Here is a 72,089-nt window from a genome sequence, read left to right on the forward strand (position 1 = left end):
TCCCCGGGGTGAGGGGCTCTTCTACAAATGGAACTTTACACTGGAAGTGAAAAAAATGTAACCTAAAAATTGTACACTCATATTAATTTGAAAAAATATACTAAAAAAGAAATAAAAATATTAAAGTAAAGGTTTAAAGATGCCATTAACAGATAACAGTTTAGCCGTGAACACTTCTGGAGATTCAGATGTCACTGCCTGAAACTACATATTTTACCTATTTTCTTGTGTGGACATTATTTCCAGGTGTACAGACTTACACTAACAGTCCTAGTAAAACTGTATAGTTTGTGAGAGCTTCTATATATGTAAATTGTACCTTTTCAATACGTGTCAGTTACTGGGCAGACAAAATATAGTTCTCTGATTGAATCCAATAATGTAATTCAAATGTAGTTTTTTTTTTTTCTTGGCTGACAGCATGAACCCCTGGAGCATCATAGCTTGAGACAAAAGCCAAACACGGAGATTCTAAGACATCTCATAGACCCAGCCAGACTTCCTAGCCTATTATCCAGAAGACCGAGCAAGATATTATTTACAGTTTAACTCTGATATGAAAGAAAAGTTTTATTTGGTGTCAAGTACTGTGTGTGACACCAGAAATGAGTTTATCAGAAGTAGCTTGGGGAATTTCTGTGTTCATGACTCAGGACTGTATCTCACTGCTCCTTGAAAAGCAAAGAATGTTTTAGTCAATGAACAGCGCTCACACCCAGTTACAGAAGGTTTTTGGCATTTTGTGGGAATTCATATTTTTAGAGAACATTCACCCTGTCTTGCTGCTGCAGCTGAATTAGATCCATCCTGGGAGCAGCCAATCTTACTTTTGCTGTTGCTCTAGATTTTTGTTTTTAACTTAAAAATTAATTTTTAATATGCTGCAACATAGTTAAGCTCTGGTACAATATGTGCTTCCGACATAGGAATGAATTTTATACATAATGAGGTTAAATAAATTGGAGAGACTCTTAGGCAGTGCATACTTAACAGAGGTTGAGCAAGAGGACATTTGATTTCAGTCGTGTAAGTGGAGGAACGGAAATGAAAGAGAAAAAGTCCACCGAGAATAGAAGAGGCCACCAGAGACCACAGTTGCGTTTCTTGGTTATAAATATTTTAACTTGTTGAAAAATAGCAATCTAACTAACATGAACAATGGGTATTGTCTCCAATCTTCCTAAACTCAAAAAATCACTTTGAATAATAAGGAGATGTGAAAGGCTTAACACAATGCAAATGAACGTGTCAGGAGAAGTGCTTGATCTTCTGTAGAAGCTGTCAAATGTATCACAGATACCATTAGGGGATAGAACAAAATATGTTGGCGTGTGCACTATGAGAGAAGGGCGAGGTAGATGAACCTGTTAAAGAGGTTGGCACAATGAAAGAAGAAGATAAAGAAAAATTACAGAGGGGGAGAATTGTAGGTAGATCAGACATATGCGTATAACAACAATTAAGCAATGGGTGAAAGTAGTTTAGGATATAAAGTTGATGGGTAATGAAAGGAACTTCTGAAGTTTTAAAGTATATAATAAAGAATGAAGATACATATTTCCTTTTAATCTATGTGTTTAGAGGTATTGGACTCTTTTTCATTCAAATACTGTGACTTTGGGAACTTCCTAATTACAATTGTAATACATTAAGATAAAAAAAATCTAAAGGAAGTTTGGTTCCCCTATTTTGGTGTTAAAGAGGTTTGTGACTAACCTCACAAAGATAATATAATAATTCAGACTCATTTTCCTCATCTCCGATGTAATAATTGTAATATCAGTAGTAACAGGCATCTATACCTATCAATCTACTTAAATGTCTATGATTAAATCTACATCTAAATGTAAATCTGGACTTGACCATAGAAATACCATGTGTCAAGGATAATATTAGACAATTTTAATTTTGTTAGAATAACCCAACAAGGAAGAGAATATTATTATTAAACAGATGGAAACAAAAGCTTCCAACCCTTACTCTACTTAGCCTAAATAACAGAACAGATGCCTAGATTTTTTTTTTTTTTTTTGAGACAGAATCTCACTATGTCACCCTTGGTAGAGTGTTGTGGTGTCACAGCTCACAGCAACCTCAAACTCTTGGGCTTAGGAGATTCTCTTGCCTCAGCCTCCCGAGTAGCTGGAACTACAGGTGCATGCCACAACACCTGGCTATTTTTGGAGGCAAGGTTACTCTGTAGCTCAGGCTGGTTTTGCACTCGTAAACTCTGGCAATCCACCCGTCTCGGCTTCCCAGAGTGCTGGGATTATAGGTGAGTCACTGCGCCTGGCCAGATTTCCAGGTCTTAACCAGTTCACCGCATTTTCTTTTCATAAAATCTCTTTTTATAAATCTCAGAAGAATATTGTAAAATTACATGAGACAATAAAATAGATACCATGGAAGAAGATCATTAAATAAGACAGAGGGGCAAGTATATGTTAGGAGCATGTGTTTTGTAGTTTAGGCTTCCTGGATGCTTACTGTGTTAACTGGGCATCTTTAGGAATATTATTTAATTCCCTCATCTTTCAGCTACCTCATCTATAAAGTAGGAAGTAGCTCAGAGATTTAGGTTGAGAATTAAATAAATTAATAAATGGATTGGGCGGTGCCTGTGGCTCAAAGGAGTGGGGTACCAGCTCCATATGTTGGAGGTGGCCAGTTCAAATCCAGCCCCGGCCAAAAACAGCAAAAAATAAATAATTAAATAATAATGATAATAATAAAATAAAAATAATAAATAAATTATAAAACATTTATAACGGTGACAGGTATAAGGTAAGTACTATACACGGAATTATCTACAGTTTTTTCAGATGGCCCATTGTTGTTTTGTTGTGATTTGATTTAGTTTGGTGCTAAAATTAGAAAAAAAGTAATTGCATATAAATGTTGTTGTTGCACACTGAGCATAAATAAAATTTGAATATCTTCTGAATCCTCTGGCTTTTCTCTTAGACATCCTACAGTTAATAACAGATGCATTTCCAGATCTTGGAGACCCAGGGGAATAGATTGCTTGAGCTCAAGAGTTCCAGACCAGCCCGAGCAATAGTGAGACCCTGTCTGTGCTAAAAATTGAAAGAAACTAGCCAAGTGTTATGGCGGGCGCCTGTCGTCCCAGCTACTCCAGAGCCTAAGGCAAGAGAATCCCTTAAGCCCAGGAGTAGGAGGTTGCTGAGCTATGATGGCAGTCTACCCAGGGCGACAGAGTGGGACTCTGTCTCAGAAAGGAAACAAAAACCAACGAACAAACAAAAAATCCAACAACAACTGCATATTCTTGTATTAAAGTTTATTTAAAAAAAAAAAAAAAGCCTATTTCTTCTTGTTGTGAGCTGCCAGTCTGGCTAGCGTCTCTGTAGTTGCCACCTACCTTGGCCTTGCAGACCTCAGGAAGGCACATTCCTGCCTCATCTTAAAGTATTTCTCTTGCCCTCCTTGCCTATCACTACACCACTCAAGATCACCATACAACAGCTCTCGAGCCTACTGACATACCCTGTATCTACCGACATTTCCAACCCAAGTCCTGTCTTATACATTTCTCTGCTGACACTAATCTGGCTCAGCCTTCCTTTGAATACCTAGATAGTGGGAGAAATCTGGTGCCCTGAATAACAATGGTGCTTAAAATGACAATAAACATTAAAGTCTAATGTTCAGGTTGGCGCACACTATAGCATATATATGTCAGTTTTTGTAAACATGTGCTGGCTCTAAAATAAAACTCAGTAATAGTTTCTCTTATTGATTTTGAGAAAATCTTAGAAGATATCATGGTCCTCCTATTCTGGCCTAAACCACAAGCATTATGTATGTTATTTTCAGTGTTTCACTAGCTGTCTTCACTATGTTTCTGTGTTTTTTATAATCCAGCAAAGGTTTGTTTTTTATGATTCTTTGGTATATACTGTGTGCCTTGAAATTTCACTATTCTCACAGTCTATTGCATTAGAATAGCATTTCCACTAATCAGAAACACATTGGGGTACCAACTTTATGCCCGTCCTCAGGTTGCTTAATATCACTTTATGCCCTTCATCTCCATTTGTTTCTCATTCTTTCTTTATGACTTTCATTTACCCAGTAAGTTTAGCCCTTACAATATGCTAGATATTGTGCTAGGTACCAAGTCTTAAAAATTAAAAAAAAAAAACCTATCATTTGCCATCAAATAATTTATAAGTCAAGGGTATGAGGAAAGGGATGGTAAATTTAAAAATAAATAACATAAAATTTTTTCAATTAATGGAGCATATGTGTCCAAATTTTATGATAATCTTGCTCCATGGGTAAGACTTGTAGTAGGTCAGTTGAAAGATTAAATTCACTCTCTGAGACATTCTATAAGAAAAGTGAATGGTTTGGTAACTGTTATTAGACTGCATAAAATTAAAAAAACTTGGTAATTGTTATTAAACAATGCCTGGCTAAAGGTAATTAGACTCCTCCTTAGATTAAGGGTCTGCTGAGGGGATGGGTAGCTAAATTCTCAGAAGTGATCTTACTTAAAATTTGTTTGCAAATAAATCTTTCACCAAGGAGGATAATTTTTCCCAAGGAAGATATTTAAGTTATAACAAGCAAAGGCTCTGTCTTTGGCCAGGCATGGGTCAATAGTTCCCCTTTTCCATGACTATCTGATGAGTTCATGTGAAGGTCTGAAGAAGGAATTACTCCCATGACAGGGCAAGAAAGTAAGGCCTATCAATCTCAGTTAAAAATTATTGATGAGATAAAAGAATTTATCAATAGTGGAAGACAAAAATCTTCTACAGTTTGAATCCTTGGCAAACTGAAACAAATTGATGGGGATAATATTTTACTGCTCAAATCTATCTAAACTTCGGGCCTGACTAACCTCTCTGGAATAGGATACTGAGAGCTAGGAAATTCACCTTTGATGTGGGCTCCCCAAGGATTGATCCCGCTTGGCACAGCTGAGCTTATTCCCTGTTTCAGCACAATCAGGGGTATGTGTAGAGGATCATAGTAGCAGGACCATACACAAAGAAGACATGTTTGAAATACATATGTATGGTATTTTTTTTAACTCTAAAGTGAGAATTGTGTACACAAGAGATTTTTGAATTTTGTTTTTGTTTACAGCTGTGACCACTAAGATGAGGGTCATCTTCTTAAAAATAAAAATTACACAGTTGAATCTAATCATCCTATGAATGGTCCAGGGCCAGGAAGGGGCATTTTCTAAAATATGGAGTTAAGTATCACTTAATGATTACAAAAGAATTGCAGTGGATGGAGAGCCATGATGGGGAAAACACTGGCAGCAGTACCAGTTAGGGAGGAGGACAAACAGGTGGCAAGGCAGATAGAGGAAGTGGATAAGGGTGGACAGCAGGAACCAATCAGAGGGCAGAACAGAAACTGCAATGTCAGGTCTTTATGGTTAGAGACCTTTCCCTGATAGAGCATGTTCGAGGAGGAACTCCTAGTGATCTTATCTGACCTATTGACCTGGGGCTCATTACCATCTAATTAGCATTATGATGTGGACCTTCAGTGAGTTTTTTCATGAAGGATTCTGGGAAGACACATGGGTAGAAAGACAACCTGTTATGTAACCTCAATCTGTCAATCATCCAAAGACAGGAAATGGAAACCAATCCCATCTCGGAGAGAGCAGGACCAACTAGTGGTGAGCATATAAAAAACTGTGTGTACTATATTAAGACTTCGGGGTTTTCTCCACGTGCAGAGATTGACCCATCCCTCCCTCTGAGATGTATTTTTGCTTTGCAATAAATGCCGTGTGTGTGAGATTGCTTTGTATCTGTGATCACTCAGCCGTGGGCATGTCTCAGTAGCAGCACTCACTCCTGACACTGGGAACAAAGGACCAGGGAACCTTGAGGCAGATCTAACAGGAAATGAGTTAAAAGATTAGATTCATTTTTCTTTGAGACATACTATAAGAAGAGTGAATGTTTAAATAACTATTATTACAAAACATAAAAGAAAAAAGAAACAGCTAAGAATTATTAAACAATGCCTTTAAGATTAGCTAAAAATTAATTGAACTACTGTCAAGATTAACAGTCCACTGGGGACAGGTAGCTGATTTCTCAGAAGGACGGGTGAATTCTACCACCTCTCGCTTAAAACAAAAATCGAAAGTAGAAACTGTACTTGTTTCTAGGTATAAGCATTTGGAATTTTAAAATGTTTTAACCAATGTAAGTTCTTCCTGTGCATTATTTTTATTACCTGTTGGGATCCTTGTATTGATTAGCAGAAAATGCTTTAATAAACAGCAATAACTAAAAATAAAAATTTTGGCAGTGATAACATTACTGATTATATGCTTTTCGGACAGTACCTAATCGAATTTTGAAAACTTACTTACTAGGTACATACTATTACTATTTCTGCAAGAAATCCATGCGGTTAAGGAAAGTTACTTGCTCAAAGTCACAGAGAATGGTTGACCTTGATGCAAACAGAGGTCCTTTTTTATGTTCCCAAATGGAGGCTGTTAACACTATGCCTTCCGTGTAAACCTTGAGTCTTGAGCTTCACTCCTACCTCTGCCACACATGCAATTACGAGTAAATTATTAGCCTCTCTGAGCTACATTTTCTTTTCAGTAACACACCTATTTTGAACCCTCAGGGATTCCAATCACCCGAATCTGTTCATGACATCTGGCAAGAGTAGTTGTTGATTTTCCCTCTTAAAATGCTTATCATGAGAAGAAGAAAAAACAGGAGCTCTAGAGAGGTAGCCCTTTCTCCACTTGGAAGCAAGATTGAAGTGTGACGTCTCCAAGGGCAGAAAATGTGTTGACTCCTTAAGCCAAGGAACAGTCAGGGTGGGCTGGAAAAGTGGCCCTGACCCTGATCAGCAGGAGGGTGGATGGGGTCCCCCTAAATGTGCATGACTCCAGTCTTCTGTCTGCAGTCTGCTTTTGGCTGTTTCTTGGAGGAATCTACAGTAGCTCAGACACTTGCTGAAAAGGCCACTGTGAGACTGGAGTGTAAAGCAGGAGGAGGTGGTCACGATTCTTCTGTTGTCTTTTGCTACTCAGACTAGAAACTCCCTATATGAAGTAGAATTATAGTTCCAGAAGTGTTTCCATGGTAATGATGTTAAAGGGAGGATATAAAGGAGAAGCCCAGCATATCATCAAGGAGAAAAAGTGAAGAGATAACAGATCAAGTCACTACCAGGAGCTCTCTCTCTGCTTTTCAGGGAGTGTGTGGTAGGTGCTTATAAAATATGTATTAAATTGAATTGAAAATAATATTGTGACTGACACCCTTTTTTTTTAGTGCCCTGTGTGAGATAAGTGAATGGATTACAGAAATCAGAAGAAAACTTTTGTGCATATGATTGAGTTCTGTATAAATGGAAATGGCTTTCAAAATTCATTCACCCAGAATTTTGTTTTTGAGTACTAAGTATATAATAAGTACCAAGGATGTAAAGATGAGTAAAGCCTAAGTCCTAGTTAAAAAAAAAAAAAAAGCATCAGAAAAGTTGTCTTGGAACTGATCAAATGATTGTCAAAAACGGATTTGAAAATAGCAAGTGAAATTCCTGAGACTCGTTTCAATGGAGTAGTGAACATTGTTTACAGAACTCTCTGGAGGTTCCCTGACTCTATAAGCTTGTGCACCTTTGATTGTCTTTTATTGACTGGTCTATTTTACAACTCTGAAGAGATGGATGCTGCGTTATAACAAACAGATTACAATGAAAATGTTTCTTGTCCATGGAAATGCAAATGAATTTTGTACAGTAGAGAATAAAAATCTCTGTAAGACATTTTTACTTGAATCAGTTTTTACATCTCTCTCGTTTCCTTGCTAATTAATGAGCTCAATAAAATGTTTGAAAGATGTTCATTTTATATTTGATGAGAGTTATGATTTTACTGTCTTGAAAATTATATTTTCACCAGAGGAATCCTTTTAGGTCCTTGGCATTAAACTCAGTCATGTCCTTTGAGCTACCTCATCGAATATTCAAAACAACTCAACAAGATGGGAAGACTTCTCTGTAGAGTCTTTATATACTGATAAGAGCTTTGAAGTTTCAGGAACAAAAGGTAAGATAACAAATATTTGTGAAGCAATCCGATAGGTTCTCTAAAAAGGTTAAAGTGGGGCCGAAGTAGCAAGTTCTTAGTGGTAGTGTACTTGAATTATTATCCTAATAAATGCTTCAGTATCTCTATTTCAATATTAGTTTGCAGTGTTGTGTTACAATATACAATAAAAATAATTTTATTTATCATGTTATATCTATGTTTGCAAAATAAATTTGTTTTATAAATTAGTAATGTGTATGTCAGAAACTTAAGTATTTGTTTTAACACTCTGAGTTATTGAATTGGCTTTAAACTTCTTTATTGTGTGTGATACTTGAATTACTTTTTGTTCTAATCTCTCTGAGGGCAATAAATTACACTTTATAAAATATACTTACTTTTTTACTACTTAAACAGACAATGACAAAGTCAAACCAAAAATAAAGAAATTATTTGCCTATTCATTTTAAAAACCAGCAACACCAGGAAAACAAAAGGAAGGATTTTTATACTTGAAATAAAGGGACAATATTTATTGTGTAACAAGGAGGGAAAAGGCTGAATGTTTACTATGAAATAAGAAAGTGAATATTTTACATGATCTTTTTGCTTTACTATTTTTTAAAATTCATTTCAAAGTATTATAGGGATTCAAATATCTCCAGTTATATTGATCACTTTTATAATGCTTAAGTCAGGGTTATAAGTGTACCAGTCACCCAGGTAGTGTTCATTGTACCCATTAGGTAGGTTTTGTCCATTCCCTTCTCTCCCCTGCCCTCTGTTGATCTCCACTGAATTATACTTCCCTGTATATGCCTGTGTGGTCATTGGTTAGTTCTAATTTAATAATGAATACATAAGGTTGTTTTTCCATTCTTCAGATACTTCAATTGAGATAATGATCTCCAGTTCCATCCGTATTACTGCAGAAGGCATTAAGTCATCCTTCTTCATATGGAAAACAGTATGGAGATTCCTTAAAGTAGACCCACCATTTGATCCAGCAATGGCATTACTGGGTATTTCCACACAGAAAAAGAAGACATTTTATAAAAAAGACACTTGCACCTGAATGTTTATTGCAGCACAATTCACAGTTGCAGGATGGGGGATCAATTAAAGTGCCAATTCATGAGTGGATTAAAAAAATGAATTCTTTTTACATACTTTTGAACAAGAATAAAGAATCCTAGTGTTTCCTCTATAGAAGGCTATTACAAAACACTGTGTCACCTGTTTTTAGAACTGACTCTGCCTGACATAACTGTAAGCAAACAACTTTATTTTTCCACCATTTAGAAATGGACATTGAGCTAATAGAACAAAACCAGAAGAGAAAGTTAGCAGTACCTGTGACATTTATACCCCACCCTCAAGGACTAAGATTACTGCAAAGTCGAGTCAAAAATGTCCAACCTCATACAACTCCAGATTTGATATTCCTTCATGATTTAGCCAAAGATGAATCATAATCACACTTGTAGTTTTTCCTACAAGTGTCCTTTCCAGACCTCATTATTACGGAGATGAGATAGTAGTATCTGTAGGACAGCCAATGAATTTTAGGGTCAGATAGACCTAGGATTGAATTCTCATGCTGTCTCCTACAAGCTGTCTTAACCTAGCTAAGTTTTCTAACCTATGAGAGACTCTTTCCTCAACTGAAAATTTTTATCATGAGTATGATAATGTCCTTCATGGGAAGGTTGTGAAAGTAGAATGAACAGGTGTGTGTTGCATTTCACCTGCAGTTGATTTTCAATGATGGCCTCTCTTACGAACACAGTATAAAAATCAGGTTCAGTCCTGCTAGAAATAGTTTCATTAAACTTCAGTGATCAAAACCATTTTGTTCCGTGTGGTGTTTGGACCTTGGTTATTACAGCACCTATCAAAGGGGTCTTACCGAACCCCGAGTTAGTTCAAGTTCCTTAGTGCCCATGAAAATAAAACTTCTACACATGAGAAGCTAAAGCAAATATGAAGTAAAGGAAGTCAGCATGGCCGTGCACAGGGCCAGAACTGGTATTATAGTTATTATTTTTAATCATCTTAGCCTTTCAGCATTTCTGTTTTGTGAGAGTCTACCAAGCACAGTTTTTATACTTAACTAGTTGTCCTTTGGAAATCAACTCCCCGGGGCCCAAAATCACATAGAAATGCCTCTGCAGGGCAGATCGTGCAAATTGTTCATGCAAAATCACTTGATTAAAAAAAAAAAATACTACTCCTTATTTGAAGTAATGTGAAGATAGTGGAACACATTCAAGTTTTATATGGATAACGTTCACCATAATTAATATCTCATGACGTTTGTGCGGTTGTGTCTCACTAGCCTGAATTCCAGGATAGGAAGACATATGCCAGAAAGTACAAATCTATTACTGGCTGCGAATATTTTTAGTGGTCCCTTTGCTCTGGGTAGACGAATACTAGCTCTCAATTTTTTCCCCTCCTGTTCTGTTAAACAATGACCTCTATAACCTGAAAGAAAATTAGTACTGTGAAGGAAAAACATTTTCTAATGATCCTGAAAAAAGGTTAATTACCTTAACAACTAGAAACTGTTCATTTCTTCCCCAAACCTTTTTCAATTCCCTTTGCCGTTATTCCTATTTGTCAGATATTTACATCTCAAATGATTCTTTCATTTTCCAAAAGAACTGGCCCTTTTCTGGTTTAGACTGTGACAGAGCTTCCATTTATCATATAAAATGCAATCCATGGTATTTGCAAGGTATATTGATATTCTTTTACTATTTATTTACGTTAAATATGAAGATAAATTTAAAGTTATTTATCAGAAGAAGTACCCTGCTATATTTCACCAAATAAATGTTATTTGATTGATAAAATTATTTATTATTGTTAAGGATGAACTATGTTACTTTACTATATATTCAATTATGAACTATACCACTTGATTATTATGTATCAAATTATTTGTTTATCTTTAATGTGCTTTTAAAAAAGCTTGACTTTAATAGGACTTTTTCTTTTTTTTACAGTATGAAAGTCCTTAGTAACAGTATTTTAAAGTCAATGAAACTTCCAAGCTATGTATGTGTATCAACAAAACATACTCTAGGTCAGGGGTCCTCAACCTGTGGGTTGCAACCCCTTTGTAACAATGAGAATACATCTTGCATACCAGATATTTACATTACAATTCATAACAGTAGCAAAATTATAGTTATGAAGTAGCAAGGAAAATAACTTTATGGTTGGGGGTCACCACAACGTGAGGAACTGTATTAAAGGGTTGCAGCCTTAGGAAGGTTGAGAACCACTGCTCTAGGCTGTTTTATCAGTCAAGGATTTGGGGCACCAAGGTTCTGTGTCTCTAGACAAAACAAACTTTCTATTTACTGGCTGCCAAAAAGTAAATGTGGCTTTGGCTTGGAATTTATTTTAACCCTATCTCCTCCTTTCTTTTCTTTTTTTAATTTCAAATTAATATGAGGCTACACATTTTTAGTTACATTGTTCTCACTTCCAAAGTAAAGTTGAAATGGTAGAAGAGCCCCTCCCCCAGAGGGCACGCTGAACACCCTCCCATTTGACACATGACGTGAGATCCAGCCAATTGTCGTTTAAATTTATGTTTCTTCCCTTCTCTACCGGCATTTTCTATACGAACTTCTTTGAGCTAAACTTGCGTGTGTTTTCCCAGGTTACTTCATGAACAAAGATGACCTCTTAATCACATCTTAAGGAGAAGAAAACAGAAGGAAAGAGCAAATCTTTGTGGGTCATTTAGTTCCCTGTTCTACTTAATGTCATCATCTGACACCCTATGGTTTTGTAAAAACCCAGATGTTGACATTGTGAGGGCAATATCTCTAGAAAATGGACTGTTTCTTTCAGTTTTAGTATCATTTCCACCAACAATCAATTGGCACAAACCCGTCATCATGATCATCATCAGTAATTTTTCTTAAATATATGGAGCACAAATCAGGTCCTGGCCCTGTATGAAGCATCAAGTATATTTGTATATTGCTGGGAGGATGAATTCTTTTGAGTGGGAGCTTCTAGCCTTCGGAAGAAGGCTGGATATATGGATTAATAACTAAATGAATATACAATAATATTTAATGCATTTAATAATATTTAATGCACAAAAGGCATGCTCTGAGAGGTTACACGTAAGAACGTTTGTAGAAATGATTTTCCAAGAGTCTTTCATATTTCTGTACAGAGGCATTAATTTCCTTGGTCCCAGATGATTTTTTCATGGATGTTTGTATACTATAAACCTTAGAAGGTATCGTGTGTTCCTCAGAGCAAAAGGCAGGTTTCTGTGCTGCCCAGTGTGATAAAGACAAAGTTTCTTTTTAGGCAAATATTAAGCAGATTTTCTTCCAGCCCATTATAAGCTTGGAATTTCCTAAACTCAGCGCTCATCAGCTCTGCTGCAGGCCACTATGCGTAAAGCAGCCACGGGGACTATTTCTCGTCATCCTGCAAGATTTGAGTAAAAAGAGAGTTAATGTGAACATGAAGTTCACTATTTCTTGTGGCAGGAATAATAAAATTCTCTGTCTCTGACCCAAGAGTCTTGTCATTTTGAAGTCAGCATTTATGAAATGGGGCAGATTCACTTGTCAGCTTCCAACTAAGTCGAAGTTTCAAACTTTTCAAAATTCCTCATAGCATGTTGCTTTGGAGAAAAGAATCTAATTGTTCCGATGATTGATGTGGAAATAAATCCTTCTCAGGTTTTGACATATTACTAGTCACGGACAACTTTTAATTACTTGGAAGTTAGTGCTCTATTAAACTCTATATGTATACAAAATGAAGGGGGTATAGGAAAAAGGTGAAATTAGTTAATTTGCCTGTGAGGGTGCGCATAACAACACACTTGTAAACGAAAGGGAGGATTGGAAAAGGTGGATGATTTCAAACCATGTGTTTGATTTTCTATGTTACTTGGGCTATCTGAATATCACCCATGATGACAAATCTGTTGCCCAAAACTTTGCATAGATGGTAGTTTTTCAGTTAGAAATTCTTACTGTAAATGTGATTATTTCTCCATACATTCATTCTCTGATCTGGTTTTTGGCAAGCAGTGTTAAATAACATCTTGTTTCTGTACAGAAATGTGTATAGCAGAGCCTTGAAATTATGGCAGCCAGTACTGAAGAGAGCTGCCTATTAAGAGATTTAATCATGGGAATGCTTATGTTCAATAAAAGTTATCAAAAGGCATTATCATAATTGGGAACTTTAGCTCTTCTCAAGCACAGCACCTTATGAATTATGCGGAGCTATTTTTGAACTACAATGCAACACTAAATTAGGTTCCTCTTTCGTTAAAAAAAATTAAAGCATAATCAGTTACTATTCTCTGCTCATTTCCAATTTCTACAATGCTGCCTTGATTTTGTAAACCTACAGAAATCATGTCTTTCTCTACTCCTTTCCCCTGTTTTAACGTCATGTTACATCAGTTTCGCTTTTTTTCTAGGCCTGCCTTATTAAACCCACTGGCACTGGTAATGTTTCTTCCTGGTGGAACCCAGCAAACCCTATTGTCATTTCTCTTAAACCAGACTAGCCTTGCAAACATACTGCTTCCATTTAGTGAAAATAAAAGATCTAACAGAAAGGAGAGCTCATGCGTATCTTAAAATAACAACAGCCATATGACAGTTTGAGGCCTGTGTTTGGAGAGAATTTGCATATATCCCATTAAGCTTGCCTGAGCTCCACTTTCAAATTTTGATGTTGCCAGTCAATTTGCAGAGGTCAATAATATCTTTTTCTAAATGCAAGTTTTCTTATAATTGAACCTCAATAACTGACAACTGGCCCTGACAAAAAGACAAGAAAGACAAGTGTTTGTTGTAGGAAAACATCAATATATGGCATTTTGTAGACAGTACTACTCTGGAAAGACTCTGCTATTTTTGGACCATTAGCATCAAGTCAAGGTTTCAAATAATAAATTCAATTAGAGTGGAGTTGACTAAGTGATTTAAAACAGCGTGCATTAGGAGCCACATACAAGCACGGAGTTCATTAAATGGCAGTATCAATGAGATCACCTTTTAGTAACACAATCAATTTGCTGGTCTCTGAGTTGTAGCGGTGGTCAGACTAAATTAAATTTAACGTGCATTGACCAAGTGATTTACAGTATCTAGATTTACAGTATCTCAGAATAAAGAATGATGACTTTCAAGCATTCCCGGAGCGAAGTCAGGGATAAATCACAAAATGGGCCAAGCTAGGTAGGAAACTTGCCTTCCAAGTTTTGAAATAGTTCTTTTTCTGAAGTCTGCAAAAATGTCAGACTAATTGGAATCCTGTGAACCCCACAGATACTACCAACTTGAGCACTGCATTGGCGAATTGGTATTCTATTTACATTCCCATCAAAGCCTTTAAGGTTTATATTGCTGGATTCCTACTGACAGGTGCTAAGCAATCAGCACTATTATGAAATGCTGGAAATGGTCATTGTCGCTTAAAAAGGAAAGCTTGAAGATGCAAAGATGGGACAAGCAAACTGTTTAAATTCATTAAAGCATATCTGAATACTTCATCTTTCAATTCTTTTTTTAATTCACCCTATCTCTATACGAATAAAAGAACAGTAATAAAGATCTCATCTGAGTAGGGGCCATCTGTGTCACGCTGATACGTACTTTTCAACAGTGGACATTTTTCCCCATAGAGCTGTTGCCTATTAGGATAATATTTGCCAAGAATCATCCCAGCCATGTCCTGTATTTCATAGTTGTACTGTAAGTGTCTGGCTCTTTGATGACTTGGGGGGAAAAATTTAGAGGACATGTGGAAATCTACTTGATATGATTATGATGTTCAATCATCTTCCTATACCTTGACAGCATTTGGTACTATCCAGAGTCAGAACAGGTTATATTTTAGAACTTATAAACTATAATAGATGTAGTAGTTTTAACACACATGCTTAAAAGCTCCTTTACACTTCCTGCCAGAATTGACTGCTATTCTGTTAGGCAGGGCTAGGGGGTGCTATAACCTTACAGCTGAATGAAATCTGTACCCCAGAACCAAAAACAAGTTACTTTATCAGCCTCTTGTCAGAAATGGTAGGATACGCATATGTCTGAATGTTACATATACATAGGTTTTTATCCAGCTTGGAAAGGTAAAAGAAATAAGAAATTTGAGTACAAATATTTGTAACGGTTGATTTTTTATATAGGCTATGTTCAGGCTTCAAATCTTTCCAACTTTTAAAACCATATGGATTTCATAATTAAGTTAAATTATTGTGGCTATTTTTCCTTATGTGAGTATTGTTATTTTTTTCAAGATTTTGAGACAGAGCATTCTAGAGAATCATTGAAATTTTGGACAGGTCAGTATACCAAATGAAACTTTTATCATATAATATTTTTTATTAAGCCAATGTGTTTCAAGCCAACCTGAGAATATATTTTAGAGAGTAGCAAAAAACAATTTTATTTAATTTACTAATTTTATCACATTAGAAAATTATATATTTTTGGTAAAGATCAAGGTTTTGTCACTTTGAAAACATTGAAACTAGTATTGAGCCACTAACACTGTTACTTTCTCCTCTTCAGAAGCATTGCTATAATTTTGAAATTTTAATGTTTTTATTATTAAATTATAACACATGTTAAGTGGTAATTTCCCTAACTAATTAGTAACTAATTTAAAAAAATACATTCAAGAAGAGCCTTAATAATAAAACTTCTTTATATGTTAATATAAAGCTTTTGTTTGACTCAGATTTAGAGTTCATTGAGAAGCCGAGATCATGGTGCATTTTTTATGGCACTCACATATTTGAAGTTTCTTGAAAGACTATTATTAAAGGAAATTTTAAGTAACGCAATCATTCACTTGTTTGAATCTTCTCCATCTTTCAACTTTAAAAGACCATCTCTTGAAACTGAAGATGGGTGAGGAATAAAGTATTTGGAATAATGGTTAAATTAATTTCAGAAAAACGTGCTGAACTCCTGCAATGCTTGGCACAGTGATAGACCCCATGAGTATGAAATGAATGAAAGTCAGTGCCAGTCAAGACCATGGGAAGCTCATACTGAAGATTGGTATAATTTCATAAACCTGATTAAACCATAAATCAGGTTTAATTTTATAACCCCCAGGTACTGTACTTGGTCTTCAAAAAAGTTGCATAGTCTTAAATCCATTTCATATATAGGAAAGATGCAAATTGATTCTTGTCTAGGAAAAAAAAATAAGAAATGAGCACTTCCGAGAGGAATGCTGTTTGTACACAAATCAATTGCTTTCCTGACCCAGGATTTCAGAAGTAGTTACTTAACTAATTAATCTAGTAAACAGTTAATAAAGATTTACAATGCCCTAATCCTGGGCATTCGCTATGGAGTCAGACTGGTCTCTGCTGTAAAGGAGCCCACATTTTAGCTGAAGACCAAAGAATTATAGAGAAAAATATACAATATGTTTTTTCATGTGAAACAAGGCCAAGTAGGCAGTGTTGAAGTTTTTCAGAGGAAAATTACCTAACCTGAGTTCCTTCACATAAAAACCACATTATAAGAAAAAAAAAAAAAAGACAAGAAATGAGTTTAGCACAACAGTTGAAACCACCTTAATTAACACTAAATTCCTGATTTAGTTACAAAGTACCATTAGATTGCAGGTTCCTTTGTGAGAAGGAGATGTGTTTTGACTGGCTCACTATAGTTAGGAGCCTTGATGTAAACGTTTTTGGGTACCCCTCATGGCTCTTAAAATTGTTGCATATTAAAAAAATCAATAAAATGTTTTCAAATGATTACTTGTAACTATAATAATGGTATGAAATGCTGTTTTCCTGTTCATAATTAAAATAAGCACTTAAACCCTCAAATATATCAACCCCTTAGGAATCCAAGGATCTTAAAGCTTACTTTTCCTCATCACAAGTGCCCTATTTAAAGGGCATAGTTATTTTTGTATGGTGTTTGTGAATGGATGTACGTATGTATTGAACTGTGTGTGAAAGTGATTTAGGAGGTCAGCCAAGATGCCCTTTCTCCTGTGCAGTCTTTATAGCTATTCAGCCCTTGCCAATCTGAATGTGATGGATGAGTTCAGGAATTGAACTCTGACCCTCCCTGGGAGAACATGCCCCTTGTCAGAAGTATCTCAAAGGATTCCCATTATCCTTTAATTTAAAAGATTCTTAAAATTACTTGCAATTTTTGCCTTAGGTAATGAGAACATCTTCCTTTTCAGTTTATAATAAGTGAATAGCAAAATGATGTGCATTCCAAATAGCCACTCAGTGCTAAAATTGCTATCTCACTTGGTTAATATTAATATTATGGCCAGAAAGTACTAATTGCCACCCAGTTATTACAACATAATTGACCAAATTTACTTAATGGATATAATTTATTTGTAGCACGAAATGACACTTGAAATAGACAAAGGCAATTGGAACAGAAAAAAAAATAAGATTGTTCTTGTTACTTTTTATACTGAATCATGTCTAACCCAAACTCTATGGTTAATACATAAATCCTTTGAAAAAAATTAAAAACATACATAAACACAAGCTCAGTCAGCATTAGCATATAATTAACTGATTCTTCAAAAATAACTGGATGTTTGATTGCTTCATGTTAGTGCTGCCTTTGCATTTTACTATATTCTATTAAATAAACATAAATAATAAAATGTCAAATCACAAGTGTATCTTAGACTCCTCAAAGATGCCCTCAAGATAGCAGCGCAGATATTCCTAATCCGAATAGATATGGTTAATCCATGGGAAAAATATTAAAAGTCAGAGGCAACAATGTTAAAAAATTATTGAATATATTACTGAACATACTTCAGGTAATTCTTTTTCTAACATGCGGCAATCAGGTAACACAAAAATTGACACCTTAATATAAGACCATTATGTAACACTTAAGAGTGATTTCTAATCACACAGAATTTATTGGATATTAGAGCACTTTTAGCCCCATAAACGGATTATGACAGATTTATTTTTTCTTATAAATTGTTTTTAAAGATAAACATAAGCCATTTTGGAAAGAGATATATTTTTTCAAAATCAAAAATTCTAACATGAGGAAAACCTTGCAGTGGAAGAAAAACTGTATTTAAATATTGAACATTTGACAAAGGACATGACTAAGTTAGGTCTTTATGTAATCAGAAAACATGGAATTCTACCAAGAAAAATTATTCATGAGGAACAGGAAGGTTAAGATAGGAGAAATGTGTGTAAATCTTACAAATTAAACCTCAGCAACACAATTCAGGAAGGAACAGAAGCAAGATGGTAACTGTTTCTCTATTGTCTTCGGTGCGTTTCAAAACTTAAACGCACATTTCATCTCCAAATAACAGTCAAAATGAAAGCTGTGGTTTGTTATCATGTTGCTTATTGGTACTTCCTTGTTATTTATTTGTTAAGTCACCCCCTTCATCCAACATTCTCTTTTTTACCCCTTCCTTTCTCTTTTTTACCCCTTCCTTCTAGCACATCGTGATAACTGCGGCTAATGTTTTGTTTTAAATGCTAACAACGCATTTATTGACATTCAGCAGTATTTTATCAGTAACATTTTATCCAGGGGTTCTAGGGAGCACAACATTAAGTAGAACCAGGTAGGCATATTAAATAATCTGATAATAATGTCCCTTGGAATCCCTCATGCAGCGTTCTCACGGTCACAAGGGGAAGCTCTTGTAGATGCCGTGTCTATTAATGCATAGGTCCCAGCAGTTGCTAAATAGGTCTGCTCCCTAAGAATCCACCCTCTCCTATCCTGGCTCCTTGCTCTATATTTCAATGGACAATAACATCTCATCCATTTATATTCTGTAAACTTCATATCATTAACAAAATTATCACACTCATGTGAGGTATAGAAAGAAAAGATTTGCTATTATTAACCATCATCTTTGCTCCTGAAACTTTCTCTCCACCATATAGGCAGAATACACTCTGAAATCAATATGTGATGATGTTTCCTCCGTTGTATTTAAAAAATTACATACACTAGGCAAAGTGGGGCACACACCTATAGTTCCAACAACTTAGGAGGCTGAGGCAGAAGGATTGCTTGAGTCCAGGAGTTTGAGGCTGTGGTGAACTATGATTGTGCCACTGCACTCCAGCCTTGGCAACAAAACAAGACTCTTGCCTATTAAGAAAATAGGACAGATAAACTGTAATTGTTTTTATTGCTTAGATATACCCTAAGTAGGTACACAAATATTTATGTACATGTTTTAAAGAAATAAACTACACTAAAAATGGAAAAAAATAACATCACTATGTGTTCTGTTCAACGTTTCTCTCTTTAAAGAGTGTCCAAATATCACAGAATTTTTTTCCTTTCAGAAAATATGGAGCAATGTTCCCTCAGTGTCCCGAATAAACTGGAAAAGTTATAATTGGGTGCCATAATTAAATCTACTTCAAATGAGGGAAAAAAACTTCAGATTATCTGTAGCCAACATTCAAAGTTTCTAGCCAAAGGCATATAATATAAATGGTCAAAAAACTTCCCCCTTTGAAGAATTTACAGAAGAGCCCTCAGAATCCACTCTGTTTAAGGTGGGCTTTGTGATGACATAAACTATGTAATCATGGGGTTCTGAGTTTGGTTTAATGATTTCCTGAGAACATTTTAAAAATTTTAATGGTTCATGAACAATAAGACTCCCATTTTCACTGTGTCATGGGCCCTGAATTACGTAGCCCTGAGTGTGATGGAAACTCATTTGTATCAGCCAGGGCACCTCGAACCTTGGAAACTAAGAGAATTCCACCATCAGCAAATAACTAAACTGAATGTTATTGAAATTGTTTTAGAGAGAGAATAAAGAAGCAAGACAGACTTCTGGTCATCTTTCTTGGTTTCCTGAATACCATTCTTGTTTAGACTGAATTAAGCAAAATGAGGTCTAGTTAGAAGAAAAGTTTTCATGATGTCAGATTCCTTAAGAAGGAATGCTGTTTAGCTTTTCTAGTTGGGTGAAGTCCTCTGCTTTCTCTGGAAATAGGGGAATTTTCATAAGTGGGAAATCCACAAGATTCTTTTTGGCCTTCTCTGAATATACATTTTTTAGGAGCTGGAAGCAGAAGGCTTCATTTAAGTCCACTTTGGGACAATTAAAATTATTTTTTTAAAACTGTAAACTTAGACAAGTTTTTTATGTAGTCTCTCCTTGAGTTCTCACTGGTAAAATAGGAATAATAGTATTGTATAGTAGACAGAGGGTGCAAAAAAATTATACACATTTAAAAAAGGGGAAAACCTGTATTAAAATTCTAATACTCAGTATATACTGATAACAAAAGTTGAATACAAGTTGTGTTTGATTTCTGCAATTACAAGAGGGGCTTGGAGTGGTCACCATCAGCGTCCAGACCCTTCCGATTCTGGCAAACTTCTGCTTGAGCAACGTGACGGAAGTGCCCACCTGTATCACCGAGTGCGCCATCCCAAATTCTTCCTGATTCCCTCCAGTGCAGCTGGTTTCCCCCCATACACCACATCCTCCAAGGTCGGCTGTAGATAGAAGCCGAGGGGTGTTAAGTCAGGAGATCAGGGTGGGAAACTCAACCAGCCTCCTCTTGGTACACTGTGCGCCCGCACATCACTCGCCCTGTGTCTCAAAACTACCACGAATGCATGTGATTGTTGGGCTGGTGGAGCTTCTATTGCACACTCAAGATCTCAAGCTTCTATTGTTGCTGTAACTTCCAGAACATTCTCGGCAACCGTGCTTCCACTGTTTTCTTTGACTTTCCTGCCTGTCTCTGGGGACAGTAGCATTCATTCCATTAGCATCACACATCACATTACTACTGTAATTCAGTTCAACTTTGAAAGATAGATAACATCTCTTAAAGTGTGTATACTACTTTTGGCCCTCCTGTATGTATTATTTCTTTGTTAATGAAACTTAAGTAAAATTGCGCACATTAAATGTGTAACAAGTTCCTTGCACATATTAAGCTATCACTATATTGAACCTTTTTGTACAGCTCAGTTCAGTACCATGGCGAGTCACGTATTTATGCATATATTACCTTTTCTGAAATAACTGTATGTCAAAATATCTTGAATTATCGCATTGATAACTATTTTATTATTTGGAATTTTTATTTCTCTCTTACTATGTAAGTGGCTGTTACTCTCTATTTTCTTTTCTCCTTTACCAAACGTCTTTTAAATAAATCAAATTTTAATAACTATTTCACATGAACAAATCTTTTGCTAGTAGTCTTTACATTTTGTCAGAGTTCTACATTTTCTTGCTTTTTACAAATAATGTAAAATGAAGCTAAAATATGAAAAAGGGTTTAATATTTTTGATATTCATAGCTTGAAACTAAATATAGTACTAGCTTCCATATATTAAATCAATCTACTGGCTATCTCTATGAATCATAAAAATACCATTTCATGAATTTTACTTTAGATCACAAAGAACTGATAATATTTCCCTTGCAAAATCAGATTTACATCCACTTTTCTCAGCAAATGAATATGGAAAATAGTGCGGGAGAGTATGGTTGGCAGAGATTCATGGAAAGAAGCCAGGCCATTTTTTTTTTCAGGGACCCCAAAGGGAAAATGTTGACGAGGAACTGTAAGGTGGCAGAGAAAGTCTAATGAAGTTCATTTCCCACCAAAGAGATGAACATTTTAGGAGGCACAGCCATCGATCAGTAGGCTTATTAAATATTAACACATCTTTCTCACTTTCTTCATTGGCGTTTTCACAAAGTAACTAAGAATATGACTGTGCCAATAATTTGAACTCTTTCAAGGACCAAGGCAGACATCAGAAATCATGGCTAATATTTAATTATGATATATGGTGCTTCATCTCAGAAATACCAGCAGTGACGCTGGCATAGTGTTGTAAAGAGTAATGATTATAATCCCTGTCTCCTCATACCCCCACCTTGCACACACACTCACACACACTCACACACACATTCACACTCACATACATACACATTCTTTAAACAGCAGTCATTTTTTAGAATAAATACTAGGCAGATATTATTGAATAAAATCCCAAAGAAGTCTTTGTCAGAGTTGTTTCCCAAGCTTCCTGGGCACCTTGGCAACATAACTCTTCCAGGTGAAGCAATGCCTTGACTTACCTACTGGACATCTTAGGGGAGTACAATTCTCACAGACGTACAGTGCTTTGGAAAACAGCATTCTGTTGCAGCTTCAAATGGTTTGTTTTGGGCCTCATCTATTGTAATCATTGTATTGTCAAAGTATAAATTCTAACCCCAAAGATTTCTTAAAATACAGCATGTGGTTTCTATGAGATGCCGGAATGCTTTCTTAAATACTCAGCTATTTAAGATCAAGGCTCCTCCCTGCTGTCCTTCGTTGCTTTTTCAATTTTTTTTAACTGAATGATAAATTGCTAATAACTTCAGCAATTCTGCGTCATTGCATCAGCAGGCCCGTGTAAGAGCTATAATTGAAAACTGGGGTTAAATAAATACACAATTCTTAGGAAAATAAATTGTTTGCTGCTGCTGGATTGAGCTTTCACGGTGGGGCTTTGAGGATGTTTGTTTATGTTGAAATACCTTTTGTCGTTCTCCAAGGCCCAAAGGTCAAGTCTAGATTTCCTCTGAGGAGGGTTTCTCAATCTGGCCCCTTATTTTTGCTTTATATTGGGCTCCTATGTCAATCAAACTGTCATACTTAATAAATTCCAAATGTATTTTGTCTTCTTTCACCTCTAATATTTTGCTTGCCTCACGTTCCTTGTTAGGAGTTCCTTTCTCCCTTACGTTAGTTTCACTCGTCTTCATGTGACCTTGTTGGAGACCTACTATGTACAAGGCATGATGCTTGGGGATTTTACATGGATATTCTAAATGAATCTCTGAAACAATGATTGATTTTAAAGATTAAGAAACTAAAGCTTGTACCTACTAAATTTCTTTCCTAAGGCACAGAGCTATGAAATGACAGAGACTTAGATTTAAAATCCGAGTTCAGATTTTTAATTTTGTATTTCACAGTTGCCTTCAAGCCAGCTAAAATTCCATCTCCTCTGTAAGCTTTCTCTGGGAAACCTCGAGTAATTTCCAAGCTCCTGAACAAAATTGTCTCTATAATTAACTGGCAGCCGTAGTCATGCAACATTTCCTTATTGTGTGATTGCCTCCTCTCAGTCGCATGCTTCTCAAAATGAAGGGTTCTGGCCTTTTCTATCCTCCCTAGTACTTTCCAAAGCCTAATTTTAAAGAAACCTGTACCAGAATAAAACAATAAATGATGTTGGTTAAAATTACCAAAATGTTGTCATGTGCCTAGGCTCTCTTCTGTTAAGATGAACAATACAGGAAGAATTTTGCTTTTATGTGGGGATATATGAATACACATAAATATATGCCTCTACCTAATAAAGGGAAAGAAAAGATAAGCCTTCTTGATATTGAACCTCTAAGTAGATGTAATCGTTAATTCAGCTAGAAGCATCAATTTGATTGTGAAGGTGTCCAACATACACAGAAACTGTTGACCTACAGGAGGACTAGATCCTACTTGGGAGAATATAGTGGGACCCCAAGATCCCTGTTGTCTGGATATTAGCATATATATCAGGCAGATCACTGGGGTAATAGACATCAGGATTATAACTCATCTGCTAAAATTGTTTGTTATCAGTGGAAAACAAGTCTACAAGCTAAGTCTAGTATTCATGGAAATAGTTAAGGTAAGAGCCATGATAGTCAACTATCTGAGCAAAGGGTATGTTCAATGTTCATTAGATTTAGCTCAGCCTCTTTTATCCTTTCCATATTAAATTTATAATGTAAAGAATAGATTAATTATATATAAAATTAAGACAATCTCAGAAATATAATTTCAGCAGGGGATTATATATTCATAATAATATTTCCTCTTTGTTCCAGTAAACACAAGTATACGTCTAACTTCACGCTGCAGTATTTCTTGTTTACATTTGTATTGGACCCTTCATAGAAACAAATGAGCTATCTAAGAATAAATTTCTAAAGGATGACTTTGGAAACTGGAAGAACTTAGTGTAATAAATGTTTTTAGAACAGACAAATAATTGAATGTAACCAGGTTAGACATCAGTAGAAGAAATTATGTATTTAATCCCATAGAGGTCATGACAACTTTTAGAGATCTTTGGAATTTAATTTAATTCAATTCAGAAATTGGGACCTTCATGTTTGGAGCTATAATAATGATTGGTTCTGTAAATGAGCCCTTGGTGTCAGAGTAACCCCCATCAACTACAGAAATAGACAATCTAAGTGGAAATTTTGCAGCTAATGAAAGAAATGGCTTCAAAAATGAGCTACAGAAGATGGGCCCATGTGAAAAGAGCTAGTATTAATGGTCAAATGGCAGTGCAGGAGGAACAATGATGTACGGGAATTAACACTGGCATTTGTATAATTGTGGTGAGCCACTACCTCTGGGGTGCTTGACTTAGTACTTACTATTTAGGGCCTAACATATACCTTATGGGTAGGAGTGATTAGTATCTTGGTTAGGATAAAAGCCAAGTAAATTATTTCAACTTATTTTTGAGTTGCGTTTAAATTATTTAAGTTTGAATTTCAGCTGCAATTTCTATTAAGCATAAGTAATGCTGTCTGAGATTTATATGATGAAAACAAAGCATTGCTTGAAAAGAAGTACCTGGGAAAAGGCAGGTTTTGAGAAATAGGTGTATAACTGTGGCTGCTGTGATAGTGGAGAACGTAAACAAGGTTTAGAGTTGGAATAGAGTTCCGCATCTGGTCACGGAAGACTGGCATCCTTCATAAAACTTTAACCATACTGCATTTGAGTTTATGTTTTAATTTGGATGAGAATGTTAACACCTAACTCACACCTTTTTTTTTTTTTTTTTTTGAGACAGAGTCTTGCTTTGTCACCTTGGATAGAGGGCGGTGGTGTCACACCTCACAGCAACCTCAACCTCTTGGGCTAAAGCAATTCTCTTGCCTCAGCCTCCCCAGTACATGCGACTGCAGGCCTGTGTCGCCACAACCAGCTACTTTTTTCTATTTTTAGTAGAACTGGGATCTCATTCTTGCTCAGATTGGTCTCAAACTCCTAAACTCAAGCCACCTTCCTGCTTCAGCTTCCCAGAGTGCTAGGATTACAGGCGTGACCCACCACACCTGGCCCAGACAATTAGTTGTCAGAAAATATCTACAAAAGTTAGGCAGTGGTTAAAGTGCATGGAATTTTTAGTTGTATATTCTATGTCCTTTATCAAGTTACCTGAAAGACTGACACAGATGTAGATTAATGAATATCTCTTTCCTCGAAACATGACCTGTTTGTTTTAATGACTAGCAAAAGGAAAATTGTTCTCCAGGCTGATAGGATTCAGGAAGTCGTCTCGGCCAAAAGTGCCAATAGTTCATTAGCTTACTATGTTTTATGTGAAACAAAATCCCATTTTATTTTCCTCTTTTGAAAGATAGGGCCCAATAATAAATATCCCTAATTGACGGCACGCATTATATTATTTGTTCCTGAAGATAAAAGTGACTAATGCCAGGTTAACTTCTGATACAAGGGGTTAAATAGTCAAAATAACTCCTGTAAACGTTGATATCTGAGGTGTAGAGTAACTTGGAGGATAAAGGAAAGGGATGAATGGGAGTTGCACAAAAATAGGGTGTCACTTTGAGTGGAGTTCACCCTGGGGTCATCAATGTTCCAGAATCTTTGACAAATCAAAGACAAACTCTAGTTTCCTCAGTAATAAAGAGATTTAAAGAGTAGAGGAAACAAAAATGAAACCTAAAAATCCTTTAGTCAAAGCAGGAAACATGTGAACTACATCACTGAGACGCTATTCCTGGGTTACAAAGTTTAAAGAAGCCTCTTTTGAGTCCAGGGGAGTGAAGGACAACAGGGAAACTGAAGAGTAAACAGACCATGGTCAAGAGGGAAACTTATACCACTGAGCAACGCGGGCATCAAGAGTGTGTTTAAGATTACCTCAGAGATCAAGGCTAGAATTGCTGTCTGGGCTAGTGGAGTCAAGAGAAAATGTCAGTGTGTGAGGGGAGAGATCAAAGTTAAAACCTCAAAGCTTTCCAGAAAACCACAGACAAACTAGCATGTTTCCAATGCACCCAATGGTGTTCTTTTAGAGGCAACACAGAAATTGTGTATATTCATTAAAAAGTAAACACTATTTTGAATTATTATCTTATCTTACAAAATCGGGAAAACGAAACTATATTTAGGTAGGTACAGAGAGTATTTTCTATACTCCGATCCAATCTGTGCATGAAATCAGATATCTTCAAGGAGAGATACAATTAAGCAAGTTAAATTTCAGATATTGTAAAATTAGATTTACAGGAAATGTTTTCATTAAATATGCAACAGTAAATACATGTGTGACGTATTTAGCCACTGTTAAATACATTTAACTAATATATTTAACCATTGAACAGCGAATGCAGAGAAATGAGATGTTTTTCTTTCATGGTAGAATCCATACTCTGCCTTCCTATTCCTGTGTATGAGTGCATTTCTAAGTTCTTTCATGGCGCAAATATCTGGAATGCTTTTTTTTTTTTTTTTATTGATTTTCAAATCTTATCTCTACAATAGCAAATGTGCTTTCACAGAAAAACCAAGTGCTAGCATTTGAGTCCTTCACGGAAATAGGACCTCATGGAATTGGCTGACATGACAATTAGCACTTTATCACGGCCTTGTTTACATTACTGGAATGCTAAATATCCCAATAACAATGCTAGTGATAGCATTTACATATTGATAATCAATGTATAGTAATCAATTCTTTCAAAGAGACTCAAAGAATGGTATATAAAGCTGAGGAATATCATATTAATTAACTAATTAATATGAGAGCTCTGCCATTTATGGAGACACCAAGACGCTTCTGAAAAATTGACTCAGTACTTCATATTTCAGGCCTAACATACCTTATGTCATTATTAATATCACGTTTACTGTGACCTGTTGTAACATATATAGAACCATTAAGCTGACCTCAAATGAAATGACACATTTCTAGTATAATGAATGTTTTGCCTGTCCCTGCATTAGTCTTCTGGGTGTTTTTCCCGGCAGTATCTCTTTAGAGTCTTCAACTCAACTCATCTCTGACAAATTGTTCCTTTGATTCCACAACTGGAAACATGGTTTCTACCTTGGCCTCTTACCTACAACTAGCTCTTGAAATCTTTCTCCCTCTCTTATTCCGGCTAATTAACTGTGATTGGATTTCCTCCCCTTCCACCTATCCTTTCACTGTTGGTATTCCCTTGACCTCACTGTTCTAAACTATTTTTCCTACACAGACATGCTGTGATTTTTCTTGAGTGGAGAAGGGACGCTTCAGGATGAATGGAAGGGATACAGACGAAGGCGAGACTGGACTTGTGCCTATCCTTTTTCTGTGTTCTTTAGCAGGGTTTAAGTAATATAATGTAGAGTTTAGAATGAAGTGGGGTTTGGTTTGCTTTCAATCTGTATATTTATTTATGCCCATAGAATATTTGGGTAGAATTTACCTACACTGTATCCTGTCATTATTAATAATATTAATAATATTACTAGAGTAGCTTTGAGGCATATATGGCCTTTTACATAGAAGGAAATAATGTCAGGCTCCACAGAAAAGACTTACAGCAACGTGGAAACTACAATGTGCCTGAGTCATATTAACCTTTTCCAGCTTCAAAAGCGTGTACCAGGTCACAGAAGAATTTGTACTTATGTGTATTTATATATGTTTCTCTCTCTGTGCCTATATATAGCCAGATATAGATGTGGGTATCTCTCTGCATAGGCAGGCTATATACAGGCAGAGAGAGGTGCGCATATATACACATATAAAATATTTAAAGTATAATTTTTAATCTATAATATACAATATATAACAATACATAGCATGTAATGTATATTGCAAATATTTGGGATTTATAAACATGTATGTATATTTATAATTCATATGCATTTCAGAAATATATGTATTAATATGTTTATGAAGGTATGTTGAATAGATTTTCATCTTTTAATAATACTATGCATTTTTTTATCTAAAAGGTGGTCATTGGAGCAAATGAATATGTAATAAAAATGATTTATTTAACTTCTCAAAATTTCAATTCCTTATGTTTACAATGAGGGAATAAGATCAAAATATCTGGGTTTTAAAAATCTATTACTCTAGGAGAAAAATATCTCAACAACTATCCAGACAATGGGAGCAAAGAAAAAACATATTTGTGTCATTTAGAAACCTCCATGATATTTGAGGCTTCCAGGGAGGACGGTGTGTCTTGCTAAACTTGTAATTACGGGAACTGCAAATGCTTTCAGATTTGTTTTGGCACTTCATACAATGTATTTCTTTCACCAACTCTGACTACTCACTGAAGTCTAGACTCTAAAATTCTTCAATATTCATATTCACTGCCTGAGGAAAAACGCATGCGTCGAACACGGAATGAGAATATGGCATTTAATTATTAAATCAATACCTGTGCCCGACTTGCAGAAGCTAGGTACAATTCAAATCTGGTGCAAGGAAGTTAATCATCCATTCTCTGACTCTCTGAAATCTTGCAATTCTACCTTTTGCATTTGAAGGCTCTTGAAGGCTACAACAGTCTAGTGTATATCTAATTAACTAACTAGAAATGAAAACATTACATTTGCATTTGGCACATTATTTGACCTTTCTGTTTTGAACTTTTCAAACAGTTATTGTAGTATGACAGACATTTTGTTTTTTGCATAGTCACATAGAGGTCTTATCGATCTTACACCAACTCATGCATGATGGCTTAAAAGTTACTGGCTTTTCCTGCTGCTCTAGGGTACAAAGCAGTTATATTTAATTCTTCTTTGTTTGACCTTAATAATCTGATGATTTAGCTATCAGACATTTTTTAGATACAAATGGGAGATAAAATTAAACATATAATTTTATTTATTTTTATTTTTTAAACATAGCAATTTAATGTGAGCTGGAAATTATGCTAGACATGATGTGCATATGGTACAAGCAGTATTTCATTTAATAATCACAGAAATCCTAAGATGTATGTATTACGATGGTGCCGACTTTACAGATATGGGGAAACCTCCTATTTAATTTTCCAGTGTTACATTGAATCCAGACATTTTCTAGACCTGAAAGCTCATTCTCATATTCTCTCACCCTAGGGCTTGGTATGCTTACTGTACATTCAACAGACATATCTCAGTTTCTTCTAGTGCCTGGTTACATGGGAGGAGAATCCTATTTCCAGTTGTACCTGTAGAAGATGCCAGAATTGTTTTTCAAATTACGGTAAAGTCAGTTCAAGAACACTCCTATTAGCTAATTTGCTAGCAGCTTTTTTTTCTTTAAATGTCAGAATCCTGGGTCTAGCAGGATGTACTTACCATATTTTCTTCCACTTTCATCATTTCAAGAGTAAGGGTATGCAAGGAAGTTGCAGCTGTGCTTAAAACCCTTACTCTGTGTATGGTTCTTCTGATCCTCCAGGGAAGGGCCACAGAACGAATAGACATGGATTGTTCATATTAAAAGAATCCTCTCTCCAGTTGAATTTCTAGGTAGGGTAGGTTTTCTTCTGAGATAAGGGGAAATTTTATTTCAAACTACATAATTGGTCATAAATGAATAAAACATGCATCCTTACATAGGCCTCTTTCTCTTTAAGGCAAATGAAGGTAGAGAGTTTGACTTAATCTAATGCGAACAATACATTGCACTTACATTCTGGGTGGCTTTCTCAGAGAATCCCTAGGGCCTTTACAAAAATTAAAATTTCTTAACAGCATCATCAAACATCAGTTACTTTGGTTTATATTTTAAAACAGAAATTGATTTATGATTTTATATACCCAGTGGGGAATGCTTCTGAGTTTGCAAAAGCTGATATTGGAGGTAGATATGTTTCATGTGATCAAAGCTGCTGATCTAGGCAAAGACTTTTATAGTTTCCAGGAAATTGTGAAGATGCTTCCATTACAACTGCAGACGGTAACCAAACCAATCCATGAGAGCTGACTATTGGAATTTAAATACATAGTTATTATTGCGGAGAGCAGTTAGTACAAGTGTCCTGGAACTATATTTATCTAGCCTTTTTACTGGTATTGCTACCTGTCTATAGAGGCCCAAGTGCCTGGAATATCTTGAAGATGATGTGAAAAAAATAATAAAACAAAATATTTATTTCAAATTAACCTTATATTTATGGTTTAAAGTATGACAACTGTCTTAATCAACTTCAAGTTATATATGGAGCAATATACAATGAAATATTGTAGAAGTCACTCCCTTGAGTCACAGTCTCACTGAAAGTATCAGTACATGGTAGTTTGAGTAGCTTTTGTTAATACCAAAGTTTTTAGAAGGATGTGGAAAATAGAAGATATTTTCTATCTATTCCTTAATAAAACTTATGTAACATGAAATAGTTTTATATTCTTAAGAACAACAATAGAAAGATAAAAGATAGAATTAAAACAATAAAATAGCAAGTAGTTTATTATTCACATTTGGAAGAAGACACTTTCTCAAGTTATTGGGAAGAACAGAAAAGCATGAATATGCAGGAATAGTTCAAGTCCAACACCTAGAATCATCCACATTTATGGGGAGGGATGTAAGGAAGAAAAGAATAGAAAATTATAGGAGCAAATAGTTCACGTTAGAAAGAAAGGATTAGAAAGAGAAGTTTTAAATCAACTTAGGTTATAGGAGACAGAAAACAAACATTAATATGTGGCATATAAAATGTTACCTTATTTAAGCCTAATAATTCATAAAACAAGTAATTAGGCTGCAGTCACCCTAAGGGAGAGACCTCAGTGATTGCTACATATAAAGTCCAACACAAAGTAGGTTTAATGAGTGATTACTTAATGCTTGTTAAATGAAATGGGCATAATAATTTGCTGGTTAAATCCCTGCAAATATAGTTATCTTTACACTAAGATAACATTTCCTTTGGAATAAATGCTATTTTCAACAAATGGTGCCAGAATAACTGGAAATCTGAGTACAAAAAAGAAGGAAGTTGTACATCTACCTCACACTACATACAAAAATTAACTCAAAATATATCAAATACCTAAATTTAAGAATTGAAACTATAAAACTCTTAGAAGAAAACATAGGTATAATTTTTATGGCATTGGATTAGGCAGTTTTTTTGGTGAGATACCAAGAATAGAAATAACATAAGAAAAACCAGATACATTGTGTTTTATCAAAATTAAAAACTTTCATGCTTCACAATACATCAAAAATGTAAATAACAACCTAAAAGTGTGAGGAAAATCTTGCACATATACTATGCAATAAGGTAGTTGTATCTAGAATAAAGGAGGTGATTGCAACTCAATTATTAAAATGGCTAATAATGTTTTTAAAAGTGGAAAGCTTCTCAATAGACATTTATTAAAAAAATTTACAAAGGGCCAATAAGTATGTGAAAAGATGTTTAAAGCCATTAGCCATCAGGAAAATGCAAATCAAATGCAAAAGAAGATGCATTCATTTGAATGATCAAAAGTAAAAGACAGATAATGGCAAATGTTGACCAAGATGTAAAGAAATTCTCATCTTACACTGCTGATGTGATTGTAACATGATGCAGACACTTTGCGAAACTATCCAGAAGTTTCTCATAAGGATAAGCATAGAGTTACCATTTGATCCAGAAATTCTGTTCCCAGATATACACCCAAAACGAATGAAAACATGCGTCCACACAAAAACTTGGACATGAAAACTCATATGACCATTATATAATAGTAATATTAATTTATAATAATAAAAAGATAAAAATCTCAGATGTCCATCAACTGATGAATAGATAAATCCAATGTGGTATATTTACACAATGAAAAATTGTTTGACAACAAGAACAAAGGAAGCATTGACTCATACTACAACATAGATTGCTACAGCGTGGGAGGGAGCAGTGACAAGGCTGACTGAGAATTCCCCAAGTTGGGACTTTTCCTGAACACTGTGTCTGGCAGACAAAGAGGAGGAATGGCTGATAAAGTCACACACATAGTTCCTATCAAGACACCAGGAGAGACGGACACCTTATCAGCCTGTAGCTAGGCAGATAGGTGCCGCCCGGAACTGAATTCTCAAGAGGTTTTTACTGGGGCTTTGGGGGCATGCATACACAACATGTAAAAAGTGAGAAGTTAACAGTCTCATATTTCAATTAAATGGGTGGTCTTTGTTCAAAGAAGAGGGCTATCAGGGTAAACAACATTAGAGCCCTATATTATGGATCCAATGAGACTATGTTAGGGACTTAATGTGGGAAAGTTACAGCCCACAGGTTAGATAGTTAAGGCTTGAGGGTAATTGTCAGTTGCTTTTTATCTTTATTAGTGTTCTGTCTCTCCTAAGCTGCTGATTTCTTTCTTTCTTTCTTTTTTTTTCAGGGCTATTTCTGACTCTCTAGTCTTCCAAATAATATTTATTTATTTACTTATTTATTTTTATTTTAGGTTAATGTGAGGGTACAAACAAGCAAGTTACAATATTTGCATTTGTTTGGTAGAATCCCTCATTATAGTTATGCCTGGCACCCAAAAGGTTTGCCATACACCCCTACATTGTGCCCATTCAATGGGAGTATTCCAACCTCACCATCTTTTCTCTCCTCTTCTTTGTTTCTCCCTCCCCTCAACTTGAATTGAAATGATTGTTTCAATGTGGGTGTGAATTAGATAATCTAATGGCTTCAAATTGGTGTGAAGTACATTGGATAATTGCTTTTCCATTCTTGTGATAGTTTACTAAGAAGAATGTCTTTCAACTTCATCCAGGTCAATACAAAAGATGGAAAGTCACCATCTTTTTTATGGCTGAAGCTTGTTAATCTGTTTCTGAAATAGCTTGTTAATCTGTTTCTGAAATGATGAGCATTTAGGTTGTTTCCACATCTCAGTGATTGTAAATTGAGCTGTGATAAACAATCTAGTATACATTTCCTTATGATAAAATGATATTTATTTCTTCTGGATAGATGCCTACTAATGGTATTATAGGGTCAATGGGATATCTAATTTGAGTTCTTTGAGGATTCTCCATCCTTTTTCCAAAGAGGCTGTATTAGTTTGCAGTCCCACCTACAGTGTAAAAGTGTTTCCCTCTCTCCACATCCATGTCAGCATGTTCAACTTTGGGACTTAGTGATGTGGGCTAATCTTCCTAGGGTTAGGTGATTCTTCTAGGGTTAGGTGATATCTCAGGGTGGATTTGATTTGCATTTCTCTGATGATTAGAGAAGATGAGAATTTTTTCATATGTTTGTTTTTTTGTCTGTCTTCCTCAGAGAAGGTTCTGTTCTTGTATTTTGCCTAGTGATAGATGTAATTATTAGCTCTTTTTTTGCTAATTAATTTTATTTTTCTAAAGATCCTAGTGATCAAGCCTTTGTCAGATTTGTAATATGTAAATATCTGTTCCCATTCTGAAGGTTGTCTATTTATTTTGATTGTTGTGTCCTTAGCTGCTTATTTCTATCTAGACATTTCCCAGACTAGTTCCTTATCTGTTCTGCTGAACATTCCGACCCCCTCACCACCACAGGCAAGCAGACCAGTGGGCACGGGGTCAGGGGGCCTAGGGCTTGGACTGTACCTGTGTGAATCCTCTGGAATGCCAGCCCATACTCTGTTTCTACCTACAAAAGGTGAATCTTAAAACTTTATGCCAAGTTAAAGAAGCCAATACAAAGAACATGCAGCATATGATTCCATTTATAAGAAGTATTCTGAAGAGTTAAATCTATACAGACAGGAATTAGATTAGTGCTTACCTAATATTGGGGAAAAGTAGAAAGTAACTCTTGAAAAATACGGAGCTTTGGAGTAATATTAATAAAACAGTTCTAAATTGATGTAAGGTGATGTTTGTGTTGTGAATACACTAAAAGATACTGAATTCTATATTTTAAATTTTTTCACTGTATGGTATGCAATTTATACTTCAATTTTGTTATTTAAAAATAAAACAATATTGACGTGTTGCAGATAAAATGAGTTTGAATAGTGTCTTCTATGAAAAGAGGAAAAACAGACGCAAAATATGAAAAGATTATGAAAGGGTATTATCTTAGAAATGAAAATGTCATTACAACCAAATTGCTCTAAAAAATGTTTGCATATTTTTCAAAAAGTAACATAGTCTAACCCGTTAATAGATCTCTTCTCATCAAAAGGTTTACAAAAAAAAACAAAACCAAGGAAAATGTTTCATGACATTAATCTGCCTTAGCTAGGGTTTCATAAATTTTTCATTAACTTTAAACAAGGCTGACGGAATTATTTGGAGGACACGTAAAAGCACACATCACCACTTATAGAAAGACAAGTTGTTATGGTGTTCTGATGGGATCAAAGGAATCATCTAAACAAGCAATATGCATCATATTGGAGACTCGGTGGAATTCAGGGGTCAAACAGCAAAACTAGTTAGAAAATAATGACCATAAAAACAGAGAAGATGATATAAATGGAATGAAGTGATAGGAAATGCAAAGGTGGTAATTAGAAAACAAAGTTGTATAGTCCCAGACTTAGACCAAATGAAGAAAATTCTAGCCACTAGCAAACTATGCAATACAAGGAGCAAACATATTTTTTAACATACTTCTATGCAGGTCAGACAACATACTTCTATGCAATGTTGTAGTTATTTAGGATTTGGAGAGGACTCTGTCAGCAGATGCATCTATAACCTGTCCCCAAGCACATTCTCCTGAGTGGAAGAAGCACACCAATGATCAAATGCCATTCTTTTTCACACATAGCTATATATTGCAAAATAAATTGCAAATTGAAATAAGTAATAATGGAGATATTAATTGTAGGAGAAATTGAACCCTGATCTTTAGTGTAAGACTGGCTTCCTGCTTGAGAGACTTAGAGAACAACGTGTGAGTTGTGTACATGCAGGAGATCAGAAGACTGGCCTCCAAGACAGAATACATCTTGGAAATTCCAAGCCTAATGGTTATGATAAAGATTCTGTAGATTCCCAAGGTCTCTTGATGCTGGAGGCACAGGTATTGCTTAAGGTCTGAGATTTTTGCAAAAACAAGTTGGAGACATTCTGTCTGACACTTTCCATATTACCCTGTTTTAGTGCTGATGTCTGATAAGTAACTTTTAACTACTTTTTCTGCTTTGTGATAATAAATACGGACCTGAGGTTAGCTCAGAAGGGCTCCTCCCGGAGTTCCTCAGTCCCCAGACAGGGACTTTGTGTCAAGCCTCTTCATTCCTTGCACAAAACCCCTCATCTGGTGACCCCCAAACTTTTTCAATTAATAGGTAATAAGGATCACAAAGATCACAAGATACGTTTATGGAACCATAACACATAATGTAGTGTTATAGGTTATAACGTATTGATGGCACCTGACAACTGTGGCCACTTTTTCAGTTTATTTCTCAACATAAGCTCCATCAAGGTCAAGATACTTCTATAAGTGACAATACTCACCATTTAGTCCAATTCTAAAGAATCGGCAATCCTGGGAATTTAACCAGGTTAATGCAGACTTTTTTTTACATTATTAACTAAGGAAAATGGGTCTTCTTTGTGATTTTTTAACATTAAGAGACAAAAATAAATCAGAATGAGCTAAATCAGGACTGCAAGTTTGATACCTAATGATTTCCCATTGCAACTCTTGCAAAATTGCCTTTGTTTGATAAGAATGAACAAGAACATAGTTATGGTAAAGTAGGACCTTCTGGTGACCCTTTGGCAGATATATTTGGCTACCTTTCTCAGAACACTCTCATCATAAGACAATCTTATCATTTTTTTGCCCTTTACAAAGTCAACAAGTTTTGAATTTCACTCTGGACCAGTCCACTTTTGCTCTCACTGGACCCCTTTCACCTCTTGGTGGACATTGTTCTGACTGTGCTTTGTCTTTAGGATTTGACTGAAGCCACAGTTCTTCTCCTGCTATAACTTTGAAAAAAAATTCTTCAAAATCTTGATCCCACTTGCTTAAAATTTCCGCTGGAAACTCTGTTGTCATCTACAGCTGATCTGGGCACAGTGGTTTTGCCACTCATCTACTGGCAAGTTTGCTCAACTTTAATTTTCAGTCATAATTGTGTAAGCTGAACCACTTGTGAGTTCTATCTCATTGGGAAAGTCAGTCCTGTTCAATTAGGGCATGAACAAGATGATTTTTTTTTTTTTTATCACAAATTAATATGGGTGACCTGCCACTGTGGTGTTATCTTCAACATTGCCTCATTTCTTCTTAAAATGAGTTATCCATTTCTAAATGGCTGCCGTCTTTCAGTCATTTTCTTCATCAACTTTTCATGAAGCATCAGTGATTCCATCATGCTCTCACTCAAGTGTCACTATAAATTTTATATTTATCGTTGCTTCACTTTTACCAGAATTCATGGTGTTCTATTAGGGGCTTTTTTTTCAAATTGGTATGTTATCTTTCTTAGTGTCTCAAACTAGGTTATGTTCAGATATTTTATGATAACCAATTTAAATCTTTGAATTTTCCTTGAATTTTTGAAGTTTCTTATATAATGCGTGGTGTATGTGTATATCTCTGCTTGCAGACAGAGAGTCAATAGGTAAAATAACATGTCTTACTAAGTGTTGGAATTTGAATAGGAAATCTCAATATCTGGTAAATTTCTTTAAAAGACAACTCTTTTTCTACAAATGTAGGTAAGTAAGGTGTCATAATTTTATGGAAAAGTATGATTGTGTATATTCGACTAATAAACTCAACCTTTCAATAAACTACTTCCAGGGAATCAAATAGTTTATTATATGGAAATATAATAAATAGCACCATGCCATAATTCTTGAATACATCATTGTATTGCTTTTATTTTAATGTTTACTGGCTAAAGCTTTAAAATAATGCCTCAGTTAAGGTAATTAATGTTGAATTACAGCGGAAATCCAATTGAATTACTTGTGACATTCACATTAATACTAAACAAGTTCGCTGTGATTAATGCTGTTAAATAGATACTAGAGGAATTAATATTGATTAGACAATTATTTTAAAGTGTTACTGTTTATTGCGATTTACACCGACTTCGTTTTTTGAGTAAACCTTTCTTTATTGGCAGTATGCAGTTCAGGCTGTGCAATCACTCCCAGAGCCTGTATGTCCGGCATAGAGTTGTGTTTGGGTCACACATAAATATTTTTCATCAATGATTCCACCGTGTTTATACACAACATAGTCTAATTTTGTGTAAATTATTAAACAACTTGTAATGTTACTAGACAGACACATTCAGATCAGTAGAAAATAATGGTAATTATTTCTGTTCCTGCTAGATACCCATGAGACTGTCTTGTGAATGGCAATCAATTTAAATTTCACCCTTCTGATCTCTGGAAAGAAAATTGTGAGGTCCAAGAGTATATTTAAATCTCAGTATGTTTAGCAAAAATGCTGTCAAGGATTCTGCAGGTATTTTGAAAAACTAAGTAAATTAATGAGAATGCAACTGTGAAAACTAAAACATCTTCATGCAGATGCAGTTAATTATTACTAATATGTTGGCAGAATTTGTTCTTTTTGATAACACTTGCAAGCAATTTTTTTCCATCAAATCCTTACTGAGAGGAGGTGTTTCCAGAATAGCGGGAGGTAGTGCTTAGACTTGAGGCAGAATTTCTTCTCTGGGAAACCTCAGGTTTTGCTCTTAAGGCCTTAAACTGATTGGATAATGTTCACCCATATTATCACAGGGAAATCCCCTTAAAGGAAACTGGTTGTGGATTTCAACCACATCTACAATATACCTTCACAGCAATGTCTAGATTAGCGTTTGATAGAACTGAAACATAAAACTGACCATCGCTCCTGCATAACAATGTTTCTGATTGGTATAGAAGCCTGTCTGCGTGCCCTCCCTCCCGCCCTTTCTTCTTTCTTTCCTCTCTTTTTCTATCTTTTAAATTTTATTTTTATTACTATAATGATTCTGTGGGTTTTTCCTAGTTCTTCTATTAAACACATTTTTATAGATGTTGAGGTCTTGATCTTGGCAACTTGGCTTTTATCAACCAGGATACTTGTTCTCCGCAACAGATACTTAGCACCCCTTTTCTTTCTCCGTCAGGGATGCCCTCTGCCATCAATAATTACATCATTCATTAGAAGTGTTGTAAAGAAAGGACAAAGCACTGTTTAACTTCTTTTTGTCATTAACACCACAGGAAGTACTGGTGATAGCAGTGAATAGGTAAGGTGTCACAATCATCTGGATAAAACAGATAAAAGACACTCTGATAGAATGAACATGAAAATCGTTTCAGACGCAGAAGATAATTTATGTCAATAATTAATTGCTTCCCTTTTATAGTAGTATTTTGGACTTGAGGTATTCTCTTTAAAAGCTTGACCAAAAAAATTAAAAAATAAAAGCTTTAAAGTCAGAACACTTTGCGTATCAAAATATATTCTCGGGTCAAGCTGCATATATAGACTTTATATAAAAAAGGTTTACCTTTTTTTTGGTTCCCCTTTTCTCCAGTTTTCCACAGATTAGCTGAAATTAAGTCTGTTTCCCAACATGAGAGAGTTGTTCTGGAAAATTTTGAAATACTCTTATTGTTCCCAGAGGAAAAAACGCAATCCCTCACACAAATGCACTCTCTTCGTGTCCATGTATAATTCCTCAATTTAACTTCAAGAAATGTTTACTGTACTTCCGTAGATACCGTGGTTTATTGCATTTTTCTAGCCAGGAGTATATTTAAACTGAAAGTAGTTTGTCTTGGTGTCACGACAGAAAACTGTTATTTCCCTTGTCTTTGCGTGATCTTGACGCAGTGAATAAAAAAGATTAGGAAAAAAGAGGACTGTAAGTGGCAAAATGCAAAAGGGAAGGCCTCCGGGCCTTACACAATAATAGAAGTATCTGTAGAAAGAGACCATTCAATGATTGTGCTCGATTTCAGTCAAAATAATCCACACGGGAAAGTGGAAAAAATACATCTCTAAGATTTGGATTATGTCATAAATCATGGCTATAAAAAATATAAAATCAGTATCAGCCTAGTCCACAGGAGAAAAAAATATTTACAACTTTTAAAAAAAGAATAAACGGAAGAACGTTGAAGCAAGTCTGCTCCCTTTGAAAGCAGGATTCTTATCTCCAGAGGATAACTGCATTCGCTGCAAATCTTTACTATCTTCCACAGCACATGTGCACCAGCTGATCTTAAAAGATGCATAGCATTCTACGGCTGAGTATCTTCAGGAAAAATCCAACTCTTAAAGTTAAAATATCGTTGGAGGCTTACCGGGTGATATTTACAGCGTATCTTGTTGGTAGGGGAAATCATCATTGGCTGCATGAGTGATTAGTGCACTCAAAGTTAAACCTTTTATGCCTTACAGAAATCATTGTTATCATTAGCTGATTATGACTTCACCCCTTCCTTTCAGTATTACCAGTATACCGGCTGCATTCATGTCATCACGCGAATGTACTCGCTGCTATCGCTGTATTTCCCCCCATTATAGATTAAATTAGAATTTTTCCTAGGACACCCGAAGAGTGAGTCAACAGAAAGTTTCTTTTCATTTTCCTACTATTCCTTCCTTCAAAAATAAGTGAATGAAGATTTATACCTTTTGGCTTTTTGTTTACTTCTTTGCTAAACATGCACAAGACAATTTCATGTAGGTATACAATGTACGTAATTTAGATAATGCCACCGTTGTCACCATTACCAAATCCTTTTTATTTTTTGGAGGGAGAGAGAATCATTACACTCACTTTTGTGTAAATGGTAGTCTCTTCCACGATGTGCCTTAGACTTTTCTCACAGCTATAGTGAGATTGTCTTCTTTAGACCGAATTAGCTTTTAGTCTTTCATGGTAATTCTTGTTCTGGAGTATTTGGTTTTATAATTAACATAACATTAATATTATTAATATTATTAATATTAATACCTTTTAAATGATATGCTTATGTTAAGTGATACAACTGTGCCCAGGATAGTAGGTATTATAACATCAGCATCAAAACAACCATTGCATTAAATATGTAATATTAAATCACCTCATATGGGGATAGCTTTGTTAATATTTACAGTCCATTGTTTTCCTTTGGCTAGATATAAAAAGTGGATTTTGTACACTTAGTTGTGTTTTTCATATTGTTTATAAACATGTGTAGAGATATTTTTAAATATATTGTCTCAAAGCCTATAGCTAGTGACATGTACTATGCATATTTTTAATTTTCAAGAAAATCCATTCTCAGTGGCATAGTTTATGAGGCCTGTTGTTCCCTGGCCTCAGCCCCTAGGCTTAGTCTCTGCTCTCACCTTCACTCCTCGCCCCTGCATCCCCTGGCTCTGGTGTTGTCCAGCCACAGAAATCCCCTGGATTTCCTGAAAGCCCAGGTTCTCCAGCATTCTGCCTAGACCATTCTTTCTGGGTATAACATTCTTTCCCCTCTACATTCAGCAGGTTGATTTCTTTTTATCCTTAGGTGCAAAAATGGAAGTCACATCCTCAGAATAGTGTTTTCTGCCATCCTAAGCTTGAGTTAATTGTGTCACTTTGGTCTTCCCATGTAGGAGGCAGCAGGCTGAGTTCCTCAGGGACCTTCCACCTCAGGTAAAGTGCCCAGTCAGGGGGATGTCTATGTGACTATCTCTATGTGGGGATTCAGCAGTGCAGGTGGGCTAAGACCTTTAGATTCTTGATCAGTGGTTTCAATTTAGGGAAGTTGAGATAGCTCAAGGGATCGAAACCTGTTTTCCCCTTTTCTTCTCCCTGTATACATTATCTGGCCATTTCAGATGTCCCATTACCTACCCTATGTGCCTGTTCACCCAACTGCTCCCCTTCACCCAACTTTTCTTGGGGGCCTTGAGCTCCCCTTCCCTTTACCATTAGCTGCTGTGCCTTCTTGTACATTTACTCTGTTGCTGTACTGAATAAAAGACCCCTGAGAAGCAGGACTAAGACAGCACTGTCCTGAGATGCCAGGAGGCACGAAAGACTGTGTCCGCCTCCCCAGGCTCTCAGACATCAGTGCACTAAGTTTGTGTGAATGTCTTGTGTTTTTCCAGCACTGTCTCTCTTGCCGACCACTGTCTAAGGCTGGAGTCCCCAAGAATGGGAATCCTGACATTCCTTACACATGTTACAGCACTCGCCTCATGAGGTGGGAGCTCCCCACTCACCTGTATAGCTCACTGCTCGGTGCTTCACACTAAGCACTGAACACCCCAGACATCACAGACAGGAAACAATTATTGATTAAATAAAATTCTTTGCTAAATAGGGGAATATATGCTACACACATGAACATAGAATACCTTTTCCTCTATTTTTACAACAAAAAAAATTATCTCATGTTCATTTCCATCTCACTCCTTCATTTTCATGTGTTATCTACAGGTGTTTTGAAGCTATGACTACAGGAGGTCTCACCCTCCTGTCTATGCTGATCACTCATAAAAAAAAAAAAATTAATGAAATATGTGCAGAAACACATAGTAGTATTTTTGGAAAGGTTTTTCCCTTCCTCTTTTATCCAATTAATGAAGCATTTGTATCCATGGCACCCCTGCTGTTAAGTGGTTAGCTTTCTTCTTTAGCTTTAATTAAGTGTCTTCCGTAAAAGAAGACTTTTTAAATTTGCTTTTAATCACAAACAAGTGAAAAATGTCTAAATTCCCTGAGGTATTTTCCTAAGTTTTCTGATTATATTTAAACAAAACAGGCAGTTGAACCCTTGTGCTTCTTCTCACCTCTATGGGTTTGACCTTATGGAATCTGTCATAAATTTTTTAGTCACCAGGAGCTTCCTGATTTTAAAAATGAGAAGATTTGCATCAAAACACTAATACCATGAAATGACTGCTATTCACATTGAACTTGCCTAAATACTGTCAGAAGAAATGAATTTCCAGACGAGATGCTTTTAATTAGAAACAAAACAATCTACAAAGAATTTCATAAAATATTTTGGGGGGTAATTTGTCTTGAAATGTTCAGTGTCAAACATTGTCCATTCTTTGTAAACTTGGGGATTCTATCGTTGTTTCCTCAAGTAAACAAATCTTAGTGGCATTGCCATATGTTTCGTAAACTCTGGAACTTTGTGATGAATAGCGTCAAGTATCAAAATAAGTAATATATTTCATTTACTCTGCATCCTAACACTACTCAGGCAGAATGAAAAGCCTGAATATTTACATACTAAGACCATTAACAGTTGTGTCTAGTACTGATATAATAGAGTAGTTCTGATTTTTTAAAGAAATACAATTTTAAGTGAAATCATAATCAAATGTTAATTATACATTTCCTCAGACTGTACAAATACATATTCAAATCACATAAAATTATGCACCAAAATGCTTAAGATGAATTGGGCTATAACTTCAGATGAAAATAATTGAAAACTACCCAGATGTGACTTCTAAATAGTCCATGTGTTCTCTGTTCTAGTAATGCCAACGTATTTTAGGAATTTATAATATCATATTCCTTAAATGAAACACTCCATGTTGTAAATCACTAATCTAAAATTCATTATTCTACACTAATATGCATTTTTGGATGCTTTATAACTGATCTCTTCTGAGAAACTGTATGCATGTTGATAGTCCATGCACCTCAGATATTATTTTTGTAATGTTCTCTTCTTTTCTCTGCTAATTGTATTGAAATATTGGCTTATTCATGCTTTCTCAACTTGCTTACTACTCTCTTCTCGTTAATGGATCAAATTTTGGTTTTTGTTCTTCATCTTCTTTAACCTTTCTGACAGTTTGGCCCCGTGAGCCACCTTTCTCCGTGAATGTCTCCTCCCTGAACTGCAGTAACACTCCTTTCTCAGGATTTTCTTATTCTATTTGATTGGCATCTCTTTTCTCATATTCTTCTGAGTCTCCTATGTTCCCAGAGGTTTAAATCCACACTCTTCGCGCTGTCATGCACCTGTTCATTTGGACCAGATGACCATTTAGTCAAAGCAAATTTAGGAAAACATGTTAGCTCACAGGAACAAGACCCGAAAAGTATTAGACAAGTTGTCCAGGCCCCAACCACGTTCCTACATTCAGAATAGAACTGAAATCGCAAAAAGAGAATTACAGTGTTAATAAGAAATGGATCCAGAGGCCCTGCCACAAAAAAACAGCCTAAAGCAACGGAGCCCTGGGGGCAACAGAGGACATGTGTCATATTTGACACTAAGCTAAGAGCAGTCACACTAATCTCAGATTCCATACTAATATATATGAGTTTATGTCAGGTTACCAATCACAGTCAAGGCTGATGCAAAATTTAAATGGTGTTCAGTTTGCTGGCTGAAAATATAATTGTATAGGTTTGGGATGACAGTAAGACTTAGATGTTATTCAGGTGTGATGGCTTATGACTATAATCCTAGCACTCTAGGAGGCCAATGCAGAAAGATCGCTTGGGGTTAGAGGTTAAAGACCAGCCTAAGCAAGACTGAGATCTCATCTCTGCTAAAAATAGAAGAAACTGGCTGGGCATCAAGGTGGGTGCCTGTAGTCACAGATAATGAGGAGGCTGAGGCAGGAGGATTGCTTGAGTATGAAGTTGCTGTGAGCCAGAATGAAGCCACACCAGTCTAGCCTGGGCAACAGAGTAGACTCTATCAAACAAAAAGAAAGAAAAAAAGACTTAGACCTCTTCTCGAAACATACTTCATTTTGTCTATTATCCTTCAAGATTACTTCCAATATATATTACCATGTACCAACTACCAACTCTTAGTGACAAAGCAAAATAACCACTCTATCTATCATAATTCCGTAGTTATTATGCTCCACATTGTTTCAGCTGGTGTAAAGTTTTTTGGGGGCTCCCCTGGACTGAGGTATCCCAAAAGGCTCACTCTTGTGACTGGTAGTTGGTGCTGGGCCTCTGTGAGGAGCTCAGTGAGGTCCTCCAACAGGAGTGTCTCAGATCCCCTCCACATGGCCTGTGCGTGGCATGAGGCTTGCTCACAGGATGACAACTGGTCCCCACGAGAAAATGTTTTAACTTTAAAAATGTAGATCTCCTGAATGTCAGACTCAAAGTGACATTCTGTCATTTGTTTCATTGTCTTGATCAAAGAAAGATGAAGGGTTAGCCTATATTTAAGGGACGGGCAATGGACTTTACCTCTCAATAAAGGGATAAGAAATGTACAGTCATCTTTAACTCACCGTACATACATGGCAGAGAATTCTATGTTCTGGGACTACCATCTGAAAGTTGTATTCCCATATTTTCAGAGTGGACTAAAATTATGTATTATAAACATTTTGGGAAGAACCACATGACACTGCTGAATGCATATCGTCAATTAAACTCATCTTGATTAAAAATACATATATGTGTGTGTGTGTATATATATATATATATATATATATATACACCTGCTACTAGTTAAAAAAATGCTATACTTGAAAAAATTTTTGAATATATGTTGGATCAATATCTTGTGTTTCTTTCCAAAAATCATTTGTGATAAATTTTGGTATATCTAATCATAACTGAGCTGATGCTATCTAATAATAGCATGACATGAATATATCCTAATTAACTGTAATGTTTAAAGCACATCAAATATATTAGCTATATTGTAGAATGCAATTTCTATTCTAATAGCTATACATTTCAGATCACTGAAATGTGAGTATGTTTTACAAAGATATCTAGAAAGATAGTGCAAAACACAAATTAAATTTATATTTTCTTACCTTTTAGACTGTGACACCTTTTGTTGTCATTATTCTTCTATTGTTTTTTCTACCTCATGTCTACCCTGATGATTTACTTAAACGGACATTTTAAAGATAAAAGCTGTATCAATTTGAAATAATATGTGAAATATATTTCTGTGGAAAGTAGAGGAACTCAAAAGATAACACAAACTTTCTATTTTCCTAGATTATTTCACCATTTGAAATTCCTTTAAAGCACAAACTTTGATTTAATTTAAATTCTGTTTCCTGTGTATGAATCATCATATTAATGTGGAAGTTGAAATCAATAGTACAATTTTCAAGCTGCGAAGTGGCTTTTTTAATTATTTCTCTGTAGGATGGGTCTAAGGAGAATTTATTATAACCATAAAGTTATCTAAGAAGGAGAAGTAGCTTCTTTCTCCTTTCTTGACCCATGCTTTCACCATCACGGCCGTATCTAAACGGCTCTTATAAATCCATATTAAAGTTAGAGTCATGTTAATTTCTGTAACACCATTGGTTGCCCAATTTGGGGGAGATGCCAATTTGACTGGCTCACATCCTTTATTTTATCCTTTCATGGTGTTGTTTACATGACAGCACCAAGTACACTCATAATAAAAGTCCACTTTGTGAAATAAGTTAAAATAAAATTTAGATATTGAAGGAAATTCTCTTGAAAAATTTCAGTTCGAAGACATTAGTCGTTAAAGAACAACCTTAGTAAACTCAAATGATGAAAGAAACTTGACAAAAGAATGTGGAATTGATTGCAGCTTTGAATGATTTGCTTACTTAAGGCCTGCTAATTGACTAAAACTAATGACAGTACCCAAATATGCATGCTCTTACATGCTTTTATGATTTAAAATAATTAAATCACTGTGTGTGTGGGTGTGTGTGCGTGTGAATAGAATATTTAATGTTAAACTGCTAGGGCTACTTGGCACAAAAGATTGGCATTTTTTCACAAAAGAAAAAAGTCATGACTATTTTGAATACCTCTGAGCAATGAAAATACAAAAATACAATCCCTATAGTTTACCCGGGCTTATAAATATGTCAAAAATGTGAGGTGATGAACTTGGTTTGGCAGATATTGGTCTTCCCTGCAGCAGTATATGAAAGGGTGCTATTGCCCCATTCACCATGGGTGATTAAATGATTTCTAAAATTCTAAGCACCACAACAGTTACTAAATACACTTGAATAAAATGTAAAATACTCCGTGGTCTGTAAATATCAGCACCCCACTCTCTTACAAACAGGATTCTTCTTGCCACGTAATCTGTTTCTCCAAAATCAGCAGAATCCCTGCCACACGTCCATCCTGTTTTCTGCTTTCATGGAACAATTCTGCACCTAGATTGTGTTCTACTCGCAGAAACTTGGGAGTTTTCAACCTGTATTGCCATTCTGGACAGTGCATTTGTCATCTAAACTCTAGTTTGTTACTCAACTCATACTACTTAAAAAATGTTTGGAGATGGCAAAAACTTACTTTGTTAAGTGCTGGTATGTGCTAAACGGCCATATTAACACCAGTTAATTATGAACTGATATGTAGTCAATATGTGGGGATATAATATTCAAACTACTAATTTTAAAAAAGGTTTTTTAAATTACTGGTAAGCATCCCTGTTACACACCAATTGTGAGGATTAGCCAAATCAGTGATAACTAGAGAAGCTAGAACTAATTGGCTGGTTCTATGTGTTCTGAAATATTGAGGAAAATTTTAGCCACACGCCCACATCCACACATAGGACCCAGCTGTCACGGCTTTGCCCTTTGTCAGACAGGCAGATAAATATCTTATAAAAAGTGGTAAATATTTTATAAATAGATAACTACTTCCAAATATTGTAAATTGGTCATGTAGAAAAAAATGGTGTTTGTTCTAATTTTCCTTTGGGTATGTATTTTTGATCATATATCCAGAGTTAGCGTTATTCAATTCTAATTACTGGACGTGCTATACAAGTGTGAGAAGTACACTTCTAGCACTTCCATGTAGCAACATCTTCACCACTTTACGTGGCAGGCAACTGACACAGAGAACGTAAATTGTACACATATTTCTACTAAAAAAAAACCAACAATTGAAACTACTTCTAGACATAGACGCACTTCAACAGCCCTTCAGTAGCAAGATATTAAAAGCATATGAGGTAATTTATAATGTTACTTTAAAAAAATTTTTCAGTTATTTTAACTATCTTTATTATATAACCAGAATTAACATTTCATATTTGTATATAGGACTTTAATAACGATGGTTTTGTCCATTTGAATTAAATTCTATAAATAAATAAGAATTTTTTACAACATCTTGACTTCAGTGGCGTTAAAATGTTACTTAAACGCTATTTAAATACATCTTTTTAATGAGTATGCAGCTACAAAAAGTGCTTTTTCCTTAATTTAATTGTTATCTAGTTTGTAGATTTCAGTTGGTCTTAATTAATTTGAATTAAAGTGAACTGAATTTATTTGAAAGGGCAGTTGTCCTAGGGCAGGCTAAGAGTAACCAAGACAAAATGTAAGGGGACTTTCCAGCAAGATAGTGTGTGCCTCGAGGTCAGTGGCCAGATGACTGAGTTCAGTATTCATGAAGATTCACTAAATACAAGAAATGATGCCATATTCTGACTTTCGAATATCTTATGGCAACCAGTGGATGGTATACTGTGATGGAGTTCCCATAAGAACATACGGGAAAAAAATCCAAGTGAATTGCCCATGTAATTTCTGTTTTCAGGGCTCTTAAACCAACTGGGAAGCATCTTGCAAGTATGTAGTATTTAAACAGCGTTAACAAGGGATGACGTAACAGAATCTGAGATCCTCGCCTGCCATGACAGTGCACTCTTAACTTCACCACGAGGGCTGGAATCTGCAGTCATCTTCAGCACCCTTGTACTACTGCAGCCAATTGTCCCAGAGAGGACCTAAAAGTTTAGATCCCCATAGGGAATTCATAGGCAATAGGGGATTAGTGCCATAGTTTAAAGGCCAAGCTGCCTTCACTTGACATGGGGCAAAACGCAATGTAATTCCAGAGCTCTCTCCCCTCTGCCTGTGAGTGTGCCTTCCTCGGTTTCTTGGCTTTAATTAGCTTGCCTTCCCAACTCCCTGACCGGTTTCTCCCAAACCCTCAGACACAAATTCTACTCTTACCGTGTCCTTCTGGGGAAACCACACGAAACCACCTGCCAGACAATCAGGACGATACCAGCTACTCAGAATTATCCTTATAACCCACGGATGGATATTAATGCCTGAAGTTATGGTTTCCATTAGGTGTGGAAAGGTGTTTCTCAAATCTAGTCTGAGTGACCTGCATCAGAACCTTCTGGGATTATTATTATTAACAAGCAGGGATTTAGTCCCTGCTAAATATCTACTGAATCAGAGTGACAAAGACTGGAATATAGAAGTTGTCTTTTTTTTTTTTTTTGGAGACAAGATCTCACTTGTTTGCATGGAGGAGGGTGCAGTGGCATCATCCTAGCTCACTGCAACCTCAAACTCCTGGGCTCAAGGGATCCTCCTGTTTCAGTCTTCTAAGTAACTGGGAATACAGACATGCACCAACATGGCTGGCTTTTTCTTTCTTTTCCTTCCTTCATTCCTTCCTTCCTTCCTTCCTTCCTTCCTTCCTTCCTTCCTTCCTTCCTTCCTTCCTTCTTTCTTTCTTTTTTTTTTAGATACATTGTCTCAATATTTTGCTCACCCTTGTCCTGAACTCCTGGCCTCAAGCAATCTTCCTGCCTCAGCCTCCCAAAGTGCTAGGATTATCAGCATGAGCCACCACCCGTGGCTTAAGTCAGCATCTTTAAAGAAAGTCTCTAGGTGGTGTTTATGCACATAGGACTTTTTAAAAAATAACTCTGATCTAAGTCATGTATGAAAAGCAGGTTTATTTCTTAGTTCCCAGATGGCTGGAACTGCTATTTGTGGGATAGTCTAGGCTGCCTATAACAGTGAAACCAGACAGATCTGACGTTATCTGTAAGTACACATACTGGCTGCCAGGAATGAGTCAATTCCTTAGAGATAATAGACTTATTTAAGATGCTTTTTAAGGATGAGGGATCCAAGATCCAGATAGGTTAAGTGATCTGCCTGGTAGCATGGAAAAGCTATCTTCAGATGAAACAAAGCCCAGCCGTCCAAATTCCCTACACGTTGTGCTGTTCTTATTCATGATGCCTTCTACGGCTGTTTCATAGCACAGTTCTGGAATTACAACAAATTTATAACAGAAACAACCACTACCACAATATTTGCAATCACAGTTAATAGTTTTGCCTATTATGAACAGAATAGAATTGCTAAATATGAACATGCTTCAGTGGGAAAGATTATTTGTTTCATGCACATCTTTAACTTCTCCACTTTTTTGCATTCTAACTTTTCTAGAAGGCTGAATCTGATGGTTGCAGGGGCTATGAAAAGAAGAGCCATCCATACGTGGGAACATTTTCATATGGATGCGGCTTTGTTTGGAATATATTAAATTATTTAGTGGCTTTAATTAAGCAACGGCGTTGTTAACTTTGTATAGCAAAAGACACATATGCTTGGCATCAAGTAAAAAAAGGCAATTATTGACTAACAAAATTGTTCACTGTTTAACCAGCTGGTTTGTTATCCCATGGACAGAGACTATTCATACACTTGTATCAATTACCACATTCTAAGGACAACTTCAAATGTTAGGGGGATGAGCTGTTATTTCTGAGCACCAATGCTTTGATCACTCATTAATATACATAATCAAGTGTTGAGTGCATAATGTTAAATTTAGATGTGTATTAACTGCATCTTTTTGAATGGATGTTTATTTTCTGCCAAACTTATTTCATCTTATTTAAGAACTTGTAGAAGAACAGCTCAAGACCACTCCGTGGTTGTTCCCACCCATTCAGTGGCCTGAGCAGTGGGAGCTGCAGAGCAGTTTCTGTGGCAGGCTGGGTGCTCCAGTGTTCAGTGGGGACCTGCTGAGTAGGCACAGAGGGTGCCTGCAGCCTTCTGACCAGTCTGCAACCTCGGGTTGAGGAGCAGTCTATTCACCCTGAAATTCCTCCTTGGTCACAGCTTTTTTGGCAGCAGCCTGCTCTTCCTTTTCAATCTCTTCAGCATCTTCCTGGAAGTTAAAACCAGCCATGATCTCCCACGGGCATTCCCGGGAGAGGGTGCCACACACGCGGAGAACTTCCCGGGACAGCACCCACCACATGAGACTTACTGAGTGAGCTCCCTTGTTGTTGTGTGGGATGGCAATGTCCATATAACGCAGAGGAGAATCTGTGTGACACAGAGCAAGGGTAGGCAGGTTGACATAAGACGCCTCTGTGAGAGGCTGGGGGTCAGCCCTGGGATCAGTAACCACCAGAAGACCAGGCTCATGGAAGGCTGCCTGGATCTGGTTAGTGAAGGTTCCAGGAGTGAAGCGGCCAATAACAGGAGTGGTTCCAGGGGCAGCCCCAAACTTCAGCACAGCTTGCTGGCCAGTGTCCTTGAGAAAATAACACTGACATCAGCAGGGTTTTCAAGGGCAACAATGGCCCTAGGTGCCAACAGAAGTTTTTCCCAGGTCCTCTTCAGATTTATGATGTAAATACCATTACTTTTCCTTTTGTAGATGTACTGTTCCACTTGGAAGTCAAGGTTGGCGCCACCTAAGTGGGTTCCTGCTGCAAGGACTTTGAGGACAGCCTCCTCCTTCATTTGCAGGACGTCAAGGGCTCTGGACATTGTGAAAATTTCCCTTTAAGTTACAGTGGGAGACCAGAACAACGCTGTGTGGACACTCCCTGAGCAGTGAGAAAAGGTTTTTTTTTTTGTTGTTGTTGCAGTTTGGCCAGGGCTGGGTTTGAACCCACCACCCTCGGCATATGGGACTGGCGCCCTACTCACTGAGCCACAGGCGCCACCGAAAAGGTTTAATTGCATTTTTTAATCTGAGAAAACAACAATACATACAAAACTAGGAGTATTCTTACTGGTTTTGCCAAACATTCACTGGGCTTGGTTGGGAAAAGTGAATTAGCCAGTAGTTTCGATTAGACTATTCCAATATAATCATAATTTTATTTAATATGAAATAAACATTTACAACATTAAGTCATTGTAGCTTTAGATGAGCTTTATTCAATGAAGGCCACATTCTCTGTTCACATAGAGAAATATGATTATTTTTCTGTGTTGCTCTCTGCTATTCTTTTGGGTCTGTGCTGTAGACACTGAATTGCTTCTACTGAAATGCTCACGTTTAAAGTGAATAATTCAGGAGATTTGTTTTGTATCATTCTTAAAGAACCTTCCTGGATGAGGCATTGTGAGTGTACGTATGATGTTTCTGTCTCTTTTTTAATGACAAACAACAGCAGCAAACTACATACTAACTGAAAAACACAGCTATTAGATTTGATATTTTCATGCCTAAATTGGAATCTAAGAGAAGCTTTAGAGAATGTCACGAAGCTGTCTTTTTATCTCTTTAAAATCACAGTTTAATCTGATACAGATTTAAGGAGTGTGGCTAGGCCGAGCTCATGATGAAGTAGATAGCTCTGCCAAGTGACTGTGCAAACATACGGTAGCGCCTGCCAATCTATACAAATCCACTCACCCCACAGGCTGCAGTGCTTACGTTTTTGCTGAGTCCTGTGCTATGATTCCAGTGGACAGGGCTGTGGTCTCTGTTTATACTCTGCAAACAGTTCACTGTCTGACATCAATTATGTGCTTCACCTTACGGCTCATGGCTGAGCCATGAAGGAGGAAATAAAGAGCAGGGCTCGCTGGGACACAGGCTCCCCACCCCGCTTGCATTTCTTCCTGGTTATTCTTTACCTTCATCTTGAAGGTATATAAACTTTGTGTGTGTACATTTATTTATTATAAATTGCATATAATTTTTAACTAACATCTTAAATGTCATGGTAGGCTTTGCTTATTTTTACTGATGACTCTAATTACGATGCTAAATCCACAGAATGTTCTCACTGTTACTTTAAGGATTGTCTTGTTTATTCTGTGCTGCTCAAAACTTGCGTAACAGAATCCCTGATGCTAGATAATCTATAAAGAATAGGAAAGTATTTCTTGCAGTTCTTGAGGCTGGGAAACAGGGATTGAGGGGCAGGCGTCTGGTGTAGGCCTGCTTCCCGCTTCATCTCATGGCAGAAGGTGAAGGAAGGCGAGAGAGAGAGAGAGAGAGAGAGAGAGAGAGAGAGAGAGAGAGAGAGAGAGAAGAGGGGAGGGGAGGGGAGGAGAGGAGAGAGAACAGCTGCGCCCTTTGGTAACGGCACAAATCCAACTCATCAGTGTAGAGCCCTCATCTAATCACCTCTTACAGGTCCTGTCTCTTGATAATGTTACTATGACAATTAGCTTTCAACTTGAGCTTTAAAGGGGACAGACGTTTGAACTGTAGTCAAATGACATTTGGGTACAGTAGAAAGATCTAACCTCGATGGAAGATGGTCTCACTGGAGCTCTGTCCTGCGACTGACAAGTGTGGAATATGGCAGGTCATACCCCCTTCCTCACTTAGTCTCTTCACCTATAAAAATAAGGATAATCATAATGGCACTTCATATGGAAGCCTGAACAATGATATAGACGCCCACACTCTCATCTCTGAAATATGTGACTCTCTTGTTTTACATGGTACAAGGGACTTTGTAAAGGAAATTCAAACATTAGATCTTAAATAGGTAGATTATCGTGGTTTATCCAACTGAATGCAATGTAGTCACATGGTCTTGTTCAAGCTGGGAGGGTAGAAGGTTAGAGAGCTGTGATGACAGAAGAGGCAGCAGAGATTCAAAGCCTGAGAAAAACTAAACACAGCATTCCTGGCTTTGGAGATAGAGGAGGAAAACAGGTTGACAAGCAATGCAGATTGTGCCAAGAGGTTGGGAACGATTCTAAGCTGAAAGCCAGGAAGGGAACTGGGGACCTCAGTCCTACAACCAAAAGGCACTTAATTTTGCAAACAAGGGAATGAACAAGGAAATGGATTCTCCCCTAAAGTCTCCAGAAAGGAATGCAGCCTACTGACACCTTGCAAAGCTCCAAGAATGCATTTTATTTGTTTCAGGCCACTAAATTTGTGTTTATTTGTTAATCACAGCAATAAAAAGTAATTCAATATGGTGCGAGTAAATATTAACTGTATGTGAAAACATTTCTCAAACATCAAAGTATGATTTAATTCAATAAGCATTTGCTAAAGGCTCCCCTAGTGCTCTGACACATGCCGGGAATACAAGAAAGGTAAGATTTCATCCCTGTTCTCCAAAAGCTCATATTTTAGCAGAAGAGACTAGTATATAAACAAACAAATCAAGGCCACTGAATGTCACATTTTTTGTTAGAGGTGTAGTGTCAGGACCAGGGAGGAGATAAAGGAGGAAGCTTGGCTTCTATAGTTACATATTATCTTGCATTTTTAGTTCTCATTGAAAGGAATCTTTAGATTTTTCAACAAAGCAGAAAACTGCTTTCCCCCCCACACTCTTAAATTGTATAAAAACATACTTGTGTATGGAATTCTTTTATGAAATACCTCTCTGGGCTCTGGACAATGGCCCATATGTAGATGGTTAAAAACAATTTTGCTACTTTCAATTCCCAAACAGTCAATAATCTTTGGACTGGAGTTAAAGCAACTAGTGTGGTCAATCTGATTGTGTCTTAGCTGCATTGTAATTTCTTAAAAGTCAATTTATTACTAGAGAGTAGACTTACCTGTAAACTCTGAATCATGCAACACTGAAGTTCTTGTGATGTTCAATTTCCCATGCCAACTTGGCTAGGCTATGCTTCTCAGGTGGTCAAGATGTTCTAGATGTTACTGTCAAGGTATTTTTTCGATGTGATTAACATTAAGATCAGTAGACTTTGAGTAAATTAGAATAGCCTCCTTAATGTGGATGGGCCTCATCAAATTTATTAAAGGGTTTAAGATAAGGCTGAGGCATCCTGAGAAAGAAGCAATTATCCTTCCAGCCTCATAATTCTGCCTTCAGACTCCAGCTGCAACATCAGCCCTTCCTTATGCCTCCAGGCTCGAAGGCTTAAAGCCTACACCGCAGATTTTGGACATGTCAACTCTCAAAATCGCACAAACCAATTCCCTAATATAACCCTGATTGATTTCTCATTCCCAATGGTAACTGTTCTGCAACACATAATCCCTCTTCTGTAATTTTATAAAATGACAATCTTTTGAAATGAGTATAATTCTTCTTGTATAAAAATCCATAAGTAAAATAATAAATCTTTTATTGCTGTCACAGAAGGACCTCAATAAACATTTAATGAATGAAAGAATAAAAAAGTTGATATGTGAGAATCATGTATTTGTATGTTCACCTTATACTTTAAGCTTATGGATTAAAGATTTTTTTTTTTCTTTCAGCATGAAAGAATTAGGCATAGTAGACATACAGTAAGATTTTTTAATAGAAAATTTAAAGAAAGAAAGGGGAAAATGAATGAGTCCTTTTATGCCACTGTGTTCAACTAGCAGAATAGATTTGGAAACATTATTGTTTTTATAAGGACAATAGTTGACTGCAATTTACAAATAAATGTGAGCTTTATGAGAGCAAGAGATGGTCTATTTTTTCCTGGTTTTATCAAGACAATAGTGCTTATTATCAGTAATTGAGTCACTGCTGAATATAATAAAGAAGTTCAAAATATTGGAAGGACTTGTGCATTTATTCACATTCAGATGCATTCACCGAGGTGTATCGAAATTAATGTGAATGAATATAAGGACAGTCTGTTTGCTGTTGTCTATTTGGAAAATATTCAGTGGATAAAAAATGCTCCTCTGATGTCGACTACTAACAGTTAAATAACTACTATGATTTGTTAGGTCATAGTATATACGACCAAATCAAACATCCACTTATTGCTGATTCTAAAACTGTCTAGTTGAGTTTCCTGGGACCAGAGGGACTTTGAAAATAGAAATTATAAAGAGAAATAAAACGGGCTTGAAGAATAGGATGTCTGTGCATACCATTTATAATACTGAGAAGAAAAACAGTGTTATATTGAGTTTAGCACATGAAAAATGTTTTAGGAGAAGCATAATAATTTTTGGAGGGTAAAAGCCATTCTGTAAAATAGCCACTTATTGATAATGATTTTGTCAATTGTCTCTAAATTGCAATAAAGCCTGGTATTACTCAGGTTTATTGTTTAGCTGAGCCATTTTTCACTTAAATGGGTAATTTAGCTATGAATCTACTTTTCCTTTTGTGTAGTTTCAGATGTTTATTTTCAAATGTAATAGAACAACAATACATCAATAGAAAAGTATAACTTCAGGAGACTCATCTTTTAATCTAGATTTATGGAAGACTATTTGTGGTACTCAGTATTCTTTAATATTGTAGCTCAAAATATTTCTAGGAGCACTGACCAGAGGACCTTAGCTTGATTTTGAACTCCTTAATTTTCAATCACATTGGTAATTTTGTTGTACATAACCTTTTATAGTTCAGGTCATTTTTTGAGGATGCCAAATTCAAGAAAATTGAATATCTAAAATGAACAGTAGAGAACATAGCTATATTTTTCCTCAGCTAAGAAATATTAACAATGAAATATCTTTCCTTATAAAACCTCTCATTAATTTTTTAAACTAAATGTTTTGGTTTATGATACAAAACTTGATTTTCTTTTTCATTAAAGATAAATCTATATATTCCAGTTAAATAAATTCTAGAATTTGGAATTAGATTAAGTTTGCTGACTATAAATACAATTAAATGAAAGTTACAAGATGTTTTCTGTAATGTCAAGAACATTAGACCTTCAGTCTGAAGAGAGTAAGCGGAGAGAGCTTCTCAATGCTTCCTTGTTAAGCAATAGTTAGAGGTAGGTTATTTTCATATATTGAGGTACATGTAACATAATTCAAAAGGGGAATTCTTCAGTCATGATAAAGAAATAAAAATACTGACATTTTCGAAAATGTTTAAGTGTATCTATTTAGTTTTCTTTCACTGGGGCCTTACCTTTCACTGAGACATACTTTGTCTTGCTACACTCTCAATGTTACGGTACAAAATATTGACCCACAGACTTCCAAAGAGGATTAACTTGAAATGAGCCAAGAATGCATAGAAACTTACATTCTAAACAGTGGACAAGTACAGGGAGTTTTATGAGAAATAAACAAACTGCAATTGACAGAATTGGAGACAAACCCAACAGCTACAGCTCCTCCCTCACGCTGTACTTGGTGCTGAGAGTCCAGGCCTTTCTCACTCCCTGAAAATGTGTATGGGAGACGCTTCTCGTCCTTGGAAAGTTCAGTGAGAACCCTGGTGGGCTAAGCCAATCAAAACACCAGACTGCTTAGCGTGTGACTTAAGGGGACACAGTAGATAAGACAAAATGTATTCATATGTGTTTACCGTTTCCAGCCATTCTCCAGCAAAAGGGCGTTTGGATTGTGCTCCATCAGCTGCTTCTTTTTCTGAGACTCCTGATTCTCCAAATCTCCATGTGTCCGCCTCCCCTGAGGCACTTGAGAGGGACACAACATTCTCAGATGTAACTTCTGTCTAGATTTAATCTCATAAATCCACTGCTTCTCAGAGGCATCTCATACGATAGTTACCGAGTCATACGCCTTTCAGAGAGGCCAAAGCATCATCAAAGCTGCCTTACCATCCAGACCAGGTCATCAGGTTTGGAGATTGTGGAGTTGGGAGGCAAAGGCACAAGGAGAAATAAAGGGAGAATTCATCTGAAACTGTACCTGGCCTCCGTATATACTCTAGAAATCCAGTATGACTTACCAGCCATTTACGACTTTAAGGTTCTAATTATTTCTTTTTATTGAAGCATGACTAATGTATTTCATAAATATCTTTGTGCTGTTTTTAACAAGATTAAGTCATATGCATACCTAAGCGTGCACACATAGTTTAAACTCTAATCAAGGAGAGAGGCATATTTTCATTTTGTGCTCTACACAAGGTGAAGCTACTCTCTTTGGATTGATTGTGCTATCAGGAAAAGTCAAACAAAGATTATTATATTATTTCCAATTTAAGCTTTTTCTTCATTTTCCAATAATTGCATTTCAGAAGCCTCAAAATTATACCCTCAAATTTTAAGAACCTTAGGGAAATTAGCCAGTTTTGTACTAATAAATTAATGACAATATTGAAATAACCTTTCTTCAAGTTAATATAAGAGGCTGCAGCAATGTTCTACTTTCTTAGGGATAATACAAGTTTATAGCTGACCTGAAATAAAATCGGCACATTTTTCTTTCAGAAAAGGAATGCGGATTTTAATTCAATGAATGATATTGTATTTGGTAATCAATGAAAGCAATGGTGGTGGTGCATTTGTTTACATGTTTAATTATTTGTCAAATTGCTTGCCCAAGAATCCAGATATTGTTAGTTCCTCATTAGTAAATAACCAGGAGTTTGAGCTGTGTGATATTACCAAATATAACAGAATGATTTAAGCTCTGCTACAGAAAAATATAATATCAGCTTCAATTCCCTACAAAAGTGGTTTTTTTAATGTTCTTAAGGTTATAATTTTATTTTCTTGCTTGATTTTTCATTATTTCATTAAATAAAGATGTGCTTTATTGCAACCCATTATACTTCATAGGATCTCCAGTCAATATCATGAAATAGCCAGGAACTCTTTCCTCAAGAAGTTTCTGTTTTACTTATTTCTATTTATTTGCTAATAGAGAAGAATAACCCAGGGTGAATAAAATAAACAGGACACAATCATTTGGAAGAACATGCCTGTTTGATGCCAAAAATGATAAAAAGAGGAAAGGATCAGAAATGCAAGGTTATATCATTTTATGTTCATTTATATCATCATTGACATGTGTTTGGCACATAACTGGCAATCAATAAATATTCACAAAATGAATAGATAATGACGGACAAGAAAAAATTTAATCTGAAATTAGAGGGAAGTAATTATTCTTTTCCTTAAAAAGTATGTGAAGTATCAGGTGACATAAAATATGGTCCATAGAGGATTAAAAAAACGTTGAGTCTTCAGGACGTTTATAATCTAATCACAGTGACTTGTGGGTTGATAGCCTCCTTTTCTTGGGTGGGGTGCTGCCCTCGTGGAGCTCTCTGTGGTGGCCCTGTCCATGCTTTGGCTTTCTGTCAGAATGGCAGTCACACATTCAGGGGTTCCCAGCGCTGCTCCACCTTCACAGTTGCACCAGACATTGGTCCTGCCCTTGAGACTGAGGTGGAGGCAGCCCTGCCCTCTTCCCCTTCTGCCTCCAGAAGATGCGTTTTGGGTCCATTGCGGGAATGGCAGCCGTGATGATCTCAGAATAGCTTTGGTGGTTCTTATTCCCTTGTCTTGAAGTATAACACATTTATAGCTGAGTAGCTCTATGTTCCTATAGCATTAAAGAACTCTGGCAGTCTTTTTTCATTTTGCCCCATTTTCTTTGTTTCCTTTTGCCCAAGCTGGCAGCGTTTCTGCTGCTATGATCACATTCTTGCTCCTGGTTTTCATCTAGATGGTTGGCTAAGTCTGTGCTTCACATCCTCAGTGTTCACTTCTATAAACACAGCGCCATTTTTCATAATAAGAACATACTGAGAATTTTCCAGTCTTTACATTGTGATTCCTTTTTGCTTAGCAATTATGCCTTCAATTCATTCCCTTTTCTTATGTTTTACAGAAAGAACCAAGCCACTCCTTCAACACTTGGCCTAGAAATCTCTCCAGTTTAATATCCAATTCCATTGCTCACCAGTCCCAGCTTTCTCAAAACAAAAACCCAATTCAGCCAAGTTCTTTGCCACTTTATGGCAAGGATTGCGTTTATTTTAGTTTCCAACAGAATGTTCCTTTTTCCAGGTGAGGCAACAACAGAATGGCCTTCGCTGTTCATATTTCTACCAACCTTCTATTTATGGTTACTTGGGTCTTCTTTCCTAGGAAGATAGATGCCTCTACGTTGCCTCTTCTCTTTCTGAGCTCTCAGGAGAGCCTTCAAAAGTGTATTCACAGCAATCGAGGCTGCTTCTAGCCTGCACCTCAAAACTCTCAGCCTCACCCTGCTGCACAGTTAGATGACTGCTTCTATGTTTCTCTGCATTTGTTACAGCAGCGCACACCTTTCTCTGCACCAATCTCTGTGTTAGCTCAGGCTACTAAAACAAAACATCACAAACTGAGTAGCGTATCAACAACCGGAATCAATTTCTCATAGTTCTTATAGTTTTGGGAATTCTTTTTCTGAAATCACTATCAGAGCTGTCATTGTACAAGATCTGACAATTAACTCATTCTAGAAAAAGTGCTCTGAAAGGTGCATATAACATCTTAATTTTAATGTAGTTGGATTTATCAATCCCTTTTTTATGGGTAGCATTTTTTTCTACTTTGCTTAATAAATTTCTTTTTATCCCAAGATCAGAAAGTTACTCATCTCTATTTTTTTTAATGTTATAATTTTAATGCAGGCAGTTAAGTTAATTTATTAATAGCTTTGTTATTGTTTTTGGTATGATGCTTAGGTACCTTTTTTTGCCTCTGTCAATAATTAATTTATATACGTACATATATCTATATAGATGACGGTTTCTAAGAGTACTATTCTTTTGTATTAATCAAGTTGTCTATCCTTACATTAATATGTTACTCAATGTAGATTTTAAAAAATAGTCAATATTTTATTTGAATTTTCAATGCTCTTCCTACTGTCAAAGGAACAATGTAAATACCCGGATAATTTCTAAGTGTTTATACTGTAGTTAGGGCAACATAATTCTAAACTTTTATGTGTCTGTATGCTAATACCAACTAAATCATTCTGCCCCTAATAGTTTAATTCTGACATTTTATTTTTATAAGAAGTGAGGAAATTGTGCAGCGCCTGTGCCTCAAAGGAGTAGGGCCCTGGCCCCATATACCAGAGGTGGTGGGTTCAAACCCAGCCCTGGCCAAAAAAAGAAAAAGAAGTGAGGAAATTAAATAATTAAATTTTAATTGTTTAATGTCATACCAGTGGTGATGTGAGTTGAGAATCCAGGCATATTTGCTTCTAATTTATTTTCTCCATTATCTTATATGCATATGATTTTACTAAATGATTCTCACTATTGTTGGATGAAGGGGTTTGGGGTCACCAGATGAGGGGGTCTTAGAGAAAGGACCGAAGAGACTTGAAACAAAGTCTTTCTTATGGGACTGAGGAGCTCCAGGAGGAGCCCTTCTGAGCTAACCTCGGGTCTGTAATTGTTATCATACAGCAGGAAAAAGTAGTTTAAAGTTACCTGTCAGACATCAGCACTAAAAAAGACGAACATGGAAAGTGTCAGAATGTCTCCCACTTGTTTTTGCAAAATCTCAGACCTTGAGCACAACCTCTGCCTCTGTATCAAGAGACCTTTGGAATCCAGGGAATCTTTACCATAACCCTGAGGCCTGGTATTGCCACACCTCATACATACATTCTCCCTGGGAGGCCAGTTCTGATCTCCTGCACATAACAACTCATGTGCCATTCTTGTGATTCTCCAGGTCTCTCGAGAAGGAAGCGAGTCTTATGCGAAAGACCGGGGCTCAGTTTCCTCCCCATTGTCATGAGAGACAACTGCGATGTCATTAAGCCGCCAAATACACTGTGAAAATAGAAGGCGCCATAGTTTTACCCTCATGTTTATTTCAGCCAGAAGCAAAGATAATGTGCTAGCTATTTAGAAACAAGTCAAACTTCATATCCTAAAAGATTTTCGAGAAAGTTTATTGTTAATTTACTCAGTAGCTAACTAATGGCTGAAGATAATGATAATGATGATGATAACATGAACAGGGCTAAACCTTGGGGGGAGTAAATGTTTCCATGTATGATGTGAAGATAAACAGATTTTTAGGGATAACCAGGAACTCATTTTGTCACAATTAGGAAATAGTTTTGGACACACGTAAGTGGTAATGAACAGCACAGATTATAGAGCTGATAAGAAGAAAGAGGTCTTAAGACAAGATTTGTAACTGACCTTCTTATAACATGCCAGAAAAAGTCACTGAGAATATTATTTAAAATCAAATTAGTGTAGATAGCTCAAGAAAACATATAATGAGCTTAAAAAGGAGAGTCATGTGGGTAGAAGAGCTTATTTAACCAGATAAGAGGGATTAATGCAGAACTTTGATACATTATTATTCTAAATATTATCAAACTTTAGGTTCATATACAACAAAACTTATCTTTTGTTAACACTTTGCAAATAAATTTACTATTTTAAAACATTGTTTGTAATTCTCAATCCTCACTAAATTACAAATTCTAGAGAGCTTTATAATTTATGCCACTATAGCTTATAACAGGTGGACTTGCTATATGAAGACATACATTAATTCTACTTTACAAATGATTCATTCCTTAACCTGATTAATAGAACTATAACGTATCTCTTAACTTCTTTTCTTTGTTCTTTTTGTCTATTTGTTTGTTTAAAACCTGGTGGCTGAAATGAAATAATTGATGACACACATATAAAGCAAGTGAAAAGTCACAAGCACAGTAAACACGTAAGGTCTTCATTAGTTCTTTCCCTTACGCTCACCTGTTTGTGCATATTCGTGTGACAAACATTTGCAGTGTATGTACCGTGTTGGTACTGAGATATAGCATAGAACAAAATGTACACAAATCACTGTCCTTATGGAGGTGACTATGTTGTGCATGATAGATAATAAAAAACATACAATTTATAGCACCTTACATGATAATAAATACTATGGAGAATACATAAGCAAAGAGGGGGTGTGAAGTGAAGGTTAGGTGTAGGATCAAATCAAGAAAAGATGATCTCAGAAGGCTTTACAAAGATGGAGACATTTGGGTAAAACCATTCAATCAGTGAGGGACAGAGTCGTGAGGCTGTAAGGCATTCGGATGGAATGCGCTTGAAGTACGAAAGAGATTGACATCTTAATAGGATAGCATCTCACATATCCAATGGAAATGTTTTGAATCATTGAGTAAAAACTATCAATGAATTCTCAGTAGCTTTTGGAACATTTTATGTGGTGGCAGTGAAAACAGTACTGTTCATGTTGAAATATATTGTTGGACACTGACATGAAATCAAAATGATCTTTGACAAAGACAGAAGAGAAAATGTATCTGTATCTGTTTGTGTTTATATATGTCCATCTATATCTGATTATCTACTTACACCTATATATTTTCTACGGTCATTGTGAAAAATCTCCACGAACATATTTACTTAAAACAGCAAATTTATTCCTCCACAGTTTTAGAGGCCAGAAATCTGAAACCAATGCCCCTGGGCCACACTCCTTCTGCTTGATCTAGGAAAGTAAACTTTTCTTGACTTTTCCAGTTTTTGGTGGCTTCTGGTATTCCTTGGCTTGTGTTCCCATCATTCTAAACTTTAATGCATCATAAATCTCTCTGTTTCCTCTTCATATCATTTTCTCTTCTCTGTGGCCAAATCTTGCTCTGTCTACCTGTTACAAAGACATGTGAGACTGCATTTAGGACCTCTCCTGTTAATCCAATGTAACTTCCTAGTTCAAGTTCCTTAACTTAATGACATCTGCAAAGACACTATTTTCATATCAGATAACATTAACAGATTCCAGGCAATAAAGTCTTAACGTCTTAAATTTAGAAATTTCCAGCCTACTATTATAGATATTATATATATGACATGTATAATGTCATATATGACATATATATTACAGGGATATTTGCGAAACTTGGTAAATGTAGAATGTAAATGTTTTGGCACAGTAACTGAGATAACGCCGGAAAGGCTATGTTAACCACTGTGATAAAAATGTGTCAAATGGTTTATGAAGTGAGTGTATGATGCCCCATAATCATATCATTGTATACAGTTATGATTTAATAAAAAAATTAAAAAAAAATATTTTATATATACTATATGACATGCATGATATGTACATTTTATGTCAGATATACCATTTACATATATGCGTATGACATACATAATGCATATAACATATATAATACTAATCTTATGAAGATTCTAGAGGGAAAAAGTGGCCATTTGTTCTTACTTCTACCCCTTTGCCTGTGCAAGGGAGACCAATGCATCAATATGCTGAAGAAGTTGTTGAGTTATTATGGTCAGTTTTCTTTTAATTTTAGAAAATGATGGTTTATCTTATCTTAAATGATTTTTTCTTTTTTGGTTTCTTTCACATAAAAAAAACTTGCAAAGTAAAATGAGGAGAGAGATTCTTCACCAGTCTTTTTTTTTTTTTTATTAAATCATAGCTGTGTACATTGATATGATCATGGGGCATCATTCACTAGCTTTATAGACCATTTACCAAGTTTCACATATACCCTTGTAAGATGCACTGCTGGTGTAATCCTACCAATCACCCTCCCTCTACCCACCTCTCCCTCCCCTCCCTTTCCCCCTTCCCCCTATTCTTAGGTTGTAACTAGGTTACAGCTTTCATGTGAAAACCCTAAATTAGTTTCATAGTAGGGCTGAGTACATTGGGTACTTTTTCTTCCATTCTTGAGATACTTTACTAAGAAGAATATGTTCCAGCTCCATCCATGTAAACATGAAAGAGGTAAAGTCTCCATCTTTCTTTAAGGCTGCATAATATTCCATGGTGTACATGTACCACAATTTATTAATCCATTCGTGGATCAATGGGCACTTGGGCTTCTTCCATGACTTAGCAATTATGAATTGGGCTGCAATAAACATTCTGGTACAAATATCTTTGTTATGGTGTGATTTTTGGTCTTCTGGGTATATGCCCAGTAGAGGGATTACAGGATTGAATGGCAGATCTATTTTTAGATCTCTAAGTGTTCTCCATATCTCTTTCCAAAAGGAATGTAGTATTTGCATTCCCACCAGCAGTGCAAAAGTGTTCCCTTTTCTCCACATCCGTGCCAACATCTCCGGTCTTGGGATTTTGTGATATAGGCTAGTCTCACTGGAGTTAGATGGTATCTCAAAGTAGTTTTGATTTGCATTTCTCTGATGATTAAAGATGATGAGCATTTTTTCATATGTCTGAAGGCCGCACGCCTGTCTTCTTCAGAGAAGTTTCTCTTCAAATCCCTTGCCCAGCCTGCGATGGGATCCCTTGTTCTATTCTTGCTAATGCGTTTGAGTTCTCTGTGGATTCTGGTTATTAAACCTTTGTCAGAGACATAACCTGCAAATATCTTCTCCCATTCTGAGGGCTGTTTGCTTGCTTTACTTACTGTGTTCTTGGCTGTGCAGAAGTTTTTTAGTTTGATCAAGTCCCAGTAGTGTATTTTTGAAGCTGCTTCAATTGCCCGGGGGGTTCTCCTCATAAAATACTTGCCCAGCCCGATTTCTTCAAGGGTTTTCCCTGCACTCTCCTCTAGTATTTTTATAGTTTCATGTCTTAAGTTTAAATCGTTGATCCAGTGAGAGTCTATCTTAGTTAATGGTGAAAGGTGTGGGTCCACTTTCAGTCTTCTACATGTTGCCAGCCAGTTCACCCTGCACCATTTGTTAAATAGGGAATCTTTTCCCCACTGAATGTTTTTAATTGGCTTGTCAAAGATTAAATAACGGTAAGTAGCTGGATTCATCTCTTGGTTCTCTATTCTGTTCCAGACATCTACTTCTCTGTTTTTGTGCCAATACCATGCTGTTTTGATCACTATTGATTTGTAGTATAGTCTGAGGTCTGGTAGCGTAATTCCTCCTGCTTTATTTCTGAGCAATGTCTTTGCTATTTGAGGTTTTTTTCTAATTCCATATAAAATGAAGTATTGTTTTTTCAAGATCTTTAAAGTATGACAGTGGATCTTTAATAGGGATTGCACTGAAATTATATATTGCTTTGGGTAGTATAGACATTTTAACAATATTGATTCTTCCCAGCCATGAGCATGTTATGTTTTTCCATTTGTTAATATTTTCAGCTATTTCTTTTCTTAGAGTTTCATAGTTCTCTTTATAGAGATCTTTCACATCCTTTGTTAGATAAATTCCCAAATATTTCATCTTCTTTGGCACTACTGTGAATGGGATAGAGTCCTTAACTGTTTTTCAAACTTGACTGTTGTTGGTATATATAAAGGCTACCGATTTATGAATGATGATTTTGTAACCTGAGATGCTGCTGTATTCCTTGATCACTTCTAAAAGTTTTGTAGTAGAGTCCCTAGTGTTTTCCAGATATACTATCATATCATCTGTGAAGAGCGAAAGTTTGATCTCTTCTGACCCTATATGGATACCCTTGAAAAATCTAAAGGAAATTGACCAATACTTGGAAGCACGTCACCTTCCAAGACTTAGCCAGAATCAAGTGGAAATGTTGAACAGGCCCATATCAAGTTTGGAAATAGCATCAACTATACAAAACCTCCCTAAAAAGAAAAGCCCGGGACCAGATGGTTTCACGTCTGAATTCTACCAAACCTTTAAAGAGGAATTAGTACCTATATTACTCAACCTGTTCCAAAAGGTAGAAAAAGAAGGAAGACTACCCAACACGTTCTATGAAGCAAACATCACCCTGATCCCCAAACCAGGAAAAGACCCAACAAGAAAAGAAAATTATAGACCGATATCACTAATGAATATAGATGCAAAAATATTCAACAAGATCCTAACAAACAGAATCCATGAACACATCAAACAAATTATACATCATGACCAAGTCGGTTTTATCCCAGGATCTCAAGGCTGGTTCAATATACATAAATCTATAAATGTAATCCAGCACATAAACAAATTAAAAAACAAAGACCATATGATTCTCTCAATCGATGCAGAAAAAGCTTTTGATAATATCCAGCATCCCTTCATGATCAGAACACTTCAGAAAATCGGAATAGAAGGGACATTTCTTAAACTGATAGAGGCCATCTACTGCAAACCCACAGCCAATATCATATTGAATGGAGTTGAATTGGAATCATTTCCACTCAGATCAGGAACCAGACAAGGCTGCCCATTGTCTCCATTGCTTTTTAACATTGTAATGGAAGTTTTAGCCACTGCAATTAGGGAAGAAAAGGCGATCTTCACCAGTCTTCAGAGCCAAAGTCCTATTATTATGTTTCATAAAGGGGAAAATATTTTGAGGTTACTGTTGGGGAGTCAACAGGCTGGAGAGTATGTGTTGTATGTAGTTGGTGGCCAACATGTCCTTTGTAATACTGACAGCTGATCTGTAAATAATTGGCAAATTAAATATATGTAAGGGCTGCCCCTGAAGTATCCCGTATATATAATTAGTTATACATATATATAATTGTTTATATATAAACCTTTTATACTTTTTCATATATATGAAATGAATTATTAAGAACTCTCAAGTAATTTCCTGCAGGAGGAAATATATTTTGAATAATACAAATAGTAAGAGAGAATACATTTGTTAAATAAATTTGGATACTTTTTAGTCAAAATATGTTATAAAACGTAATTGAGAATTTATGAAAAACAATAGAAATTGAATTATAGTATATACATAGCATTATAATTTTAATATTATAGACTTAGTTAATATACACACATATATAAATGACAAGAGTCATTTAATATTTATTTAATTTCATGTATGTTATAACTTTTTTTATACTAAGAGGTCTTGCTTGGGAATTATCTTGGGACTTAGGAGATTGAATGAAAATCAGAATATCTATTTTGTTACCTTAACATCTCACCTCACAAATAGGAAAAACTACAAAATCATGTAAAACAACACAGAATCCATAAAACCTCATCCCAGACAGGGACTATAATTTTATATGGAATGTGAACAAAAGGAAAAAGTATTAGAGAAAATTGAGGTGCTCAAAACATGTATTATGCTCACTAATCAAACTTCCAAATAACAGACTTAACAAGAATGCCCTAAAAACACAATCCTTTTTAGTTTTGAATTTACAGAGGTGAAAATTTTAACAAAAGCTTGTTGACAAGATTTTTATAAGCTGCCAACCGTTTATATTCATTGAAGACAAAGGATTTCTAATGGTTTTCAGGCTATGAATCGTTTCTAAAATTTCTTTTGAAAAGAATGTTACTGGAATAACATTTTTTTCTGAATTAAAATATTTGGCTTTTCACAAAAAGGTGAGCGATATTCTTATATGCAGTATTTGAAAATGAGAGTATATTTAATATTGCAATGATCTACATAGTGACATGAAGGAAATTAACCACTTGCAAAGAAGAAAAATAATTGTTATACACTATATTTTCAAACTTTTAACATATGGCTGATCTAATTTTCAAATAAAATAGGATTAATATTTAACTTTAGGTATAATTTATCACTTATTCTTGAAGGATAGAATTTCATTCATCACATTCTAAGTTTGTGTGTGTTGAACAAACTATTAAAATGTTTAAATCTATTCTCCTAATGATTCTATTCTATCAGTACACCAGCATATTTTAATATTACTAAAAATAGTGAGCAGACTGGAGTGCAGTCTTTGTTTGTTTCCAAGTAATGATTTTTTGGAAAATATCAAAACACCTCTCAACAATCTTCCACTTATCTATGACTTATTTAGCAACATTTTCACCTCTAATTCTCTTCTCTGACCCTTTCATTCAGGTTTGTTTCTATTGATTTCTGTCTTACAAATTCAAAGGTCAATTTCTTTTTTTTTTTTTTTTTTGTCTTGAGTTCTTTGAAATTTTTGTCTTGTGTCAGCACCATCTACATGGTCCATCCTCCCAAATCCTTTCATTCAAACTTTCTTGCAATTTCTATCCTTGCATAACTTTCATTGCTGCTACATTTTTCTTTGGGAGTCCCTTTTTTGTTTTTCTTTTTGGTCATACTCTGTTCTCAAAGCCTCTAGGTATTATAATCTTTCCAGTTGATCACATCCACTCCCATGAATTTAAATGTCGGTTAAGTCCAGATAGCATCTAGACTACCTCACACCCTGATCTCTCTTCCTCCCCAACACCAGCAAAAGCAAAGTTCCAATTATCTATTTGACATCATGGTTAAGTTACCAGTCTATTCAGAGCTAATATGCTAATGTTTCTCCCAAAGAATATTAGATTATAATACTATGCACATATTATAATTCAACATTTTCTAGCAATATAAAGTCATGTGTGGAGTAACTACAAGGATACATTCTAAGAATTGATTTCATCATTGTGCAAATGTCCTCAAGTGTCCTTACAGGAACCTAAATAGTATAGCCTACTATATACCCAGGGTATGTGATATAGCCTGTTCCAAGGCTGCAGACATCTGTAGCATGCCACTATACTGAATATTGTAGGCAATTATAACACAATGGTAAGTATTTGTGTATCTAAACATAGAAAAGGTACAATAAAGATATGGTATAAAAGATAAAATAAATGATATACCTTTATAGGTTGCCTTCTATGCGTGAAGCTTGCAGGGTGGAAGTTATTCTGGGTAAGTCAGTAAGTGAGTTGTGAGTGCATATGAAAGCCTAAGACTTGATTGTATACCGCTGTAGACTTTATGCATACTGGAAACTTAGTCTATACTAATTTAAAAGAACAATATTAGCTAACTGTAGCATTTTTACTTTATAAACCGTAAATTATTTTTCATCTTTTTGTTGTTTTGGGAATAACACTTTGCTTAAAATACACACACATTGTACAGCTATGCAAAATATTTTTATATCCTTATTCTATAAGTCTTTTTGTATTTTTAAATTATTAGGATTTTTTTTTTTTTTACTTCTTAAACTTCTTTGTTAACAGTGAAGACACAGACAATACACACAATAGCCTAGGGTTACACGGGGTCAGGAGAATCAACACTCTGCCTGGCCCCTCCACATCTTGTCCTACTGCAAGGTCTTCATGGGCAATCACACACAAGAAACTGTCATCTCCTATGACAACAAAGCCTTCTTCTGGAATATTTCCTGAAGAACCTGCCTGAGGCTATTTTACAGTTTACTTTTTTAAAAATAATTGATGAAGTATATTCTAAAATAATAATAAAAACTATAGTGTATTAAATGCACAAAACAGTAAAATTCTCATTTATTATCAAGTATTATGTGCTGTACATAATTTTATGTGCTATGTACTTTTATACGGTTGGCAGGGAAGTAGGCTTGTTTCCATCAGCATCACCATCAGCATGGGAGCAATGTGTTGTGCTGTGACACTGCCAGACACAATGTCACTAGGGGACCAGAATTTTTCATCTCCATTATAATCCTATCAGACCACAGTCTTATATGCAGTCTGTTATCGACCAAAATACGGTTATAGACAAATGACTCTATCAGCAATTTCTATCAACCAGACCTTCAAAATGTGTTCTAAATATATCCACTGTCCTCTATCACTAACTTTTAATTCAATCTACCATCATCTTTCACTTGGAGCACTGAAGTAGTACACTATATAGTTTCCTTACTTTCAGTCCATTCTTCAAAGCCAGCATGATCGTTTTGTCATTTTAGAAAGTAAATAAAATGGCATTGGTTTGATTCCAAAAGCAGACCCTAGACCAAAAAAAAAAAAAAAGAAGAAGCGTGAGAATATTTTTTTGGAAGCAAAGTGATATATGGAATGGGAATAGGAAATTAAAAAAAAAATAGGAAGGAAGGAAGGAAGACAGCCAATGAAGGATGTGTAATCAAGACATCCAGCCAGCTACCTCCATGGATTATTAAAGCTTAATGCCCTGAAAGAAACTCTGGATAATGGCTCCTTAGAGTTATCCTACTGGAGAAGTGAGAGAGCTGGGGTATTTATATACAGAAGTTACTGCCTGAGGGCTGCCTCGGGAATGTGAATTTCCAGCACTTTTGCCTACTTGTGTAAGGACAAACCAGTGTTCCAAAACTTCAGAGAAAGCCCCAGGCAAAGATATATATATATATATATATATATATATATATATATATATACCAACAGAGAGAATTCAGATGAAGAATATTTAAGTGGTCAGGTCCAATGGATATGAACAGGGCACATAAGCTATTATTTTTATTTCTTAAAACCCTGCAAAGATTTATTTCATTTAGAAAATGATCCCAGTTCCTCACCATAGTTTAATGGCCAGTTTCCTGGTCTTTTATAAACCTAGATCACCCACTGCAGGTTCTACTGAAGATGTTCTGCCCTTGCTCTTCTTTCAAACCCTTATTTGGAATGCTCTTTTTTATTATTCAACCCTAGGCTCCCAGAACACTTTATCAGTGAAGCATCTCCTACCCAATCTTATCCCTAATCCCTTTTTATTCAATTTATTTGTTTTTAGTATTTATTACAAAAAATCAGAGATTTTTTGATATATATATATATCAGAGATTGTATATATATATGTGTGTAATCTTAAATTTACTGTCTTTCTCATAAAAATGTAAAGAAGAAATTTAAGTCTAGTTCTACACTGTAATTTAGCATTTTGAAAAATGCTTATTATATAGTAAGTGCTCCAAGAAATCATGGAATTGTTATTTTTATTTAATTCACTGTATGACAAATCATTTTTCAATTTTCTTTACTTTGGGGTCATTGCTTCCCTAGGACAATGTTATTTGGGATTTTGGAAAAGAACATCTAGGTTCAAATAAAAGCTCCATATTTATGAGCTATGGACTTTGGGAAAGTTGCTTGACCTCTCTTTTCTCTTTTTTGCAGTATTTACTTCATTGTGTCATTGTATGAAATGTGTTGTTTACATGTGTATATACACACACACATACACACAACCAGGGTCTGATAATTAAATTTGCAAACTCATACTAGAAAAAGTGCTACATACCTCATTGCTGAATGTCACTATGGTCACCTTTGAAGTACTCCCCTTGGGAAGCTACACACTGATGCCAGTGCCTAGTGCACCATTCATAGCAATTTTGAAATTCCTTTTCTGGAATGACCATCAGAGCTGTTATCCTATGACACACAAAAACACTCAACAATAATGAATGCCACTCAGCAAGACACTGCTGCATGTTGACACAAACACAGCTGTGAGACCCTGATATACCCAGGTTATGAAACCTTACCATGTTGTTTATACAGTGCTGCCAGTGTGAGCACATGGTGGCTAGTGTTTGAACATCATTGTCAGGCCTCAGACAATAGCTCAGATGGTCATTCCAGAAAAATAGCTCCCAACTGCTTTGAAGCATGGACTAGGTACTGGCATGGGTACCTACCTAGAAGTTAGGTTCATAGCTTCTCAAGGGGAGAACATCAAAGGTGGCCATTGTGAGATTAGGCAGTGAGATATCTAGCACTTTTTCTAGAATGAATTTGTGAATTTATTCTAACTTCATATATGGTGAATAGAATAGTACCTGATAATACTATACAAGTGTTAACTATTAGCTACTTCTTTTCAGTAGACATTGTTAAAGGTCATATCCAAATGTGTCTTTTAAATTAAAAACTGAATTAACTCTTTGATGTTTTTCACTGGAAAAAGTGCCTTATCAGCTTTGGAACCAGAATCAGGGTTGTTCTACTAAATTATTTGTCTTTTTGGAACATCCTTCTTAATTTTTAATGAGATGACAATGCCTATCTGAAGACTAAATAAGATGTATGTAAATATATGATATATAGAAGTTTTGACCAACAATTTTGGGATCATCTGCCTCTCTTTCACTGCCATGAATTATATGATTTTAGAAAACTCATGTGCTCCAAGATCACTTGAAATAATCAGCATCTGCCAAGTGCATCATGGTGGAGGGTTTTTTTTAAAAATGTTAATATGTCTTTCTGATAGAAAAAATAAATGAATAAAAAGTAATACACAGGGTTCTAGTAAGTGTAGAAAGTACTTTGGAAGGTTCTGATACATATTCATATTATAATCAAGTCTTATAGAAAATTTTTAAAAAAGGTTAACTTTGGTTATGGTAACCTTAACTAAAATCAATTCACAATGGAACAATTTTTTTTATCATAGTGAAAGACTAGAACTTTCTTCAAGATAACATCTAAAACCCTTTTTGTTTGAATTTTGTTATTATATAATCTTTCCTTTTCTAATAGTTATATGATTTTTTTTGTCACTTTTAATTGCTTCATCACCAAATTTTCTGTTTTGGGCATGATTCATTTCAGCTATGTTCTTTCGTATTTGCTGACACAGGCCTTCCATCCTAATTGCATTGTACCTTCATCCATTATACAA

This window comes from Nycticebus coucang, chromosome 5, assembly GCF_027406575.1.
Source record: "Nycticebus coucang isolate mNycCou1 chromosome 5, mNycCou1.pri, whole genome shotgun sequence".
Lineage (NCBI taxonomy): Eukaryota > Metazoa > Chordata > Mammalia > Primates > Lorisidae > Nycticebus > Nycticebus coucang.